General features: G+C 42.9%; 3 protein-coding genes across 5 annotated transcripts in view; 1 reads left to right on the forward strand and 2 right to left on the reverse strand.

The window, feature by feature from the left end:
- Positions 1–17,644, reverse strand: part of slc1a2b (solute carrier family 1 member 2b) — a 26,931-nt gene extending 9,287 nt beyond the window's left edge. Inside the window, exons 1-2 of one of the 3 annotated variants that reach the window (XM_027029097.3) lie at positions 17,396–17,644; positions 1,016–1,155 (exon numbers count right to left, since the gene is read on the reverse strand). In XM_027029097.3, coding sequence (XP_026884898.2) covers positions 1,016–1,145 — 130 coding nt within the window. In that variant the 5' untranslated portion in view covers positions 1,146–1,155; positions 17,396–17,644. Of the gene's footprint in view, positions 1–1,015; positions 1,156–4,494; positions 4,642–17,395 lie in introns of those variants that run through there. The other 2 variants (XM_081711894.1, XM_081711895.1) reach the window with 2 other exon arrangements.
- Positions 17,645–22,806: 5,162 nt separating this feature from the next.
- On the reverse strand, positions 22,807–49,919 carry pamr1b (peptidase domain containing associated with muscle regeneration 1b). The gene is made up of 14 exons (XM_027029099.3): positions 49,752–49,919; positions 42,103–42,279; positions 40,807–40,932; positions 40,195–40,309; positions 33,224–33,441; positions 32,572–32,679; positions 28,678–28,848; positions 28,188–28,376; positions 26,068–27,576; positions 25,739–25,924; positions 25,480–25,546; positions 24,969–25,201; positions 24,113–24,474; positions 22,807–23,914 (listed from the first exon to the last, which is right to left on the reverse strand). Exons 1-14 carry the CDS (start codon positions 49,879–49,881, stop codon positions 23,357–23,359), a joined length of 4,149 nt encoding a protein of 1,382 aa, XP_026884900.3. The 5' UTR covers positions 49,882–49,919; the 3' UTR covers positions 22,807–23,356.
- A 19,567-nt stretch (positions 49,920–69,486) lies between these two features.
- Positions 69,487–72,010, forward strand: fjx1 (four-jointed box kinase 1). Its single transcript, XM_027029095.3, has one exon. The coding sequence runs from the start codon at positions 70,158–70,160 to the stop codon at positions 71,439–71,441; it is 1,284 nt and encodes a 427-aa protein (XP_026884896.2). The 5' UTR covers positions 69,487–70,157; the 3' UTR covers positions 71,442–72,010.
- Positions 72,011–72,089: the final 79 nt, after the last annotated feature.

Here is a 72,089-nt window from a genome sequence, read left to right on the forward strand (position 1 = left end):
CTCTTTGATAGTGGGCAGGAGTGACACCATGAGCCCTGGGCCAAAGTCAGCAGCCATGCTATTAATAATTTCCCCTGAGGCTGCTGATAGCCCCTGTGTTGTCCAGTGACCAGGCAGTCTGGAGCCCCCCGCAGCCAGACAATGCAGGGTCCTAGAACTACAGTACGCATTCCTTGGAACACACACGTCCTTTGTGCTCATACCAAAGCGTATAACCCAGAGGAACTGCGACTGTTTAGTGATGCGTGCTGTTATTCAGCTACTCCTGGTGACCCCGTAAGAGCTTTGCCACCTTTTACCAGCAAAGGCCTCAAACAGTGAAGACCACTGGCTTCTGAAGTCCCAGGAGTAGCATGTAAGGACTTTGCTGTCATGTGCGGTTCACAAAACTGTAGGGACTTCAATCTCACAGCAGTGTGAGCGGCCAGTTGAGTGCTATATGTCTTTTTATTATGCTCTAAAACACAGGTGCACACACACACACAGCTGTGTGTACTTATGTTTGCATGACCCATGTGACAGGCACACAGAGACCTGTGTGTAGTTATATATTATAAATACAATTGCCTGCTCACCATGAATAATCTTAAAGATGAAAGTTACTTAGGACGGAAGTTAATTTCTCTCTCTGCTTTTTAGATCCTCTTAAAAATGAACCAATCAACTCACAACTGTAACACAAGAAGCATAGTTACAGACTTCTGTAGTAATGCTAAATCAAACCTTACATCTCATATATTTGCCACCAGTCAAAACTTGCAGCTTTGTAGGTGACGGTGCTGCTTTCTACAGGATGACCTCCGCTGTGGGGGTGTAGCCCTGGCTGTACAACAGCCTGCATGCTATGCATGCTTTTCAGTTTCTCTCTACTGCGCATTTGTGCTTCTTGTTTTCTAAAAGGACCTGGAGCTTGTCCTTGGAGAGATGGGTCCACCACGAGCTGGAATTGCTAGGAGTGTGGTGACGGAGAAGATAACAGACGGTTAGAGGGAGAGGCAGGAGGGCCGAAACTCACCCATAACGGTGAGTGTGAGGAGCAGGTTCTTGCGCATCTTCTGGCAGATGAGGGCACATTTGGAGCGGGGGGCCGCCTCGATGGGCTCCAGGTGGCTCTCGTGCATTCGCACCTCCACTTGCTTAGGCATGCTGTTGGCACTAGAGGAGCAGACAGACCGAGAGAGACAGAAGCAGGTGAAGCCCACACGTCTATATAGAGTTAGGTGTACAATGATATAAATGCCAATAAAGCTAAAGACCACAAAGACCCAACAATGCAATGGTCCCACCTATATTGACTTTTCATGTAACCAAGAATGTCCTGTTCTTAGTGCCATCTATGGTTACGTAGGTAACAGTCTAATAGCGATTAAAAGCTTAAAAGCAGATTTCATCAGTCTTCATACACACAGGCTGTTATGGAGATACATATGTTGTATTTTACTTTTACTGTTGTTGATGAGCTCCTGTATTAGTACTTCAAAAGAACAATTATCCCACATCTGCAAAACTTACAGAAAAATGTCTATCCGCAAGAGTGTTTTTTGCTTGTTTGTTTTCAGTGGGCGTGCAGTGGGTGCGACCACATCAGTGCATGTCCCGGACATGCACAAGACATTCAGGCAAGAAAACAAATCTCGGCATGCAACCATTATATGGAAAAGGTTAACATACAGGTGTCTATGGGAGCCACTGTAAGGCTACGTTTTGCTCATCCTGCGGAGTGAGTTTGTGGGAGCTTCCACTGGGGTTAGACAGCTCTCACACACAGGGAGGGTGAGATGGCACTACCTTGGCTGAATGACTCTGACCTGATTTTAGCCGGAAAAAGCACAAGAGAAAAGCAGGGAAAGCGTTCACTCTATCGCTGAGAGTTCGCTCGTCCCAGCCAAAGTGGTGCCACAGCCGGCTGTAGGAAGGACGGCGTTACTCTTGTTCCGGTTTTCTGTAACGCTAGCCAGTCATGGATATCTTGGCTTGTCGTGTTTCGGAGGAAGCACATGCTTGCCTGAACCTTCCATGGTAGCTGTCGTATGACAGGGAAATCTAGCTGTCTGGTTGGAATTGGCATAATGACAAGAGGTGGGGGCCACTGGGGTCACTGGGGGCCACTGGGGGATTTAGAAACAAAGTACTTTGCGTTTTCCCCTTATAACGCATATGGTTATTATGATTGTCACAAAAGGAACAGTTATCCTGCACTTATGTTGCTGATAAATATTGTTCCTGTACAAATCTACACTTCCTGCTTCCTTCCTGCCTTATAGCCTGTAAAAACTAATAAGTGGCTCTATTCCAGGTGAGCTGTTACATTTATCAATTAGTAAGGAGGAGCAACTACACTTTTGTGGGAGCGCCGGAAAGATGTGATAGCAGACCAAGATGACAAACTGGCTTTGTCTAACACACGGATAACAGTGAGTGCTATGACAAAGCGCATATAGGATTCGAGAAACTTCCTGTCAGATGTCAGTTTAGAAGATGTCCCTTCCGGACATATTCTGAGTGAACACATGAAGAACAAATGAAAATGAGTGCTGTTCCCCTGGACCTTCCGCCATGTTCATGGAACCCTGATGTCAAACTAATCCCGAACTGTGTCTTACATTTACCGGTATGACTGTGCTTACCAATACATAAGGCATGTTTCTCAGGTAAAAAGCTTAAACAATGGCATGCTTCAAATAAAGGCACCGAAGCTTACTGGATGTGTAAGCTCTGTTAACACAGCCATGAAGAATGGCGGAATGCTTCTGTTCTACTGAGGTACATGTGTGTTCCCTACAGGTGAAGCTGGAGTGTTGTCACAGTCCAGTTGTGAATGTAAAATGCTCATTTTATGAGTAAAATTCACAATTATTTCTGATGCTGATACATTTCACACAATCCAGACGAAGGATATTCATAGCAGAAAAAAGAAAGCTGTTAGCTCTCGCTATCTAAATGTTGTTAGGTTACTGTGATTTACAATACTAATACTGCTTGCTGTTAATTACTAGTCAGTTGTGTTGTGTAAATGCCCCGGAAACTAGAGGCCACAGCCTGGTACCTCAGACTTGCTTGGTAATAAACTTCAGAATAAAATAAAATGAAATGTACTTAAGATACAATAATAACCAGCTATTAAGATAATACTAATTATTTTGTCAGCTCTTAGATATTTAGCATGTACACCCAAGTAATAATGTACACAGCAAAGCTGTGTTATATAACAACTGTAATGGCAGCTTTATGAAAGCATTAACGTTACTGTACCTGTAAGAAGTTGGAATGTGGCTGTAATGGCTGCTTTCACTGCACATGAGGTGGCATGTGGTGCAGAAATGAAAGAGGCTTTATAGTGACCATGATCATGTCTTTATCAGACCAGCTAAGGTGCACTGATGGAGTCTATGACTGAAACACATCTCTCCTGCTTTAATGCCATCTCATCTGGGCTTGCAGAGATTAGCCCCTGCCACAAAAGTAATTGAATTATTCAACCATAAGGGTTGTCATAAAGTGTGTGTGTGTGTGTGTGTGTGTGTGTGTGTGTGTGTGTGTGTGTGTGTGTGTGTGTGTGTGTGTGTCTTCAGAAGAGGGGTACAGCTGTGGCACAGAAGGGTCAGGGATGGCCCTGTGAAAAGGTTAATGAGGCTTCACTCAAGGTGCCAGGCATGATGGTGTTTCTGTACCGTGTGCTTTCGTCAGGGCTCTGAATGTCAGACATCAAGGCCTACGTTCTTTTCTCTTCTTCGTCTCTCAGTCCTTCCTTCACCTCTGTCAGCTTTATATCAATCATTGATAATACGGGTTTTCCATTTTTGATAGATACAAGTGCTGTGAAGGGTCACCTGGCCAAAATAAGTTGAATGGACACTATGCCTCTTTGAGTGTTTGTGTGTGCGTGTGTGTGTGTGCGTGTGTGTGTGTGTGTGTGTGCGCGTGTGTGCGCGTGTGTGTGCGCGTGCGCGCGTGCGTGCGTGCGTGTTAAGGAGCAAGACCCATTTTCTATTGCAACCTCATAACTTTCAACATAACTTTCCACCTGATGAAGAAAACAAGGTCAGACAAACAACTAAGTACCGAGGCACATGTGTCACCTGCAATCTCAGTGCAATTAAACTAACATGCAGTAGTGAGGACACCTTCAGGACCCGTCTCACCCAGCCCAGAGACAGCCCAGAGGACATTCTGATTCAGGAGAATAAATATTCCAATGCTGCATCCCTCTCTCTCATTATATTCCACACAGCACCTGGACCCACCATAACAGGTCATGATCGCCAGACAACAAATACCTCAAGCAGTGAACCTCTGAGGTCATGGTTAAAAACTACAGAGAGCATAAACATGTGACACATTGTTTAAGGAAATGGGGAATACTTAATTGAAATCATACAAATAAAGGAAAATGATACACATTATAAAACAATAAAACACAGAGTAATGACTTGAAGACTATATGCAGAGGTTTGCCCTTAGAAAACATGTAGTCATAAAAGGAAATGAACTCACATCATCTCTGGTTTGCTGATCGACTGATATATAGACTGATTCAGTCATCGGCCATGAGCTCCTGAGCAATCCACCCAACTTTGTGCCTCTCGGTCTCCTGCAACCAGGAGTGTCCAGCCACTTCAAAGCCGGCCCACCAGACACCAGAGTTCAACTCGCTTTCAGACCCACAGTGAAACTGACCCCCCCAAGACCCCTCTCTCACTGGAGGGCCAGCAGTGAAGCCCTTAGCCACTGAAACCGGGGCCAATGGCTCCCAACAACACCGAGGGTGACGTTCCCAGAGGCTGATGTTCCCAGAGGCTGACGTTCCCAGAGGCTGATGTTCCCAGAGACTGACATTCTCAGAAGGCAGCAGCTCCAGCCAGGATAGCAGAGGGAGGAGTCATCAGCCCAGATTAGATGTAATGCAGAAAATCCCTTTGGGAACCCTTTGCTCTCTCTTTCTCTTTTCCTTAATCCCACCAAAGGCATGCTCAATCACTCTCACAAGGCAGAGCTGCCGTTTCATCTATCAAATGCCCTGACAATTCTCATTTCAGCTATCAAAGCCTTTCCAAATGTCAAATGTTTAAGGTATCTTGATTAATGATTATTAGTGATTCCAAGAAAGCAAGTTTGCTGACAGGGTTTCTGTGTTTCAGTTTCTGTTTCCCCCCATGGTCTCAGTTCAGAGCCCCAGTATCCGGTCTGGCATTCCAACTCCACTGTTTAACAGTACATAACAATGAGAAAAATGTGCATTGTGTACTATTAACACTAATTACACTAATCGTGTGTTACCCTTTTATCTCACAACAATAGCGTTTAGCAATGGGCTTGTTAGGATACAGTGTATAACAATGGTAAGGGTGTCAACACTGAGAAAGGATTTATCTTGAAAGGTTTGAAGTTTATCTTGAAGCACCCATGTTTTCTCTGGAGCTCTCTTTTGCTTTTGTTAAAACTATCGCCTACAAGTTTTAAAAAACAAAAATAAAAAACAGATCTATTAAGAGTCTGGATGAAGAATGACAACTGAAAGCTGTAGTCACATTAAGGCAAAGTGAAAAACTACTCCAAGGAAACAGCCATGGGAATCCCTCTCTTCAGAGCTCTCTGATCCTCTCTCCTGCTGAAGTCTGCCTAAAACACTCTGCGCTTTCAGCGTTTGAACAGAAACTGGATGTATGGGCAACGTATAGGGGGATGTGGAGACTTGTGTGTGTTAGTGTGTACCTCGCACCACCCAGGCAAAAGGAAGCAGTCAGTGAGAGGCATATTAAATCTCCCTCCCTCTCTCCCTCCATCTCTTTTTCTTGGCTAGGACCATGTGAAGTTTCCCCCACGCCTCATCTGTGGGCTCTTTGTCCTACAAGCAAACAGCGGTAGTGGCCCCTGCTAGCTCAAACCCCTCACACCACCACTGCACCCCAGCCAAGCTTGGGCTCCGGGGCCACGAGGGTAGAGGGAGGGTAGAGGGAGGGGAGAGGGAGGGCAAGCAATATGCAGCATGCCAGCTCCATTCAGGCAGCTGATGTCATGCCCATGCCCAGCGTGGGAGAGCTGCAGATGGGCTTCGGAGGCCAACGCAAGGGCCTTTCTCCTCTCCCCAGCCTCTTTCTGGGATGAATGAATCTTTCAGAAACGGCAGCCCTTTGTGTACCGTAATCGACGGCGATTATGCTGATTTTATGCTCTCTCTCTCTCTCTCTCTCTCTCTCTCGTCACTCTCTCACTCACTCTAACTTTCCCCAGTGCTTTCAAAGAGGAGGCAAGTCAGTGACAGCCCTCACAAGTTGTCTTAGCAACCTCGGCACAGCTTGAAGACAAGAAAAGGGAAGGACAGACAGAGAAAGGGAGAAAGGAAGGAGACGCAGAGAGAGACCTCCTTCCACCCAAGCAATACAAATGACTATTAAAGTAAATGACACAAGATAAACAGAATCCACGTTAAGACACGGAACGTAGTACAGCTACACCAATGCCAAATTCCATACGCCTCTCCTGTGAGTACCTGTGAACCCCAACGCTGTCTGTCATTCCCCTTACACGAGGAAGCTTTCCGCTGGCCGGAGCTTTTCTCCCTGTTCGCTGTCAGGGTTCCGATAGAGGCAGCAGGCTTGTAGTTCCCCATCCCACTGGATTCATGCTCTTTTAAGGCCTCACATATTTTCATATTTCCATGGTGGTGACCACTGGCAAGCAAATGGTGTAAAGTAATAATTCATCCACAGTAACTATTGCACAATCCACCAGTCCTGGAAACCGAGAATCAGTTCATTTACTTTGACCTACTGACAAGACAACATTGTTGTCGATACTTAAAATACAAATTCATTAAATCATTTAAGTAATAATCATTAAAACTATTTAAATAATTTAGGCATTCTGTGTTAAATAGAAGTCATTTTGACAGAAGAAGACACACTGGAAATTACTAAATATATAAGAAATTATTAGATAAAAAAATACATTTTCCTGACGAAGATAAACTGGCTACAACCAGGAACATTTATGTGTTGTTCTTTTGGGTTTAGTGACTGAAATTATTAGTGCAATTCCACATTGGGGCTGTTTAAGGAGTAAAAAGGTCTCTGTGAAGTTTCAGAGAACGGGGTGTCTGAGAATAGGGGCTCTGTGAAACTTGTCTTCATCTGGAACACAGTATGTTTTTTAAGGAGCCATCATTAGCATATGTATAAGCCTAATGTCTGAAATCTAAAATCACATGTAATGTTTTAGACTACAAAAATTAGGATTTGTACTCAACACTATGGAAATCGACTTGAAAAGAGGGCATAGTGAAATATCTAAAGTGGGTAGTGAAACTGGTCCTGAGTCAGGACAAAATCACAAACTGTTTTGGTTATATCAGCCAACATAGCTCAACATATAACAGCAACCCAAAAACAAAAAGGTTTTAACTCTCTCTCCTACAAACACATTTTTAAAAATTATTTTCCAAGACTTTGGGTCATACATATGTCATATTATATTTAATTAACTACATATATGTAACAGGAATGATCTAAAACCTGGTTGAACCTGACCTTTACAACAGTAATTACAAACTACCCCTGTTTTTTCTGTTTTTCCTAGATCGTACTAAGAATGTTCAAAAACAAGAATACACATGTACACACAAGCACAGACACCAACAGCGCCGTTCAAAAAAATCCGCATCTCTATATAAAGGTCAAAGTACTGCCGCAGGGTACACACATTCTTGGCTAAACATTTTGAGAGGGCTTCTCTTTTGAAAGAGAGAGAGTATGTGAAAGATAGATACAGAAAGAGAGCGAGAGAGAGAGCGTAGCGGAGCTAATGATTCACTGTACGCATGTGATGATGCTGCATCAAGCAAGACCTTTTATAACTTTTTCTACTCCACACTCACCTAATGGCCAACTAGAGGTGCAGAGATACAGACACAGAGTCTGGGCAATAAATGTTAGGAAAATCCTGACGGTCTCTAACTCACTGCTAACACACACACACACGCACATATACACTGAGCTGGCAGGTTAGATACACCTAACTTGTAGGATGTTGGGTGTCCTTTGACCTTCAAAGCAGCATGAATTTGCCTGAGCATGGATTCCAGAAGGTGATGGGTGCATTGTGCCTGAACGTTGTACCATTCAGAAGTGGATGGCTGTACGGTCTTGCAGTGAACAGCCCTTTGCACCTCATCCCAAAGATGCTCCAGAGGATGGAGATGAACCTCGTTAGCAATAATGTAGTTAGAATTACAGCACTTGACAGAGACTCTTACCCAGAGTCATTTACACATTCATCAGTATGTATGATTCCTGGGAATCAAATGCATGACCTTGGTAAAGCTCTACCAGGTAAGCTGCAGGAGCAACTTTCAGACATACTGTGCCACTTACACTTTCATCTGTGGGTATTAGGCTCTTTAATGTGCACCAGAAACCCATCCCCAACACCATCACCCTGTTAGCACAGTCCCAGCCTGTAAAGTGGAGGATCCCTGGGCCGAGTCAGCGTGTTACAAAAGAAGCGTGTACATATCAGTACAGTGTGTAAATGAGAAGGGTGTAGAATAATATGACAATAGTGAAGAGAAACCACACACACACATATATATTTATGAATTATACCATATAGGTATTAGCCATAATCACTATTCCACTCACCCCTTCTCCTTCATTCACTTTGTTTCTAGTGACCTCACTGTATCATAGCGTCAGCGTTGATTATGAAATTACGGGAAATTTTGATGTCACAGTGCATAAGACTTTCATGTGTGACCACAGTTGTGGGCTGTCAGAGACCAAATTTGTCACCCTCATCCTTTCCACTCTTCCTCTTCTCACTTTCGAGTCTCGCTCTGCTTCTCTGTCTGTCCTTCCTACTCTCATATACACACAGATCATTTACAGTCCTGCACTGCCCGGTCAGAGTTCATATTATCCAGGCTTTGCCCAGGCCCACAAGCCTGTTGGGGATCTGTCCTCCACCCTTCTGTTGCTTATCACACAACAAATGGGAATCCAGATCTCCACCTGCGTCTATTCCTCCAGAGCAGTGCTGCATCTGTTAGGGGACTCGGGCTTCACTAGCTGCAGTGCGTCGGAAGGACAGGCTATGTGTGATCGCCTCAGCTCAGTTCCCCTTAAGGAATTCATCAAATCAGCCTGGACCAGCCACCTGACAGCAATCGCTACCTACAAACTCCACTACTCATACAGAGGTTGACACAGACATGTAGAAAGAGAGCTGTTAGAGTCAAGATGGGGACTGTCAATATTTTTATGGAGGATATTTTATTCATACATGCAGTCGTTCACCTCCAGACCGCTACACACGCAGGCGCGCACACACGCACACACGGCGTGGAATATCCTAAAAGATATATGGGGGATGCATGGTGAAAACACGTAGATATAAAAATACTCTCCTCACTACTCACATACCTCAGCCTGGACCAGAGAGGTAACAGGTAGCGTCACGTTCTTATCCTCACCGTGTTCTAAACTAAAGATACAGGATTTCACAGAACAAGCTTCCGCTGCCACATCTGTTGGATAAAACTAATCTGTAATCTGAAAAATAAATAATATGCAGATGAGCACTAGTGCCCTTCGAAAATGAAATCAGGCACTAATTGCTAATTTCTTGACTAATGTTATAAATAATAATGTAATCTGGATTTTGGATTTTGTTTGGATTAGTTTTAGTTTCATAGCCATATTTATTTCTATTGTTTGTGTAGTTGCATGTATGAGTGCCTTAATTCATTAAATTATGTGATTAATTTAATTTACAATTTCTGTAGAGACTTGTCCAAGAAAATGCAGTCTGCCTAGGCACACCTGAGCGCTGAGTGTCAGGGCGGAAGTCCAGCTATGTAAACTGCTGCCCATGCCAGAGGATTGCCAGGAGGAAAGCGTGGACGGTCCGTCACCCTGCCTGTGATTGTTTAATAGAGCCGGATCCCTGCATGGTCACCAAGTAGTGCATGGACCGCCTTTCAGATCTTCCCATCTCAATGGGAGTCTATGGGATTTAGAGCAAATACCGTTTTATACACTCGGCAAGGGAGGGTAGTTTGTATAATTTAGCTCCATCTGAAAAATGTAAACATAATGTTGTGGTCCACAGCTCTCCTGTATAAAGAATGACAAGCTCTGGTCTTTACTTACTGGTATGGATTCTGTAATATGTAATGCAGTAAAGACTACTTTACTGCACTTTGATTTAGCAATCTGATGAATAACCCAAATTGCATCTAATAAATATTTACCTACCACAAGACAAAACTGTCAGAATAAAATACTGAACACTCATTTCCATAGACTTATAGAGCACAGTATTTTGTGCTATATATTTCATTTAAATTTCTATATTTATTAATACATTAATTAAATTTTCAAATTGAATAAATAAGTAAACCATGAAAATGACTGAATCAATTATAAGGAGTTGTTCTGAGCTATGAATTGTTAAGGGTAAAATTCTGAATATCTGCACTTTAATCTACAATGTGTATGTTTGCATGCGTGTTAAATGTGGGTCTGTGGAGTGCAGTTACACGTGGGTTCATATGTTTCTAAGTAAAAACCCTCATGTGGGGAAAAAAATAGTTAAAGGCATAATCAACTAAAACCTAAACCCATGATTTACTTCCCCAAGGCTTAGCGAAGTAACCTCCCAGTAGGCTAAACACTTTTCAATTAAAGAAAAAGGCACACGGCAGTTCGTGCATGCGGTACATGCAGACGCGCGCGGTTGCTGTCTCTTCAGGACCACGCAGCGCGCTCCGTAGCGCGTGATCCCGCCGTTAAACGTAACCAACGCAAACAGCCTGGCGCGTGCGCGCAACGTAACCTCGCTGTTCCTCGTGGATGCGTGTGAAAGGGAAGATTTTGGATACAATGACATGATACACCGCATATGTGCTGCTTGTGGCGTGTGAAATCTCTTGGCCCGGAATCACTAAAAGTCATGCATTTGTTTCCGCCATGCGCATTTCAAACTAGGCAAATATTTATTCATCTACCAGAATGCCACGAGGCTAGACAGCGCGTGGGCACACTTTTATCTGTTTAATTATGCAGTCCCGAAAGTCTTCCTATTTAGTTATGACATTTGCTTCTGGCAGAGTAGGTCAGATTTGTTTTATTTCACATTAACAGACACAGACTGCTTAGACTCTTAACCTACTAACCCTCAGCTCTATGAGTTCCCCTATGGTTTGTGTGCAAAAAGGCCCAAATCTTAAGCAACTCTGAATACCAAGAGTCTGTAAAATGTTGAAACTAGAAGCACTCTACAACAGCAGAGTTGGGGCTGCATCTGCCTTTTGTGAAGAAGATCCTTATAGAAGCATACACTCTTTATAGACAGCCTTGCATAAACTTGTGAAATCTAAAATAAAACTGAAATCTAAAAGAGTAACACTGTTAGGTCATTTAGGTTTGTTACCGAGTCTCTAACTTCTGTGGATTACGAAGCTTTAGGTTGCTAATAAAATAACAGCCATAGTCCAGGAAACATTAAAATGCAAACACCACTGCCTCTTGTGACACTATATAGTGTGTCGAGAATCCCATGCTGAAACAGATAATGTGGCGTAGCTATGGAGCTCACAAGACAGGCCATAGGTAGGTGGACAGACAGATAGATGGATAGATAGATAAATGAAAGCAATTCCTCATTAACCAGTGCATAGTGCGGCGAGCCAAGTTCCCCACAAAAAGTCCACTGTGTAGGGCCGACCATTGAGGCGAGCCGCTCTCAGAACACGCCAAGCACGGTTAGAATAATAGGGCCGTTTCGAGGGCTCCTCGCCCGTTCACAGGCTCCCTGTGCTGGGAAACTGTTCGCACAGAGGTTCAGGAGGGGTTTTTAATTGTTTCCTCGTCTCTCTCTCCCCCCTGGGCTGAAAAGCGGGACTGACAAACAGGCGGTGAAGGGGATTGTTTAGTGTTCCGCTGGCCGCGGCCGGAGGCAAACAGAGGCGGCCCTGTGTGCCCGCGCACCTCAGGCAGGCCTCGTTGGGAAGGGATGGGGAGAGGCGCAGCACGGGAGGAGCAGCAGGGGCCCTCCGGAAGGAGAAAGTTGCGGGCGCAGGGCGCCTGCTGTAGCCCCTCGGGGAGCTGGCATTGTGCGTGGCACTGGGGTTCTCATGTGTGCTCGTGAAGAGCACGTAAAAGTGATGAAGCTCTCTGAGATTAAGTGAGTAAGTGGCAGCTCGGCGCTCCGCTCCCACAGCTCCGGCCATTTACATCCTCAAGAGAGGAATTAATGTCCCACAATCCCCGGCCCGGGCACAAAGGCACGCACAAAGCTTCCTCAAAAGCCCATTAGAGCTGAAAATGAGAGGAAGAGAGAGAGGAAAGAAGAAGAGAGGTGCTGAGGTTCGTTCAGAGGCCATAATGGGGCTGAGACTGCTCCTCAAACTACCGAGCCTCAAACTGCTGCTCCTCAAACTACCGAGCCTCAAACTGCTGAGCCTCCACTCTTAGTGTAACACTATAAATGCAAGTCTATGACAGTGTGGTGGTTTTGTGCCCTTTATGTGATGTAGTGAATTCACAAATACTCTGATAGAGGAGTTAAATATATGATAAATAAATGAGAGACACTAAATGCCACTATTAACACCACTAATAGATGGAGTTGGTCAGAATCTTATTTCTAGCATGCAAGTGTGTCCATGTGCTTGTGAGGAACATAGATATTTGGTTTGGATGGGTGTGAGCACAATGTTCTGGTCATATGACATACGCGTTTCCGAAGTGTGACATATGGAGTGTGACTGTTGATATTTCCATTTTATTTGTTGACTTCTTAATTCATTTGTTTCTCTTAGACAGTGAGGAATTTTCAGCAGACTGCATTATTTCTAACAAGGAAAAGCACACACGCACACACACAAACCTCCCCCAGGATCTGATGTCTCTTTGGAGAGCCTGTTCGTGACTCTCCTCTACCGACCTGAATTTGGGAGCGGCTGGCACCAAAGGAACTGGAGGGGGTCCAGGCAGTCAAGCCTGAACCATGCACACTCACAGCAATTATAACCATCTAGAACTACAACTGCACTAATTAGAAGGCAAAGCAATGAGTAAAGCAGTGTGTGTCTCTCACAGACAACTATCTAGCTGTTATGAACAGGAAGGTGTATCTCCTATTGTGATAAAGTCTTCAATGACCACAGTAAAGCACAATACAAGCAAAACCTCTAATTCACACTTACTAAACGCTACCCGATGAGAAGGGGTAGTATGTTTTTCAATCAATCCATCCTTTTCTCAGGCTGTTGAGGTGTTCAAAAAGTTTTATTTGCTTGATTTTGAATCTGTATTTTTTATTCCCATGTGCAAAGCTAAATTACTCAAGCAATATCATCTACTAGTTACAGTTAGTATAACAGGGGAACAGAGACATTTCTAAGTCAAATAACAGAGGACACTTAACATAATCAGTGATCATGTAAATATGCCCACAAATGGAGTTTGTTCCTAAAATAATTTAATCCTCTCCCTCTGTGTCTCCCTGTCTGCTCCATGGGGATGAATCATTTCCAGAACATCTTTAAACAATGCTGTCACACTGGGAAGTGTGAGGTTGTCTAGAAGTATCAAATACACTAAACAGGTGTGATGGACATGTCACTGGGTAGGAGATTTATTCAGGAGCTTCTCCTCCTCTGAGCGTATCCGTGCCATGGCACACTAACTCTAAGTGGAGCCACTCCTTCTACTGGTGTGGCTCATGGGACTAAGCCGGCTCTCGGCTCACTGAAGGTTTTAGTGAATCAGATGGTGGGGGGCATGACCAGAGGAAGGCTAGCTGCTCTGTGCTTCACGCCCATCACCAGTCTACCTAGGCCATGCAGACGCACGAACGAGGGAGGAGAGGAGGATAAATATGAAGCAAAACAGATGGATAGACACAGGAAGGAGTGATGAGGAGAGAGACAGAGAGAAAAGGAGCTGGATGGCACTTTGGCAATGCCCGCATGTTCCCAGGGGGATTACTCAAGCACTACAGTAGGTGCCGCCCAATGCCAGCCTGTCCATTGCTCTGAATAGGCTGAATGGACGTGAAAAAACAGGCATACACACCTACCCACACACACACACAAACACAAATATCCTGTTTTTTTCTACTTGAAGGCTCTCTCCGTACTCCATTTCTATTTATTCAGTCCTATTTAATTTCGCATTTCATACTTCCTCAAAGGACACATAACCAAGCCACTAAAATGTACATTATAATGTCCCAACTTTCCAGTCTTCCCAGTGTCCTGTGTGACTGTTAGTCATAACGTTCTCTGTATTGATTATATTATAGTCATTGTTTCCTGCTTCGTTTGCTCTTATATCATACTGTTGTACAGTCCAACATATTGTACCAAAACTGTGCTGTTGTACCATTCTTCACCATGGACCAGAAGAAATGCCATCTCATCCCAGTGTAAGAAATATACGGAGTAACAACGATAAAACCTGACTTTATATGAGTGCGGTGCTCCTTTTCCACACTTTTCCACTATCTTTTTCCCCAGCTCTGGGTCTACCCTCTCCAGGAACAAATCCCTATCTCTTGCGCATTAAGAAGTGGTGTGCACATTTGCACAGAGCCTCATAAGAATGGGCTCACCAGGTTCAAACGCCCCAAGCACTGGGCACTGACACGATCCATCAACTCCTCCTCTGTCCTTTCATCATCCTATCCCAGAACCCCCCACAGCTCACCACATGAACACAGCCTGACTGTCTGTCATCTGTTCTCCCTCTCTTTCTCTCTTTTCTGCCCCCTTGCTCCTGTAAAGACAGGGCTAATGGATAGACCACTGTTCCCTTCATCTCAGACGCACTCCCTCTAGACTTTGTCCAGGCAACCGGCAGAGTGTTTTGCCCCTTCTCCATGCTGCTTTGTTGCTCAGTGAAAAGATTGCACACAATGATATCGGATCTCATACAGTGATAATAAGGCCTACAGAAAACGCTTATTTGAAGGTCTCATTTCATGATATCACATGAAATCTGTTACCATAAAAATGCAGTACCAAACAGAATGGTATTACTGTGGGGGTTTTTTTTTATTTAAGTAAAATCCTATTAACTATGTGAGAATTCACTGTCAAGTTAATTCTGTAGGCATTATAAACATGTAAATACAAAGTGACCAAAGATCTATTTCTTAAAACACACTTCAACCTATCAGAAATGTGCTAGCATCATCACAGGAACAAGACTCATCTTGTCTTAAAAGCTGTTTTTTCTTTCTGACCCCCCCCCCAAGAGTGGCCAAAGTGGCCAATCCACTCAAATGCCCCCTAACCCCACTAAGGCCCCTAACTCAAGTCCCCTAACTCAAGGCCCCTAACTCAAGTCCCCTAACTCAAGGCCCCTAACTCAAGTCCCCTAACTCAAGGCCCCTAACTCAAGTCCCCTAACTCCAGTCCCCTAACCCCAGTCCCCTAACCCCACTAAGGCCCCTAACTCCAGTCCCCTAACTCCAGTCCCCTAACTCAAGTCCCCTAAGTCCACCCGAGATCACCCCGACTGACATATAGTCTAATTAAACCAACAGACCTTCACAAAAGCTATTTTCACTTCATTAAGAAGAATGTCACTTCTCCTGCTCTCTGTGTACACATGCAAAACAATAAATAGAAGTATTTTGCTTGCACTATTTCTTTGCCAACATTGTGAAACACTTTCAGGAAAAAATTATATATATATATACATATCAGAGATGTGCTTTGCTTTTTATTCAAACACCATTGTTAAATGATTCTACACCCTTCTCATCTAAACACTGTACTGTATATACAGTATGTGAAAAACACACATATGTATTAGGAAATGCCAGTTTATTAGTTATTATGGGCATTGATTGACATTACTGTGGGAAAGCATGTCCACAATAATGAAAAAAATTGCAAACACCAGTTCCTTCAACAAACCCAAACCATTAAATCACTTCTGCATATTCTATTGTGAAAGGAATGTAATGCATGTGTATGACTGGGACCTCAAGGACCAGATCAAAATTGATTATATTCATGGATATTCTTTCTTTCAGACTTCCGCCACAATCACATATAGCCAGCATTCTATCAGATATCAGCCAGAGGGCAGATTGGGCCCAGTGTTCAGCCCTCCCACTGGAGTTACTAATAACATTTATTTTCCACACCACACGGTAACTGCCAAATATGATTAATTTCGAAGTTATTTTATTTTTATTAGTATAGTTGTTTTATTTTATTTTTGCAATTAGGAGTTCAGGAAGGCAGCTATAATTACTTTTATGCTGTATGTGTAATTGCTATCTAAACAATTATGTCTGTCTGTCTGTCATTATTACGAAGAGTCCGTTCAGTGGGTTTTGCAGTACTTCCTGAGGACTACGAGTCCACCACGACCCACGTCCCACTCAGAAGTGTCACCCAAACGCCCACCAATGCAAACTGCAGTTATCATTGCACTTGTGTGGGAGACTCGTTATAACACGCGTGCACAATGTGTCAGGCGGCACACTTTCCACCTTCACGTTCCACTAGTTCATAAGTGAGCTTTTCTAAGAGCTGTGATATTAGGTAAGGACAGCCCCTCTTTCACCAGGATTACACGCGTGTCCTCATCAAACACACTCCCACAGTGCACGACCAGAGCTGGGAACTGTGGCAGAAATCGCCCGGTAATCAGCGAATATACGATCAAACCAATCAAAGGCTGTCAGCGGATAACCGAGACGTGACCTGAGCGTGCCCCTTTACCGGGGCGCTTGCGCTGCAGATATAGGCGAGTTTTAAAGACAAATACACTAGACTACTAATGCTCACGCCAAACGACAGGCAAGGGTTTGTAGCCTTCGGTGCGAGCTCCAGTGTCCATGGACGGTGGGCTCAGTGATTGGATTTTGGACTGTCAGCCGGAAGCCTTTCAGTGCATTGCTCCAAAGCGTCCTCACGCGCCGCGCTTTTAATCCCGTACTTTAGTTAACGAACGTCGCGTTTAGCGCACAGTGAAGAGAAGCGACCGGCTTTCGACATTCTCATGTTTCATAGTCGTGAACATTAGTGCAGCAACTTGCAAAACAGACATAATACAATATCAAGATGTGCGGTGAAATCATGTAATCAGCTACCCCATGGCACGCATTGTATAAACCGTGTACTGAAAGTGTTATGTACTACTACTGCTACTACTACTATTACTAATAATAATAATAATAATAATAATAATAGTAGTAGTAGTAGTAGTAGTAGTAGTAGTAGTATTCAGAAATGTATATTTTGCGTAACGCAATAGCCTTATAACGAATGTTTTAAGTAATCTTCTCGTGAGGAAGCTCTTTGTTCAGTAGTGATGTGGTTGAATTTATGATGTCCGGTGCAGTTCCATGTCCATACCTAAAATGACACACTCACCTTCGGAAATCGGAAGAAGCAAGTTTCGTGTTGTTTGGTGCTCGTTTGCGCCTCGCATCCACTTCTTATGTGAGACGGGCAGAAATTGTGAGAAGTGGAGAAAGCGGACACTTCGCAATGCGTGTAATCCGTGGAGTTCCGCGCTCAGCAGTCCCTCTGAATGAGAGCGAGCTCACGGAGGATCTGCTGCCTTCCTTTACTCCTTCCTATTTGCTGCGCTGGAATGCTGTCCCTCCTTGGTCGCATTCAAAGAGTACGAGCCGGTCTTTCTCAATCAATGTTTCAAATCTCTCTCTCTCTCTCTCTCTCTCTCTCTCTCTCTCTCGCTCGCTCTCTCAGGGGTAAATTGTCATGGTGGGTCAAGTGGGGTAGCTATCTCACCATAAATCGATCTCCATTCCAGGGTCATCACAATGTGAAGAACACTACAGTGTTTTTTTTTTTTAATCTGTTTTCGGAAGGTGTGCAAAGTATTTATTTCTCCATGACAGAGAATGTGAGCACGATGGAATGCATCTTCACGGTCGTTCTTCTTAGTGTACCATGTTACACACTAATAGGGGCCTGTTAGAGTTGCAAAAGACACCTTTAAATCAATAGACACAATGGCCTACTTTCATATCCGAAGAAAATGTAATAAGATTTGAGGGTGGGAAAATTAGTCAAACATGCAGTTTCGTTTTTAATCCGATGTCATGGCAACCCATTATAGTCTGTCGTATAAGGAGCAATTGCTCATGAACAAAATTCTTTCAAAACGTACAATTGCTATTTAGAGTATGAAGTGATAAAGCGTGTTTGCAGTATGGAGTCATGCAATCTCTTTACAGCTAGTCTCATTTCTGTGAGTTTTCTTCTCTCTTTTTTTGGAACAAATGTAGTAGGAAACCCAGTGACTTTTTTTTTCCATAGACACAAATGACAAAGAAATGAAGCAAAAGCTGAGATTGGCCCTCCGCCATTAATGGCAGAAGCAGTGAGCCTCCATGACGGTTTTCACACCAACATCACAAGGCTAGATTCAATTAGAATCTTTCACCAAAAGCAGTTCCGTTCGCCTCGCTGGCAGACAGCGGCAGTCGTGACAGAGAGCGTGGGATGATTGCGCATACAGAATACTCCATTTAAATCAGTCAGATATCTGTCTTTTGTTAAATATCGGACAGTATCTGAAGCCATGGAAACAGATTTTTGATTCTGATGTACTCTACATTTTAAACATTTGAGACAATAATGTCTGGTATCTTGTATAAGCTTTTAAATAATTACAGCTTCTTAAGATTAATTATGTTAGTGGAAGACTCCGAATCTTCGGGCAATGCCAGACTCAGTAACTTGAATAATCTCTACATTCATTTGTTATTTTCCCACTCATTACATCTAGGATAAAGGCACAGGAGACCACATATTATATGGCAGGTTTCATTAAACTGAGGCTCATCTTTTCTGAAAATGTCTTTTGATTAAACCTCATTTCACCATCACATATGTGGAGTTCTGATTGCTCCATTGGTCCATCGCTCCATCAAAGCATTATTCATCTTACATCATTAGTGATCCATTTTGCTTTTAATCTGAGAACAGAAGAATATATTTCACCCTCAGATCTGCACCCTGTCAAGGGTTACAGATTCACTGTGGTAACAGTGAAGATTTCTACTTGCCACGTCATAAATTTGACAAAGCGGAGAAACAATGTAAAAAAAAAAAGCCAACTTGCAAAGGCAAGCCATGTGATAACTGCTTTTGCAAGGATGTCACAAATTCAGAGACTTCAGATCATGTTTTTGCAGGGATGTCACAAATTCAGAGACTTCAGGTCGTGACCTCGCTGGAACAGACCGGTCCTACAGTGAGCGCGCTCTCTTAGATCCTCGAGGCTTGGCAGCGGTGGCGGTTAGCTGTCATACCTCCCTGTCATTTATAATTCAATTTCCAACCTGAAATCCAAGTTTGAAGCAGAGATCTGCTTAATGGAATGGTTGCTTTGAAATACTGATGCCTCCAGTTGAAATCTGAATATATTGTATTATTAATGTTTAAGGTAAATGCTGAATGCTTACAACTCACAACTACAATGTGAACTGAGTATTGCAGTTAAGAGGCAGGTGAGGCACTGATGTCCTCACCTGAGAGACTGAACTCCAAACCTGGACGTGATGATGCATCTTGCTGCATTCAAATCTTTTTATCCAAGTCAAGTCTAATAGATCCATCACCAACATAGAGCATAAAGACAGCAAGAAGTCAAGATTTGGTTCATAGGTTTGGCTCATAGATTTGGTTCATAGATTTGGTTCATAGATTTTGTTTAGAGATTTAGTTCATAGATTTGGTTTAGAGATTTGGTTCATAGATTTGGTTTAGAGATTGCTTTGAACAATCACTCCTTCACATGGAGCACAGGTCAGTCCCACCTGAGTCTCCCTGTGACATACTGAGCAATATTTCCCTTTCTAATCCCCATACCGCACATTTCCCCAGTGTGTGTGTGTGTGTGTGTGTGTGTGTGTGTGTGTGTGTGTGTGTGTGTGTGTGTGTGTGTCGGGGGGGGTATGTACTTGTATGTGTGTATATTAGCATGAGAGTGAAAAGCTCATTCTCCTCTTACAATATAGCTTATTGGCTGTGGCTTAATAAGGCGTGCTCATCGCTCTGCTCTTGCCCTTTGGGGGCTAACCTGGAAGGCAGAGGCTTCCCTCCAGCACGTTAAAGCCTAATAAAGTCATAGCATGCCAGATCTCTCCTGGGAGCCAGCCCACAGCTGGTGGGAAGGGCTGCAAGCAGGCAGAGGGAGCCATCACCTCAGGCTTCGCATTATAGGTGAGGAAAAAGAGATGCTGGCCCCATTACGCCACTGGTCCCTCATTACCGTCTGGCAGGCATACTGGTAATGGGTGTTGGGTTGGGGTCTTTGTGATTATCTTGCAATGCATTTACTCGAACACTAGCATTTATTCACCTCAGCAAGAAATTACCAGTTGTGATTGTGAGGTAATGCGTCGGGTAAACACTCAGAAACGTGAGTTGCACTTGACAACTGATTTTCTGGCGTAACCCCCTGAGATTAAGGATATTAATTATGGTTTGCGAAAACCTGACTCAGCTGCAGTCACTAACCTCACAATCCATAACATGGTGTCCTGGACTGCAGCTCTATAAATCAGGCTGTCATTCCGCACACCCATTAAGCCCCCACCAGCAAGCAATGCAAGCAATGACCAAATACATTCATGGTGCACATATACATGTGCATGGGACACACAGGCCACTGGACATGGAAGCACTGAGATTTCAGTTCTAATGAACGTTAGCTCTGTTTACCACAGTGGCCCTAAGCCATCCACCACCGTGTGATTGCATAAGGATAGGAAGTGGGCTCAAGACAGGCTGGATGGTAAAAATGCTAATGAGGTTTCCCTGGAAACTGACTCGTAAGTATAGACCCTCCCCCCAGTCACAGTGATATCTGCCTGATTTGTTTGGATTGTCCCTTACTGCTTCTACTGTGAATGGGTGTGTATATATAGATATAAACCCTAGACCTCTGGATCTACGATATCTGACTGTTAACATATGCATAGCAGCCATCTGTATACACACATGCATGCAGGAGCAGCCTTCAGTCTTTTTGGGCTGCATGGAGGTGATGAGATGAATAAAATGTCTCTTGTTTCTCTTGAGAGAATCCCATAGTCCCCCTTTTCCCAGCATACTTGCTCTCAGCAGTCACGAGGTCAGCCACTAGCTTGCAACCAATCAGGGTTTTGGGAAGTTTGTTTCTCCTGAATCGCTGATGATGCCCTGTGAGCTAAAGGAGCATGAGAAGAGGTGTAGCAGCAGCACTGGAAGAGCTCGTCCCCACTTCTTCCAGGACGTTTAAAGATTCGGTACCATTTCTGGTAAAACAAAGGCATACACAACAAGAGCCCTTTTATAAAGGGTGGTTCTTGCTGGGGATGAGGGCCCCCAAGCGAAATGACCTCCCACAGCACATCTTATACACAAGTTGAAAGCTTTAGTGCAGACGGATGGGAAAATCTCTCAATCCAAACGCCCATGAGGACTTTGTTTGTGTATTGAATAGTGCAAGGACATGCTCAGGCAAACACTAGATGCTAAGAATCGTATGTCACTGTGCGTGCATGCGTGTGTGAGAATACATTTCTGTGTGGGGGAAGGGTGTGTACCCCAGAGAAGTAAAGTGACAAAAGGCCCCGATCAGAGAACGTGCACACACACACACACACACACACACACACACACACACACACACACATTATCATTTCAGGATGGGAACCTTCATCTCTGTGTGCATCTTTCCGGAGAGGTGTCATTGCAGGTGAAGCTAATCCTACGCCATCTGAGACTGTGGTGTGTTTGCTTTTGGTTGTGTGTGTGAGCAAAGCTACACTGTGTGTTGGTGAGAGTCATTCTGGGGGTCCTCATTTATTAATGCATTCATGGATCAGTAGCTCTAAATTGGCAAGCTTTTCTCTGGCACATCATGTGTGTATGTGTGTAGAGAAGTACTACCAAACGTAGTAATCTGGAGCGATATGTTAGCTTGTATTAGAGACACAGTTGTGGAGACAGCCGAAATGCGCAGAAGAACATCGATCGGTATTTCATATGCGCGGCACCATATTTAGTATACAAGACTCTGTGGTTTCCCTACAAGTTCCTGATTTTTCTTGCGCATATGTAGTATACAAGACTGTGGTTTCCCTACAAGTTCCTGATTTTTCTTGCGCATAAGACAAATCGTAAGCACTTCACAAAATGTTCAGAGGGAGGCCTGTACCCGGTTCCTGTAATTAAAGACTGATCCAGAGAAAGTAACTCATACAGCAAAAATAATTTACAAAATTGGACTGACACTCATATCCAGAGTGGATTACATATTTTCCTGCATGGCAGTATGTGTGCTCCCCAGGAAACAAACCCAAACTTAGGTGTTGGGAGCACCTTGCGCTACCTGCCGCCTCTACTGGATGAGTTACAGGAGCAGCAACTCCGGCAAAGTCTACCGGCATATGACTATACCACGGATAATGAGACCAGCTGCCTTTTCTCCAGTGACATCTGCCTTCACTTTAGCTGTTTGTGGAGTCATTTCATGTTAGTGATGTGTGGGTAGACAGTGTAAAGTTGGAGGTTCCAGTCCAACTAACCCTAACTCTAAGTCCAACCCAGCGAAACAAGTGCAGCAGATTTGTCTAATACATACGTGATTCATTACTCCCATCTAGTGGCAATGTTTCAGAATCACAGCTCCCAAAATACCAAGACTTTACCAAGAGTTTCCCTTGTTAAATAATGTGTAGATCAGCTTGATTTTCTCTCTGTCTATGTTCTCATAAATGTTTAGAGTAGTTGAAAGCCTCCAACATATAACAAACAGCTTCCTGTAGAACACAACCATCTAATTATTTTTATTTAAAAGCTCATAAGCTATACAATATATACATCCTTTCAGTCATGTTTACAATTGCAGAATAATACATTACAATATATGTACATAAAAACATTCAGAAGACCAAACACCAATGATATCAAATATTGCATTAGGTTTGGTTTTCTGGTCAATTCCACAGCACCCGATTACCTGAGGACCCAGACATTTTAAAGGGGCAGGGGGATCAGTGTTGGTAGAAGTTTCTCTTTGATTCTATTCTAGGATCAATTGGTGTTCCCTTTATTACATGTTATAGTCAAAGATATAGCTGGTAGAAGCTAGTCTTAGCTCAGTACAGAGTTATTTCTACATAAACAAGAGTCCATACCCTTCTTATCTATTGCTGTCTGCTCACAGCAGCACACTGCATAGTCCAGTGTTAGCTCAGCCTTTACATAAGGTACAAGGATAATGCAAGGATTATGAAGGTGAAAACCAAAGAGGAGGAGAGTGAAACAGGCAGGGCCTGGGGGAAAGAGGAACAAAATTGCACAAACTTCTTACTATTTCATGTTCCCGTCTAAAAAGTCAAGGAAGTTACCAATCTGAGTGTAGACAGTATAAAGTTCTGGGTTGCAGTCCAGCGAGTCATACCCGAAGCTGACCAAACCCAGGAGCTTCCACTCCTGCACAGGGTTTGGGAAGAGCAGGGAGGCGGGGTTGGGAGAGGTAGTGGGCGGGAGGACTAGGACCCCCCCTGTCTCGGCCGGGCAGATGTTGGAGGGGCTGGCGCCAGGGCCCTGGCGCCCACAGAGCATGTTCTCCGACACGCTGATTGGGACGCCATGCTGGGCGTACTGCTGCTCACAATGCACCACATCGCCCAGCATCACCGAGCCCACGTGGGCTCGCTCGCTCTCCCCAGCTCCGGCGTCCGGGATCAGGGACCAGCCTGTCACCATCGCCCGCCTGGGGGGGGTGGTCTCGTAGTCCTGAGCGCCCGGCAGGCAGATGGGGAGCACGTGCTCCCCGATGCGAGCCTTGTCCAGGAGCTTCAGTAAGGCCAGGTCAGAGTCCAGCACCAGAGGGTCATAGTTGGGGTGCACGGTGATGGAGGAGACCTTCTCAGTCAGAGACGAGATACAGATTTAGAAAAGAATAGGTTAGGGCAGAGAAGTGGTGAAATGCAACAGGCATTCCTTTAAAAGCAACATATAGACCAATATTTCTGGACCAGCTATTTCGAAGTGTCTGATCCTCAGTGACTCTTGAACATTATTCTCCTCGACCAATCCCACGTTCCCCATTGTGCCGCTCACCCGCAGATGCTGCAGGCCTTTGCGCTCTTGCTGGTCACTGCGGTAATGTTTTCCCAGCACCACGCGCAGCTTGGCCACATCCAGCGGATGGAGCTTCCCCAGCTCAGTGACGCAGTGGGCAGCCACCACCACACTGCGCTGGTTGAGCAGCGCTCCGCTGCACACCAGCTGCCAGCTGCCTGCCTCCATGTCTCCTTTACTGTCTGCCAAACCCAGACCCTTCCCCACCCCCCCGACCAGGGCGGCCTCCTTCTGTGGCTGGGCTTCTTCGTACTTGCCAGAGAAGCGGTAGATGGCAGCCAGCCAGGGCCAATGAGAGTCCACCGGGCGTTGTGGGTCAAAGTTTGGCAGTTTGCCACACACTGATATACAGACAGAAAGAGAGAGGGAGAGAGAGAGAGTGAGACAGAGAGGGCGAGGGAGAGAGGGAGAGAAAGAGAGAGAGACATTGAGAGGGAGAGTAAAGAGATACCCTTCGACAACCTGGTACAAGGTGACAATATAAAACACTTCAGCAGATGAGACACACTAAGTGGAGGAGCCATGAATGTTTGTGTCTTTAGGTCTAGGCTGCATAGTGGAATCTGAAAAATATATAACATACTTTTATCCACCATTCTCACAAGGCTACAACATCCCACCCATTTTCCAAACCAAACTTGTATATTTTTTTTTTTCAGCAAGAAAACATTTGCCATTGGTAGGTACATATTGCACTGCTCCTGATAAGATACATGAATGTGTTCACTTTAAGAATTTGCTCAACCATACACATATAAACATCCATTACCAGCTGACGTTGGGGTTCCTGTTCATGTCAAGGATTCGTGTCTGCACTGTCTCTGGCGTCCCTCACCTGGTGTGCAGGAGACATGGCGCCCGCTCCACTTGCCAGTCTTGAGGCAGGTTCTGCGCGTGCTCCCAGTGTGGTGGAAATAGGGAGAGGTGCACTCATACTGTATGTGTGAGTAGAGGTGGTGGAAACCCTGGGGGAGTCGGGGCAGAACCGGCGGCCCTTTCGTGGGACCCACCGGCCCGAAGAACTTCGCCAAGCCGGTGGACGAGTAGAACTTGTGCACGGGGGTTTTCCTGGTTAGAAAGACAGAAAAGGAATAAAGGTGAGGTACCGTGCAGTCCTGGAGAGGAGTTTTTCCTGCTAATTACAAACTTCTTCGGAAATATAGTCTAAAAAGTCCAAAGCGGTAGAGTCTAGTGGTCATACTGTAATGTTTCATATAGCCTCTATGGGGCAGTAATGTTATAGTATACAGAAAATGGGTTTGTTGTTCAGAAAAAGGAGTTTGGTGTTTCGCTGAGTCCCAACTTCAGCATACTGCTTCAACTATGTGGTGAATACGTGCATATACCTGAATGGGACTTGTGGGGGCAGAACCTTCTGTCTCACCAGTACTGACACCTTTGGCTCCCGGCAGGCTGTGCACACAAACCCAAGAGCACCGTGTCATGCAATCTTACCGGACTCATCTCCAATGACATACACGCACAAAAAATTCTCAGAATTGGCAGAGGCGACAGGCAGAGCGAGAAAATGTTCGACTCTGTTTCCTCCTCTAAATCTGAGTGGGCTAGGCTTCTCCCTCATCGGAGTGCTGGGACGGCTCGTACCCCTTACACAGATGGGCTGCGCGGCATCCCAGGTGCCATTAGCCAGGCACGTCCTCCGAGCATCACCACTCAGAGCGTATGAGTGGTTGCAGGAGAACTCCACCGTCTCAGGATCCAGACCAGGTACCCACTTATAGAACCCGTGGTACAACCAGGGGGGTGGTGGGCACTTCCTGCCCTCTGCCTCTGAAAGAAAGAAAGAAAGAAAGAAAGAAAGAAAGAAAGAAAGAAAGAAAGAAAGACAAAAAAGAGTGTGATATAGTGTGATCAATGGAATTTGCTGTGATGTTTGGACAGTTCTGTAGTTCATCTCCAACACGGTGGATTACCGATAATGCTGAGGTTTTCTGCTCCTGTCTCCTGCTCACGCTGTCGGCCTCCTGCTTCAGCGCCGCTCTCCTCCTGGGCCTGCTCTCTAGGTTGAGCGTTGGAAGCTGGGCTCGGAGGCTTCTCCTGCTCGTGTTCGACACCATGCTGTGTCTCCTGAGGCTTCACTGTGACCGTCAGTCCCTCGGTCTGAGGTTTCGGAGTTGACGCAGTGGCTTTCTCTGTGTTGTTGTCATCAGTGGCCTCCAGTGGGATCTTTTGAGTCTCTTTTGGCAGCAGTGTCCCCAGACCACCGTCTATGTCATTGCTGTCTACAGACCCAGTGTCATTGCTCTGGCCTGAAGTGTGTACTTTATAAAAGACATTGTCCTTCTCGTCTTTCCTCAAGCTGACTATTGTGTACTGTGGTAAGTCAGTGGTCATTTCTTCTTTGTCCTTTTCAGTAGCATTGTCTGCATCTGGCATAGTCCCTTCATCCACCCCTTGGTCATCAGTTAACACAAAGTCCACACTGTTCACGTCCAGACCTTTAGTCTGGCCTTTGTCTCCACTGTCTAGGTCTCCGTCTTTGTCTGAGGGTTTCTGCGCTGGTTTCCCATTGTCTGAGTCTTTCTTTCTGACCGTGTTCATGCTGTCATCAGGAGCTTTGCTGAGAATTTTATCCTTGCTCCCACCTGTAGGTTTCTCCTTTCCACTGTCTTTCCCTGCATCTTTCCCTACGTCTTTTCCTGCATCTTTCCCTACGTCTTTCCCTGCGTCTTTCCCTGCGTCTTTCCCTGCGTCTTTCCCTGCGTCTTTTCCTGCGTCTTTACCTACGTCTTTCCCTACGTCTTTCCCTGCGTCTTTTCCTGGGTCTTTCCCTGGGTCTTTCCCTACGTCTTTCCCTGCGTCTTTTCCTGCATCTTTCCCTGGGTCTTTCCCTACGTCTTTCTCTGGGTCTTTCCCTGCGTCTTTTCCTGCATCTTTCTCTGCGTCTTTACCTACGTCTTTCCCTACGTCTTTCCCTGCGTCTTTTCCTGGGTCTTTCCCTGGGTCTTTCCCTACGTCTTTCCCTGCGTCTTTCCCTACGTCTTTCCCTGCGTCTTTTCCTGCATCTTTCCCTGGGTCTTTCCCTACGTCTTTCTCTGGGTCTTTCCCTGCGTCTTTTCCTGCATCTTTCTCTGCGTCTTTTCCTGCGTCTTTCCCTGCGTCTTTTCCTGCGTCTTTCCCTGCGTCTTTTCCTGCATCTTTCCCTGGGTCTTTCCCTGGGTCTTTCACTGTGTCTTGCCCTGAATCTTTCTCTACGTCTTTCCCCACATCTTTCCCTGCATCTTTCCCCACCTCTTGTTCTATGTCTTTCCCAATCTCTGAGTCAGTCCTTTCCTTCCCTCTTTTTGGTATCTCTAGACTTACTGTTTTGTTGGGAGTTGTCTCTTTCTCTTGTGTTGTCTTGTCTAAGAACTCTGTTTGTTTGCATTTTCCACCATCTTCACATTTCTTCATGTCTTTGTCTGGTACAGAAACATCCTTGTCTGTAAAGAGATGCTAGTTTAGTTTTTTTAGTTTTAGTTTTGCTAGTTTAATTGTTCATTAAATACGAACTGTGCACCAGTTGAAGTCATACTTTACTAAGACATAAATCAAATGTCGAACAGTGTCTTATGACCAGTTGCAATAGTTCAAATAGGTCAGTTAAAATCTTTAAGATCATGAATTTGTAAAGTGTTTTCTGTACTTGAATTTGAAAAGCACATAGCATTTCCTGTAATGCAGAGCTGTCATTTAAGCAAGTTATGAAGACAGATAAGCACTCATCAGCAAGTCTTTCGAGTTGCAGATGCTCATTATCTAAAAACCCAAAGCATTCCATTTTTAATGGGACTAGTGTGAGTCCATCATAATACCATGATGCAGGTGTACCTGACGGTGGTTTGTACAGTGTAGGGGGTAACAGCGCGGCCTCCCTGTGGGGGACTGGGGTTCACTCCCTCTCTGGGCAAGTGCTCTATGCTATTCCAGTAGGAGTCCCTGGGCAAGATTCCTAACACTACACTCACCTACCTCTGTAAAAGGGTTGAAAATGTGTAAGTCACTCTGGATAAGAGTGCCTACCAAATTCGTAGAATGTAAATGTAAAATGCACCTGTCACACAGGTGGGTGCAGTTCCACTCCACGTGTTGTTGTCCAGACACATCCTCTGAGGAGTTCCAGACAGTGTGTATGGCCTATAGCACAGGTACTGCAGAGCTAGAAGCACATCGTTGGGCCCGTACACCAGGAAATGGTCTCCGTGTGATGGCTTTGGTGGAATAGCGCAGTTTTTTTCTGGCACTGGGGAGACAAGAAGATGTAACATAATAGTGTGCACGTGTGATTTCCTGAGAATTTTTAGCCTATATTTATGCCATCCCAAGGACAATTCACTGTTGGAAAGTTTTCAACAGACAATTCCAGGGCGTTTCGGATACCAAATGCACAGCCAAATCGCTGCTCCTGTTCAAGTCTATTATTTATTTGTGCTCATACATTACATTGCAGACCTTGGCAGTAAAGAAAAACTCTGATTTGTTTTCCATAGCCCCCATTCCACATCCACGAGGCCTCCGGGTCTGGTCCTCCACGGCTGGCTTACCGCACAGGGGGGTGGGGGTACTCCATGAGCCATCCATCATGCAGGTGGACATGCGGAAGCCCTTCAGGGTGAAGCCCGGATGGCAGGCATACAATGCCTGGCCACCCACCCTCACGTCCACACTCTCCACGGACCCGTGCTCAGGATGGGCTGGTCTCTTACACGCCAACACTGGTGAAGGGCACAGACAGTTCAGCACACAGCCACACTGGGCCATTACCTCTGGCTCTGCAGTTCTGGGCCTCTTTACAAAACTAAAAGTTGGCATATGGCTGAGTGGGTTCAGAGCAATTCACCATCTCACTGTGGGACCTAAAGGAATAAGACCTTAAGGGTACTGTGATTGGTTTTAAATCGTTTATCTTTAGTTGTATGAATGAAATGGCCAAATCTAACCATTCATATAGGCATTTTTAAATAAACATTAATGTATCTCAATGTACATAAACAATAAACAAATGTATTGATTTACTTAGCTTTTTTAAAATCTATTTAGGTGTACATTTTTACATTTATGTTTCCGCATTTGTATATTTAAAAATGTATTAGTAAGCAGTTTGATTTGACACTCAAGTGCTTCCACACAGTTCATCAAAAGTACTGGATGTGAACGTGTTTTTTGTTGTTGTCTTCCAGGCATATCGAATGTGATTTGTGTGCAACAATGCAAAGCTGAAGAATACCATCTGCCTTCCCTGACACATCTTGCATAACCATTTCCGGTGATCACAGGACTGGAAGCGTAAGCAATGTAATAGAGCAGCTCGGTGTCTGCTCCATCTCCGACAGCCTGGATCGCGTGTGCTAGGAGCACATCACACACTGGGTTTCCAGTCATCAGCTCAGGCCACTCAGAACACTATCTGCTGCAGTTCCCCAGTCCAGACATCATTTATTACACTGTCACTCTCCTATCAGAAAAGGCCCCAGCTCTGCTCAGCCTGCATAACTATGTACATACATGTGTGTGTGTGTGAGACAGAGAGAGAGACAGAGAGAGAGAGAGAGAGAGAGAGAGAACGAGAAAGCGAGAGAGACAGACAAAAAAGAAAGAATGAAACAAGGAAGCAAGAAAAAGAGAGATATTTGTATGAGTGTGTGCAAATAAATCAAACCTTCCAATCTTTAAAACCCCAAAGCTCCAGGCTCATATAATTCCTTTTACACCTCACAAAATCACACAACCACAGTTATGTTACTGCCACATTCAATTATAACATCCAATTTAAGGGAGTCATTAGCTAGCGATCATACGATGGCTTGGCCTACATTGGAGAGATCTTTTAGTCGGAAAGCACTGAGGAGTCACGGTGGATGAAGCGGCTTTATTCCGCGGGGATAAGGCGGTCTTTATTGTCTGGTTATCATGTAGTTGTAATGGGGATTAGATATGCAGAACGGAATGATGCTGAGTCATTCCTACAGCAATGCCCAGCATGCACATACTCAGGGACAAAGTGAAATGGTGTTGTACCATCTGTGCTCACTATCTAGCTAATTATTCTCCAAGCACAAAAAGAATCATCATTCATGTTGCTTTGTTTCTTTGTCACTTTCAACCTGCAAACTTGGGAGAATTCGGATATCCTGGCTTGGAAAACCTCAGCGAGCCACTCAGTGCACGACCCGTCCCATTCACTGGCCTCATGGTGGATCGCTGCACTGAAAGCTCTCCTGACCACAAGCCCACACCCCATTCCTCCAAAGCCAAACCCAGCATCGAGCATAGCCCTGCTTCCAGCAAGAATGCCTGCAAAGGATGCCGCGACTAATACAAGCCCTCAAATATTCTCAGTTTGATGCAAATAAAGCTTAACTGCATCCATCAAATCTAGTGGTGGAATAGATATGCGGAGAAAACAAAGGCTGTGCGGGAGAGGCAGCTGGACACAGCCTGGCAGTCTGCACCACTGCCCAAGGGACGCAGGGATATGTATCTGCTGGTAATACAGGATGCAGTTGCTCCTGCAGACTTTATGGGGCATGGAAAAAGTAGGCTCATATTAAACGCAGGACTTGTTTCACTATTAGTTTTATAGAGCCATGAAAATGAGACCACCAGTCACAAAAAAATAAGAAAGAGGGAGAAACTTTTTTCATTGGCCAGGCCGGGTTCACTGGAGTCATGGGTATAGTAACAAACCTGGAAACCAGTGACAGCATCCAAATCCAAACAAACACAAAAGACATAGAGAGAGAGAGAGAGAGAGAGAGAGAGAGAGAGAGAGAGAGAGAGAGAGAGAGAGAGACTTAAAGAGAGGGAGAGAAGAGGAGGTGGTAGTGAGGAGTGTGATGGATATTATGGCAGGTGGTTCAGAAGGGTACCTGTGTATTTTCTGCTGGCATCATACACACGCACTCACTCTTGATACATTTAAACCCTCAAAGAGAAATATTACAGTTGTACTACTGACACAACAGCCTTAGATTGTACACTGTACCTGTGTACAGTAACCTAAAACCCTTCATAAAAGAACTGCATAATACACTGCCTGGCCAAAAAAAAGGTCACCAACTGGATTTAACTAGGCAAATAGGTAAGAGCCTCCCATTGGATAATTACTGCATGGGTGATTATGTTTCAGCTGGCAACAAGTTATTTAACCCTAACTGAGGCAGTGAGTAGCTTGTCATTTGTTAAACGACCATGTTGAAAGACACATCCTGTGGTCGTGGAAAAGATGTTAATCTGTTTCAGAGGGGACAAATTATTGGCATGCATCAAGCAGAGAAAGCATCTAAAGAGATTGCTGAAACTACTAAAATCGGGTTGAGAGCTGTCCAATGCATTATTAAAAAGTGGAAGGACAGTGAGGAAACATCATCTTTGAGGAAGGAATGTGGTTGGAAAAAAATCTTGAATGATCGTGAACAGTGATCACTTAAACGTGTGGTGAAATCAAATCATAGAAAAACAACAGTAGAACTCAGGGATATGTTTCATAGTGACCATAAGAGCATTTCCACACGCACAATGCGAAGGGAACTCAAGGGATTGGGACTAAACAGCAGTATAGCCTTAAGAAAACCATTTGTCAACCATTTGGCTAACCGGCAAAACGGCTTCAATTTGCTAAGGAGCATAAAGATTGGACTCTGGAGCAATGTGGTCTGATTCCAGATTTACCCTGTTCCAGAGCGATGGGCACATCAGGGTAAGAAGAGAGGCGACTGAAGTGATGCACCCATCCTGCCTAGTGCCTACCGTACAAGCCGGTGGGGGCAGTGCTATGATCTGGGGTTGCTGCAGTTGGTCAGGTCTAGGTTCAACATTATGTGCACAAAGAATGAGGTCAGCTGACTACCTGAATATACTGAATGACCAGGTTATTCCATCAATGGATTTTTTCTTCCCTGATGGCACGGGCATATTCCAAGATGACAATGCCAGGATTCATCGGGCTCAAATTGTGAAAGAGTGGTTCAGGGAACATGAGACATCATTTTCACACATGGATTGGCCACCACTGAGAATCTTTGGGATGTGCTGGAGAAGACTTTGTGCAGTGGTCCAAATATCCCATCATCAATACAAGATCTTGGGGAAAAATCAATGCAACTCTGGACAGAAATAAATGTGACATTGCAGAAGCTTGTGGAAACGATGCCACAGCGAATGCATGCTGTAATCAAAGCTAAAGGCGATCCAACCAAATTTTAGAGTGTGTGACCTTTTTTTTTGGCCAGGCAGTGTATTTCCCAGTGCAAACCTAAATGAGCTTAAACTGTAAATAAAAATGTCACACTTGATTTGGTACTGTAATACAGGGCTAAGTGGTTTCATGTTTTTTTTTTCATTTTCCTCTCTAATGTTTGGCTGATGTACAATATGCTAAAGTTAAATACTAAAGTTAAGTGGTCATCCTGATTCCACAGTGCTAATGGATCACTCACCGTGTTCACATCTCATGCCTGTGTACCCAGCCAGGCATGCACAGTGATAGGAGTGAGAAGAGTCCAATATACATGTGCCATCATGCAGGCATGGTGAGGAGGTACACGCTATACACACACACACACACACACACACACACACACACACACACACACACACACACACACACACACACACACACACACACACACACACACACACGCATTTTTCATATTAACACAGCACTAACTTGGATCAAACCTATTGTCTGATTTGTTATGATATGGTAAAGATTGTTTTCTTTTACCAATTTCTAAAATATGTGCAAACTTTAATGAAAAACATTAGTGAAGTGAGAGTCATAACTATCTCTGTAATTCAATGACCTGTAATTTCCTGATCTGAAATTCATAAGCCATAATAAATAATGAAAGTCATAATAAATTCAGTCTGCACATTTGTTCGTAGTGGTGTGATTTATCTGTGGCTTAAGAGCAGTTTGCCTTTTGGATAAGCAGCTATGGACACAGCAGTTGTTTACATTAATATGACATGACTAGGTGTCAGAGAAAGTGTAAAATGAATTAATTTGTATAAAGTTGAAAATAAGATTAATTTTCAGAATCAGTTATTTTAAAATGTGAACTACTGTTATGCTCTGTGCTTTCTTACCTGAGTTTTCCTGAAAGATGGCAAACAATCCATCAAAGTTCTTGTAGCCATCAGAGACAAACAGTATATGTAAGGAGTTGCCAGTGCTTTGTATTGGAGGTGGGCGTTCATTTCCACAGAATCGACCAATCACCCGAGAATTTATGCTGTCACCATCTCTAACCTCCACATAGTCATAGCGACAGCTATGGTCAAATTCCAGACTTAGCATCATGAACCTGTCTCAAGGAGAAAGCAGAGAGAGACAGAGAAAAAGTTGTTTTTGGCAAGATAGCCTTTCTTTAGTAGCCCTTAAATTGAATGACAAATGGGTGCTTAATTCCATCATTAAACTTGAGTCACAGAGTGTAAAACCAAGGTCCATGTATCATTACCCCAAATTAGCTCATTATAGGTATAGTGACTTGTTTTCCTGGAAAGAAAAAGAAAAAGAGTGTGATGTTTTCCTGGCGCTGCGGTCCTGGCACATTCACTCTCTCACTATTTTTGTCTTTTTGTTTAAATTTATGCAAACTATTCATCCCCATTCCATAAATTACATATTTTAATGTAGGGGAGAATTTTGCATTTGGTTTCCTGTGATTCAGGAAATGAAGTCATTGTTTTCTAATTATCATTATTTTCTAAAATCAATCCACATCCTGGAGAATATGTGCCTTTATGTGTTATTTCAGGGAACAAGGCTGCAGTCGTTTCTATTTGGTGCTCGGGGTAAATTTGCTCATGGTCCAAGAAAGGGAAAAACAAAAAACAAAACCAGGGCAGTTGGAAGCATTAACCATCTCATTGGCAACTACTAATATGAATTTCAAATTTTTAAAAAGGTTCTTTTGGCCTGTTTCTGTTTCTAATGATAAGAAGAGTGTTGTTTATGACATATTTGCACACTATATTCATGTGTAAAAAAAACCCATTTCTTCTTAGGACGTTTCCAGGTTGAAGTGTGGTGTTATGTGGAAATGCACACATATGCATGCACACATATCCTCTGGGAATTAGAAGAACCAGCTGCCTATATAACTGTGATTTTGCATTCGATGAACATAGGACAGGTGCAGAAGGAGGTGCAGTCCATTGTTAATGGCGCCTGCTCTTTTGACCTCTAATACTTTAATAATTACCTTCTGCTTTAGATGCTGCTTTCTTCCAATTAGTCTTTTCAACAAGAACTTTACACTTTCGCTCAAGTGCATGCGTCTAGTGGACAGTACAGTTACGAAAGAAGATAAGAGCAATTGGAGCTTTGTTTGTTTATGTTTTTCGACTTGCCGAGGCTTTTTCACATTAGCTGCTTTCTTGGTCCCTCTGACAGATGACTGTCAAAATGACCACCACTGATTCGGCAAAGAAAGCCCTGTCTACGTCTAACCTCTAGTGGATTTCTTTATTGTTTCTTTAACTGAAAAAAAAAAGCGAGACTGAGATAAAATTACGTGGTTCTTAAATGTTCTTTATATTATTTTGCATATCTAAAAACTCCTGTCTCACCTTTCCATTGGGTACCTTTTTGTCCTCACCTCCTACCAGACACTTGGGAACTGGAGTATTTATATTGTACTTATGATTACACTCTGCTGAAATGATGTTATTCCTGAGGTCTGTTGGGGCCGCCCGCCCTGCTTAGAGAAGGCCTCAGTGATCCTGTCAGCACTGGAACAACCTTGGTTTTAACATTTGATGTTCTCAGTAGTTGCTCTGTCAGTTCCCTGTATTTATCCAGTTTCTCATATTCCATTCTTTATATGTTACTATCACTTGACATCTATTACCTCTGCTGTTCCCTTCTCCCTCTCTATTATCATTATATCAGCTTGGCTTGCTATCATTTGTTTATCTCTTTGCCTCTGGAGGGCCCATGGGATCTTAGTGTTCTTGTTTTTCACCACTTCCTGTGGTTTCATCCTTTGGGACACGGGGGTAGTCCATCCCTTATTACTTGTATGCAATCCCTGCCATTTAATTTCTCTTCTCAGTGTATCATATTCCTGTCTGCATTTTGTAGCCCACTTTTTGTAGCTATTTCTTCTTCTGCCATGATTAGTGCCTCCGTCTTATTAGTGTGCTTCATTTCTCCCACAGCCAGGATTTCCCCTGCCAGCCATCTCCGCTGTCTGTGGCTAGTACATTCCATCAAGGCAGGATACGCATCTCCTTTGCTTCCAAGTATCCACATTTCTGTCTGTTGGAGGCTTTTTTTTAACCATCTCATCCTTGGTGGACATCGCACAGTAGATGGTGCCTCATCCAGAACAGTGAACGTGACACTTTTTGTGCCTCCTCTCCCTGTCTTCTGGATGATCTACAGTGTCTGGAGGTTAGATTTGGGGATGACGCGTTCCAGTTCCAGGCGTTCACATGTATCACTACTCTTGACCATCTTACTTTGCCGGTTGGATATCCGATTAATGGCGGAATGTACACGCGATGGCTTTGGTTTAATTCTTCCCATTCAATTGCTTTTTTTAGGACCTGCCATTCTCTGTGGAGTTACATGGATGTTGCTGTCTTACTGGTCTCGGCCTTGTGACTGGTTCTCGTGTAACTGGAAGTTCCCCAGGTATTTTTAACTGGCCTGCATGCAACTGCATTGTGACTCATGTCTTGTAGATGATGTCCAGGCAATGGTGTTGTTCCCAAACACCTACTGGGCAGTGCTCAAGAATCAAATCAGCATCCTCTGGGTAAGGTGTAGATTATTCAGTGCCAGTCATTCATTAACAGTCCTTACTCATTTATCACTGCCTGATGCTCATGAGGAAAGGGATGGGCACAACTGTGTGGAGTTATTTACACAACTTCACATGGCTGTTTTACAGGACGCTCCACTGAACAAATCTTTTTATTGTGGGGTGCACAACTCAAACATATGGGCAACAGCAGTCTGGCTGTTCTGGTCAGTAACACACAGCAATCGAACTCTAGCCTGTGATGCCCACCACTCCATGATCCTCAACCCAACATGCTGAACCAACAATTACTAAGACACGTAAACTAAGAGACCCAGAGAGCCATATGTTGATATATGTTTGGGTAACTCATGATTTTGGACATCTGAGTTGCCCCAGAGGCATCTTAACAGCAGCAGTCACCCGAATTTAATTTAAAACAGCTGTCGCATGTCAAAGCACACATTAATAACAATTTGAGTGATAAATAAACTACAAGTTCCCTAATGAAGCAGGTACAAAAGAAGGTTTTCTATTGGCTCTTCACTTTCCTAAAATTACAGCCTGCAAAAAAACCTCACATTTTGTCCTTTCTTTTTCCATCCATTTTGGGATGCAGTTCAGTTACTTGACCTAGGAAACTTGGACATTACTAGGCTCAGGTGCCAATGTTGGCCCGTGTGGTGTCTGGGCCGAAGGGAGAAAGGTAGTTGCTAATAAATTATTTCCTTTCCGACCAATTCAAATTAAATGTCCAGCCCTTATAGTTGGCTCAGATAAAGGCACACATTGTTCGGAACTGCTACTTATTGTAATAACATTTCAAATGTCCTACTGCATTACATTACATTACACCATGATATATATATATATATATGGTGGCAGGGGGGTGTTCTTATATCTGATTTTTTTGTTGCCTCTTTGCCTGGCTGTAGTTTGCCTTCTGGGTTCCATTGCCTTTTTGTCCCTGGTTCTTCGCTATGACTGTCACTCTGGTATTGTTTCCATCTGGTGCCGATTTTGACCTTTGCTTGTTTTCTTGAACAGGTTGTGCACAAGGGTTGGTGACTTTTGTAAGTCAACTGAAAATGACATTAACCTTACAGTCCGTAACCTTTGTGAACCATTTGGTGAACCAAGGTGTGGTTGACCAAACTCTACAGTTATGATGTCAAATGGTCCCAGGCCCTGCCTGGAGTATTGTGTAGTGCAAAGAAAACCAGCAAAAAATCTGTAGGCTTGAGTCCATGTGTATTTACTCCGTTATCATTGGGAAAGCCAAGGCTCCCAGGGGTGGACAGAACACAGGTTCAAAGAAGAATTATAGCTTGTAGGCTGTGGAGTAATCCCTGTAGGCAGTGAGCATTATACTTTGTGTAGTGAGGCCAGTTTCCTAAAGACAGGTAGTGGCTAAGAAGAAAAACCCACAATGAGTGGATAAAAGAATCTATGGAATCAACAGTGATGAATAGTTCACTGTGCTTCTGTGTGTGTGTGTGTGTGTGTGTGTGTGTGTTTAGCTATCCCTTTCTATTCTCCTGTTACAGGCAACCAGGAGTTCAAGAAACTATATAATCCAATATAGCCTACAAAAAACAACAGTCTAAGGCAAATTACTATCCAGCAGTCTGAACTGAATGCAAAGGATGAATATATATATATATATATATATATATATATATATATATATAGATAGATAGATAGATAGATAGATAGATAGATAGATAGATAGATAGATAGATAGATAGATAGATAGATATTGGGCCTACGTTATGTGTGCATTTGCTGGTCCTATGCCATACGTGCTGTACTGAATTATGTTAACTCATGGGACCTGCAACTGCAGATAACTATCATGCCCCCTTGGACTGCATGATCAACAACCAACCCCTGCAATGTACATGGTACATTCAGAATACTTCTGCACTGATTCACACACCACAATAGTGCTACATTTCTGTATGCTACTAGTCTTTACTTAATGGAATAGACCTTCTTTGGGTGGAAATCTATGCCACTCAAGACCAGAAGGAGCATTCAGATTTTGCCAAATAGAAGTATGAAAGATGGCCTCAGAAGCAAATGACATTTTATATTGGATGTTAGAAGTAGATAAGATGGTGAGAATTTGCACAGGTAGAAATCATATCCTAGTGACTTCATTTGAGTCAGCAGGGTGTATGTTAACTCTCACTTTTCGTTCTCAAAAAATGTTTTTTCTGTGCTCTTCAGCTTGGGAGTGTACATAAGGGAGCTTTCTGCTCTGCCTATCCAATTTCTAAGTGACACAGTCATTTTTTCTAGCCTACATAATTCAAGTTATATTCCTATAGTTGTCATAACAATGCCCACAATATGTACATATGCTATCTAACAATAAAGAATATGAGATGCTAATTTACTGTCAAGGGCTAATATTACTGGTCTCATCACTTTAAACAGATTTCCATATTGTGTACAAAGTTCCAAAACATTTGCATTTTAGGCGGAAATTCTAAAATATCATGTCAGCTGGAATATGTCATAGGTGAGAAGAGAATAAAGCTGCATTTTGCACCTCCCCTAAAAAATTATATAACAAACTGATAGTGAATGGCATGTTAGAGAAGGAGAACACTAGTTCAAGCTATTTTCCCTGACCTAGTGTGGCTGCATTCACTAACTGTGTGTATGTTATACCATTTTCCTTCATTGAGAAATAAGGGTACAACGTCACACTATCCTGTCATTACATAAGACAGTGATTATGCAGAGTCTTTAGACTATAGATTAACCAGCAGATCTGGCCCATGGTCAGTGTGCAGTAGAAAATCTGGAGTGCTGTACTGATGTAGTTGCATATACTGTGCCCTAAACCATACTGGCAAGGCTTTGTGACTTTACATGAGAACTAAGAGACTTCCCTGTCTTCTCTCTCTCTCTCTCTCTCTCTCTCTCTCTCTCTCTCTCTCTCTCTCTCTCTCTCTCTCTCTAGCCCCTCCCTTCCTCCCTACAGTTAAACTCCACTTCTAGGCCACTTCAGTGTTTTTTACACTGATGACTGTTCCTGTAAAAATGCTTATCTGAACAAGCATATAAATAAAAATTGCAAAATCAGATTGGTTTTCTGACTTATTTTTCCAAAGTGGCAAGACAGTAGGTCTAGTGCAAATGAAGGATGGAACTGTAATCCATATCTCAGGGTGCTTTTGAAGCGTGATCACAAAGAATGTGACTGATAAGGTGCTCTACTGTGCCTTTGGCTGCCCGGCCTGAGACAGCCCACAGCAACACAGAGACCAGGGAGTCATGCTGCTCCTCTGGTACAGCACATCATGACCCTCTGCCAAGCTCTTCGTCTGCGTTACATGGTGAACTGTTTGGTTCGGGAGGTACATCTGGGAAAACTGCCCGAGCAGGTCAGAAAGTGTGGTTCTCTACAGACGCATCTGCAGAGGGGGAAGCGCCCAGACCATCTGCTTTACGTACGAATCATTACAGCGTTAGGGACCCTGCCAGCAATAATAAATGCATCATGTTCCCTGCCAGCAAGACTCTGTCGGAACACGCCAGGAATCGCAACTTTCCGTTAATCCATCGTCATTAGTCTGAATGAAGTAACATGGATAAAAAGAAAGAACCTTTGTGGTATTGGCAATGTAGGTGAAGAATACAGTTAATTGTTATCAGATAGTTTGAGAGTTTGAGGTTCTTTGTTAAGCAGAGGAGTGTTTTTGTCCACACACCATAATCATCTTTTCAAAGGACTTCTTTTCCAGAAGGTTCTTCTGGCTGATGGGAGATTACCTTCATCCTCTAATACTTTCAAACAGGTGCTATCACATTTCACTTCCAGCTGTGAAACCCATGATGAAAAAACATATTTAAATTCTAGAGCTGTTGATATGTATTGCACCCACACTGCACAGAACTCAGGTCATTTCAATTGTACCATTAGATTAACAGCATCAACTTGAAAATCAATAACCATTTTTTCTCCACAGCCTCAACAATAAATTGTGAAATGTAAAAGTACTTGTTGTGCAAGCACCACAGAAGTGCTTTATGCCAACATTAATCCAAAATGACATTATGTCCAAGTAAAGTCATGTTTGTAATCAGAATAACCATCTGTTAAGTGAATTTTGTACATGTGTGCAAAGATCTTCCATTGTATATGGTACTTCCAGATTCATTGTGACACATTTTTATTGCATATCCAGAGTGATTTAGTGGTAGAGAGGTTCCACAGAGGCTGACGAAGGAGACTAATTTGAGAGGCTGTGGGAGGGAACCCACAGCTATGGTGTATGGGTCAGTGCCCACCTGAGTTCTACGGTGAACGGCTCATTCACCTGCAGGGTCCACTCACAGCGGGCATTAGTGGGGTAACTCTCCAACACGAGATGTCCCTGCCGCTTCCTCATCACACCACCACATGCTGAAAGGATCAGGTTTAAGATGTAAGTATTAATTCAACCATCCACTTATCCATTTATATCACTACTGACCCCATCTATCCATACATCTATGCAACCATCCATCCACCAATCATCAGTTACCCTGTGATTTAATATGTTACGTTATAGGCCATTTGTATTGCAAATCATAAATCATGTCAAATCATAATTCAGGTCTAAAAATTCCAGTGTGTTAATCCATTACAGTTGCTGGAATTATGTTTTATGTATAACTTTTTTGTGTTTTTTTTAATTCCTTCTGTATTTTCATACTGCAGCAATCTTAACAAAATCTTGTGACCAGTGTCACCGTTTAATATCAGTACGTGGTCTTTAAGCATGTGTTTCCTTGACTCAGTGCAGTTGACATAGATCCCACAAACACATACTGGAACGCATCAGAGTGTGTGCAGCTTTTATCACTCTACAGAGTGTACATGAGAAGAATGAGAGGGTGCGCGTGCAGGTGAGGACTTACTCATACAGTTGCCCCCAGACCAGCCCGGGCGACACTCTGCGCAGTACTGACCCTTCACAAAGAAGTCGTCTCTTGGACCCCACGTTCCATTGTTACAGCGCTTGCAGTTTTCAAATATGCTGCACCCTTTGGTGAGAGAGGAAAACAAAATCCCGGGAGAAAGAGAGAGAGAGAGAAAGAGAGAGAAAGAGAGAGAAAGAGAGCGAGAAAAAGAGAGAGAGAGAGAGAGAGAGAGAGAGAGAGGTTGATGTGCCTCAAAACTGCTAACTTAAGGCTAATGGAGGTGACATATCGACTATGTTTTTGAATTCTAAAAACTGCTTTCTTCTCTGCACCACAGGCTTCTCCACTTGTGCCTGTTATGGTATGAATACTAAAGCCATCGGGCCCTGAGCAGAGAACATAAGCCCTCACTGACTTCCTGAAGCAGACTGGGTCACAGAGCCCGGGAGGAACTCTGCTTAGTGAGGATGGCTTTTGCACATGGGCCGAGGACCCTGAATCTTGGAAACATAGAACCACAAGCTGGAGCCGAACATGTAAAAGGCTGCGCACACAAATCAGATGTTCCATGCTTACATCACTGTGCGTGGCGTGAAATGCGCTGTGCACTTTTGACTATGTGAGGGTGCATTTTAAAAGAACTTTGGCAGTAAAACAGTTGCCCAGGTATGAATCTGACTGTGAACATCTGGTATTTGTGCAAGCACTCACACACTAAACCTAGGAGATGTTATTTTTTCTGTTCATCACTGGGCTAAAGAGCAAAAACAAGCCAAAATGCCATAAGATAGTGATAAAGAGTCCCACATAGGCTGTGTCATATAGGCTTTCAAAGTGAGCCATTACAATCAATTTTCCGGCCCCTAATGACCTAAATGTTTTCCTGCCCTCCAGTTCCTGGGGCCCGTGACAGTTAAAAGTTAGAGTAAACAGCCAAATCAAATACGTGGGGAAACAGTGAAGACATTGTCAGGGGCGGGAAAATGAAATCCTGGGTCCACAGAGGAGCACGGTTTATTGAACTTTAGAGATAAAAGACAGAAGAAGGGGTGGATCAAGAGGCCATTTGGAACAGGGCCATATGGGTTTAGGAGATAACTCGATCTCACAGACTGATGGTGAGAGAGACTTATGAGATGAAGATGAAAGTGTGCGCGTATAAGCGCAAGATATCTTGCTTCAGCTTTAATTATTTCTTTAATGCCTGCCTATCAGTGCATCTATGTGTGTTGCAAGTGGAAAATGTGGGATGAAGGCAGAATGTGCGTGTGTGAGGTCGGGAGGTGGGCTCACCTGGATGGATGATGCAGGGGTCACACTCGTGACGGGCATTCCTGCAGCAGGGAACAGAGTAGCCCACTGGTGCACCCTGGAGAGGGCACTTACAGCGTATCACCTCGTACTCACAGCACCCTCTGCACATCACACTCCACTCTGGCCCCGGGCAGTAGTTATACAGGAATCTGTAGTCTGACGGAGGAAAGGCAGTGTTACATTCAAAACTGAACTCAGCAACGTTTGGTAACGCATGAGATGGCGAAAAGGTTTAAGTCACCAAGGGCTACTTTTCCACACACAGACTGCGCTGTGGATTAAGTTACACTGTCAGTTTCATGCTAGACTTTTACAACTGGCCATAACCTGTGTCTAGATTATGTTCATACTTTCAAGGTTTTCAGTTTGTCATGATCTACATTTGACCACTTTGTGTGCTTTGAGTCACGCACGTAGAGTAGTCAAACAATAAAGCCTATTGATGAACCTGTATCTTGTGATGTGGAGTGTCAACCTTGGACAACCTTGTGTGTGTGTGTGTGTGTGTGTGTGTGTGTGTGTGTGTGTGTGTGTGTGTGTGTGACTGTTGTGCATGATGTTTTTATCTTTCTCTATTCGTCTTTCCAAAATAGGATGAGATGTTGAAATCCCATAAATCCTTCAAACAGGTTTTGTGCCAGGACGTATTCCACTACATCTGCAGCTCGAGCACGTCTTTAAATGGTGCACCCCACGTTATGTAACCCGGAGTTTATTGTCGCTAGCAGAGTTGGAAGCTCAGCTGAACATATGTGGGTTGGGTAAACACAGAGCAATGTCAGCGTCTGTCCCCACGAGCTCCCAGAGCTTCCGTGTGCCGTTATGTCATCGCCTCATCGTGTGTCGATGTGGTATGAAATGTAAATTCCTTTTTTGGTAAATCAATTCATTGGATGACATTTATCACCTTCCATGTTGTAAAACAGATAATGCAGTTAAGATATTTTGTGTGAATGAGAAAAGACTTAACAAAATGTAGACTACAATAAATGAGCCCTACTAAAATGATTAATTGTTAAAGGCAAACCATAGGCAGTATGTGTAAGTTCATGTAGGCTGCCATATTTAGATACTATTTCTCAAGCTTTTGTGGAGTTGAATAATTAGAATCTAGACTAATACATTTCTCAATACAGTTCCTTCAGACATAATCAAACCTTGCTGAACATGTTTCATATCCTATCTTACCAACTAGTGACATAATTTCTGTGTACTCTTCAGTGTGTTGACTGCTCTTTAAGAAACAACTGTAAAAAACAAAAAATAACAACAACCTTTTTTGTGGGTTTCTCTAACAAAGTGAAAACCCGCATGTATTCTTGGACTGGCTATGAAAGAAGAAAAGGAGTTGGCTAATGATTTGTTTATGGGCCAATGACATTAACAGGTATGACATTTACTGACTGAACATAAAATTCAAGCAGTTCCACCAGAATCAGTTCCACACGTGACTAGCAGCAACATTTCAAAACATCATAGCGTGGAAAAACTGACCACAGGTCAGTGAAGACAGGCTGTGTATCCCTTTGATATCTGTGTGTGTCTGAGTGCGTGTACTGAAAGCATTGGAGATTCGACAGGGCTCATAATAAATGCTACAGTCACATGAAGAATGTGCCCAGTTCGAGCTGTTTTGCATCTGTGCTGATTTGCTCTGGCTGTGCTCTCCCGTGTCCTGGGCTCTTCTCCCAATGTGCAAGGTGCTGAACGCTCCACACTGAAAAAAGTATGTGGCGAATATTTTTACCCACAAAAACATTTAGATAGTTATAAAAGTTTGAAATTTGCGGTTCACCGGTGAGATTGTAAACAGTCAAGGCATATTGACAGTGTATGATCCATATGCATCATTTAAAAAATCTGCATGTGCTAATTAAAGTAAACAGCTCACAAATCCCTGCATGTGACTTTGATAGAAGACAAAAACAAACATGTTTACATTTGTTTGTGGGAAACAAAAGCAATGGGCAGAGTACATCCTCTGAGTCCTGACATCACCATCTTATAAAGGGACTGTGAAGATGATAAACTGTTTTGCATTTACTGTATATTACTCTATTGTGCTTATTTCTCCTACTCATCAATACACTGTAACCACAATGAATCCCATCTGGAATGGTAAGGTCTGAGGTCCTCCAGAACACAGCAGACCACTTTCTGTTTCGAAGGAAAGAGTGATACAGTCCTCCCCAGGACTTAGCCAATAAGCTGTGGTTATAAGGACAGTCATGTGCTGGCTTTTCCCATCTGAGCGCATGGATGTAATTCACTGGACATTGAATCATTTAATACTTAATGTCTATTTGCTCTGTATCAAAACCATAGCTGTTGATTGTAGGTTTACAGCAGTTGTTGCCCAGACATTAATGCTATAATTTTACAATTATTGTTAGGCCTATTACTATACAAGCTGTGATCAGTATTTTACTGGCAAATTAAGATGAAAAACAACATAATTTATAGGATTATAAAAAAATATTATAGGAATGGATGTCATAGATGTTGTAAACCATTTGTAAGTAATGATGAGCCTTTATTCGTCAGATTAAGTATGACTGATTGACCGTTGTTCATATATCAGATCAAGTTTGTGTGTTAAGACATTTGAGCATATACCAATCTCTGAACCAGTCTTAAGACCCTTGGAAAAGAGCTGCACACCCTGTATATTTATGAGCACTTTATAGGCCATTATGTTAATGTTACCAAGTTTTACAAGAAAACTGATACAGTGGTAAAAATGCAAACTGCCTGTAAGGCATAGGCCAGTCATAAAATCTGTGAGGTGATGGTCATCCTACTGAAATACTATGGCATTCATCAAAGTGCGACTTATGGAATCGACTCGTTGTGTGTTGAAGTGGTATTCATTTTTTGGTAAATCGATTAATTGCATGACATTCATCACCTTGCGTGTTCTGAAACAGATAATGCGGTTAAGGTGATCATGGATAACCTGCTTTAACCAATAAGACCCGTGGATATAGCATGGTCTTGGACCAGCATCCATTCAAACTAGTGTTCACCACTTCTTCACCACTAAAATAATTTTTGGCTGTTATTTATGCCACGGTAAAGGTTAAGATCGTCTTAAGAGTAGGTGATCCCAGATGAAAAACAACTTCTACCCAGAAATCTTAAACACAAGCTTATCTCCTAACCATGGCCAGGCTTGTGGTTCTTGCAGTAATGGTTAAGTTTCAGGTCTGGGAGGAGACAAACATCTCCAGTGGCCTCTTCACGAGCACCACACTGCCCCTCACCCAGACATTCATACAACACCTGCAAAACACATACAGATTCTGGGGCTCAAATTTGCTGCTTTTACAAGCAGAGAGGAGTTCCTGAATGTCAGCATCAGGAGCATGTATGTGTTTGTGTGCTTGCATTTTTGTCTGCACACACGTGTGTGTGCTTGCATTTTTGTGTGCACATGCGTGTGCATGCGTGCTTGCATATTTGTGTGCACATGTGTTTTGCTCCTAATGAGTTTTGTGCGGACACTTTACTTGACAGCCTAATTGGAAAAGTGTTGAGGGGAAAATAATTCAGAAAACGCTTTGGACTTGACTTTGTTAAAACATACCACATGATCATTCGCTGTACATGGAAACGAAAAACAGCTTTCACCACATCCACGGTTAAGTGTGTGACAAAAAAAGTTATAAATGAAATGAATCAGCTTTAATTGGCTTTGCCTTCAACATGATCTGATTTTTTTAGGCTTTGTTTAATGTATCACGTTATTCATACATTTAATTCTTTTCTTATTCATATTAATCTAGTTTCCACTAACAGCTGAGAGCCTACACTCTTAATGCTAATTTTCTTTCTATGTATTTTTTGTAGCCAAAAACATAGTATTGTTTATGGTGGATGTAGTGCATTGTCATACATGCTGTTTATGATTATGGCCAAGTACAGTTTTTCTGCCCACCCCCCTAAAAAAAAAAAAAGAAAAGAAGAAGACTCTCCAAGGTTATCGGAGCGCAGCAATGCAGGCCTCTCTCTGGTCCTATCTTTGTGTTACGGGGATTAACTTTTTCCATCCCAGATGTGTACTGTGCTTTCCAGTGACACTACCATGCAGAAGCAGGAGGAATAATAACAGGAGCTGCTGCCGTGGTCCCCAAACTCTCCACAGGCTCCAGGTGTTCGAGCAGAAGCACCTTTCCTGCCCTGTTCACTAACCGGAACAGTGAGACAGCCAAAGTGAGGGGAGATCCAGGATATGAGAGACAGCCAAAGTGAGGGGAGATCCAGGATATGAGAGACAGCCAAAGTGAGGGGAGATCCAGGATATGAGACAAAGACAAAGTGAGGGGAGATCCAGAACAATGGGCATGTGCTCACAGGACTTCTGTGTTGTACATATGCCAAGATTGCTACCGCCACCATTACACAAGGACACGCTACAGCAGTTGGAACCCGTGAGTTTGGGGTACTGACTCAGCTCTGAAATGTATCAAGACTCTGACATCATGCCTGGGAACAAGGCCCAGGAAATGCTCCTCCAGATGAGGAACGTTGAAATCATCACTGATCCTCGCAAACCACATGACCTTTAACACCACCACAGGCATTAAACTTTGATATATATGTGCTGACTACAGACAATACTGCATTTGTTCAAATTTGCTTACTTATCATCAATCTAACAAAAACATGCACCATACTAAAGCAAAGAGAAAAAATGATCATTTTCACTTCACAAGAGAGCCATAACTTCACACAAAATGTTGTTTTATTGGATGCACTTCAACCAGCATTAACATCTGGACTGGTAGAATCAATATATTTTATATGTTTGCTTGAGCACCAGTCAAAAGACAACACAATAGTCATAAGTGTAACATCTGGAAATCCATATGTAATTCTGTACTTGACCATGTGAACAAATGGCTTTGTTTACTAGACCTCTGATTTAAGACTGAAATCATCTAACCAGTGCAGCTGTCCATTCCATGTCTCGTCTCATCTTTGGTCATGCTCCTTAGTCTCATCCATTGCTTTTCTCTCAAGCTGTCCCAGGCTGACCACGAAGCCCAGTAAGCTGCCAAGTCATGCTGCAGAAATGCTGTTCTGAGGTTCAGAGGTCTATGGGGCATGCTGTGCTGGTGTTTATATCATGGATGGTGAGCTCCCTGCCACACTGATGCATCATGGATGCTGCCTGAAGCTTGCAGCTGCTCTTTCGCTGCGTCAGCAGCAGATGTATTTCAGGAAACCCGCTCATGTGACACAAAGCATCTGCTCTACTATCCTCTGCCGTACCATTCCCTCAGTCCCCCGAAAACTGGGCTTTGTGCAGGTTCTGGCGTGGTAGGATGGGCCTGGATGCTTTGCAGCGGGCCAGGCCTGGGGCGTCTGGAGCAGGGCCCCGCAACACAGGCGGAGCACGGGGACGGTTAGAGGAAGGGGCATTGGGAGGAAGAAGACTAGATGGAGGCAGACACAGTGGGCACTTCCTTGACCAACCAGGTGGGCTTGCTGGGACCCTTGGTGTGATGAACAGAGCTGCTCCAGGAACACTGCTCCTTTCCTTCTGCTGCAGGCCATTGCCCTCTTTAGAGGCCTGAGTGATTTAGCAGTCACAGAACAGGAAACTGCTCTGGGCATTGCCATGGCCACAGCATGCACATGTACACACACGCGCGCACACACAGTGTATCGCTGTGTATCCCCATGTCTTGACAACCCGCACAATGCTCTAAATATACTTCCTGCATTCCAAAAGGAAACCACAGACCAATTTAGACATCTTTGACACTGTGACACCAACATATGTTCAGTCTGCTTTGCTGAGGGGCACATTTAATGTAGGTCATATGGCAGCCTGAAATGTGTCCATGCTGTGTCCCTTGCCTGTCTTATACACATAAGCACATTAGCCAAGGCATAACTTTCAGATGAACATGACTTTCCTAAATGTGTTTTTCACTCTCTCCTTGCTTGACCCTGGCCTGTGCGTTCCACTCTTCACCACCCGTTGGCAAAGATCGCGTGAGGATCCAGTCCAAATAAATCGAATAAATAGTGGCGCCCAGAAAGTTAGTAGAATCTCAGAAATAAGAAAGATGTCCAAAAGGACTGTGGAGAGATCCTGAAAACATCAGGAAAAATGTTTGGACAGCTTGCCGGACTCATGTTTGAAGTTCCCTTTTAAGTCTGATCTAGGACCGGTGGCTCTTCACAAAGTCCTGATCTCCACCGTTATAAGAAAAACCACAAAGCCGCCCTCAAATCAGTAAACAAGTCACTCTGAATAGGAGCGTCTGCCAAATACAGTAAATGTAAATGTAATGTAAATGTAAATATGGCAGAGTTCATTTTAACTTCATTATTCTCTTCATATGAGAGAAGTGGATCAGGTGACTATTCGTTTCAGTTTTGTGTTTATATGCAGAAGACCTCTCCACGCCCACGGCCCCAGCCATGCTTAACCTCGACCACATCACTGCACAAGCTTTATCAGCCATGAGAATGACTACACTGCGCAGTGAGACATTAATTGCTTCTCTTTCACCCATGTAATTACATATAGAGTTTCAATGAATCTAATGCACACAGTGATTTTAAACCAGCCCCAAGGGAAAGTGTCTGTAACAGATATACCCTAATCAACATGCAGGTTCGACATGCTTTTTATGACATGACGTATATACCTGAAGGAGAAAACGTCTGTTTTTGCAGAGGTACAAATAAATACAAATAAAAAATTTGTTCATGAAGGGAGAATGGAAAAGGTTTTTTACTGAATTAACTGCAGAGGCACCCAGCACTGTAAAATCACCCGAGTGCCCCGACTGTCTGTGTGTGAGTCCGGCATTTCTGGTGTAGTGGTGCAACAACACTTTGCAACACGAGTATTTAATAACAGCTACAAGAAGGCACGGAAAGGTGGTTTCCTCGAAAACATTACAACAGAGGGAATTGTCAGGGATTACTGCAGGGCAATTCATCACCTCTTAATCGCTCTGGTTCGTCAGGAATGTCCTCAGACAGACTTGCGTAAATATTTTCCACTTGTTGTCTAATGTGCCCCAACTGTTCTAGTGTGACTAAGGGAAAGAAAGCAGGCACAACGAGCCCCTCCTGAGCACGGCCAGAGAGGCGCGTGCTCCGGCTCCACACCAGGAGCCAAGCCAGCAACATGGCCCATACGGCACATTCTCCACTTTATGTTCCTGAGTCACCCAAAGCAACAACATCAACAACAAATCCAAAACAGATGCAGCTCTCACGGGAACCCATATCCGTGTACAAGCACAGTGGAATCTGAGATCATCGTAGGAGGATATCACTCTTTTTCAAGTTACTTCTTGTCCAGAGACAATCTTTCATTTTCATATTTCTCAACAATGGTTATCAATACAAGTAAGAAAAACGAAAAATGACAGTCAGAGGGCTAAATATACAGAGTGACAGAAAGAAAGAAAGTGAAAGAAAGAAAAAAAGAAAGAAAGAAAGAATATTAAGGTGTGAAAAGGTCTTCTGTAATCCACTCAGACTATGAATTATAAAATTAAGTCCAAAAAAATTTGCAGTTGTTGCCGTTCAGAGAACAAAAGGTCGGGACGGTCTGTAAAAGAGATAACCCCGGATGACCGACATGAGGCAGACCTTACCGTATGGCCAAGCCTGCCCTTGGGAGACCAGGATGAAGATGATGAGGGAAGGGATGAAGAGCAGGCAGCAGTGAGGGAGTGTGCGGCATGGCCGCTGAGGCAGCCTCTGCAGTGGTGCGGCTAAAGGCATGCTGCTCTCTGGATCGCTGTTTACTTTCTGAGCTCAGCTGGTTTGACATCACCCCTTTCTTTCCCTCCCTCTTCCACCCTCTCCCTCTCTTTACATCCCCCCCCCCCAAAAGAAAACACAGAGGCGCTCCGCTTTCTTCCCTTTAACTCAGCACCTTCATGCTCCCGTCTTGTTTTTCTTTTTTTTATACTTTCTTTCTTTTGTTCTCTCTCTCTCTCTCTCTCTCTCTCTCGCTTGGCTTCATGTTACAGTCAAGCCCCATAAGACTTTCCACTCTGCTCATATGCACCTTTAAAAAGCCTCACAGTGCCTCTTCTCCCCGGGACCAGGGTCACTGCTGCTGGATGAACGCAGGCACCCTGCGTGCAGACCCCAGCTTACTTCACCAGCCTCGCAGATGCCCTATCCCTCAGCCCGCAAACACCAGCTTCTCCTCGCCCCCTTCCTCCGCCTTACACACAATAAAAACCAACACAGTGAAAAGCACATGTTAACAAGGATCTGTTTAATGATTTTTACTCCAAAGAACATGCCCCTCCCCCTTTCTGAGAACTCATGATATGTTTCAAGAAGCAGAATTCACACTATTGAATCATGATGCCAATGAAGCAAAGCAGAAGAAACTAGTGAATATGGTCATTTAAAAACTGACCTAAGTATGAGCTTCGCTCCAGCTCCTGGTTACTTGCTTGTGTGACGGTGCCCCCCCCAGCAGTCTTCGTCAGGCCACGCCGGCGTCCACGTGGCCTTTTATTTATGTTTCGTTTTCTGTTGCACATGTTCTGTGTTTAGGTTTTATGCCATGCCCCACTCAGGTAGTGTTCTGCCACATCACCTGTGATTTTACTATGTTTATGTTAAAATTGCATTCTTTAGTTACTTTTGTGCGCGCTTAGGTTTTGTTTGACTCTTTTTGTTAAACTTTTCAGCTGGAGACTTCCTTCTTTTCCTGCATGTTCTGCCTCCCATGCCATTGGCATTGTATAGCATCTGAATAGTGAATATGTAGCATCATTTATATGCAGTGCGGGGTATACAGATACTGTATAAGCAGCTTAAAATGAAAGGATTCCAAAAAGTGTAGAGCTCATATATCAATGAGCTTCCCCAAAAAACACAAGATTTTATGCTGATTCCTCCGTTCTTTCATCCCCTCACCTTGCAACAGCTTCACACTGTTTGCTCAGTTGCCCAAGTGTTTATTATGAATGACTGGGTTGGTGGAGAAATGACTCTGGCCTTCCTGATAGACTCACAGAACACAGCTGGGTCTATTTGATGTTCCATGGGTGTATGTTTGCCTGCATAGCTATGCTCTATGATGCTTGCTGTTTTAAGAAGACAGTAAGACCGAGAAGGCTTGTCCCTTTTCCAGCACACAGCGATTATATAGACAAACACTCATACAATGATGTTTCATATTCAGAGCAGATCAACGTTATGTTCCTGCTAAAGAGTGAAAACCCTAGAATGACTCCTCAGGTGGCCGGCTTTCCATAAAAGCAAGGCGTACGGAAATGTAAATATTGATCCTGGATTGCTGAGAGTTGTTTATAGCACCATGCGTCATCCACCATCCTCTAAGTCTGAATCATTATTATTAATAATACACCACTTCATAAGACAGTGTCCCTGATTTGCATACAGTGTCTCAGTATATCTGCACACACTACAGGTGTGGGAAGTTCCTAGTTGAAGTAAGACACTGGAAACTGCGTTTGGACTGGAAGTATCCAAGTACTAAGAATGGCTGGATCCAAATGTTTCATCATAACAAAAGTACTATGCATTGTCAATAGCACTTTTGTTCAAATTAGTTCATCATGCCTCTTTTTCATAGGGCAGAATTAATGTGGTGTAGGATTGTGATATACATTCATCATGTCTTGTGTAAAATCTGTGTGACAATTCTCTCTCGCCCTCACTGCCAGTAGCCTCCGTTAGATGGTGGTGGCATTCTTTACTTGGCTTTCTTTAGTTCGGGTTAGTGCACTTCTATGTTTTGTTTCACTTTCATTCGTTTCATTAAACTCTTCAGTTGGAGACTTGAATTTGGTGTTGTTTTTGTGTGTCTGCATGTTGTTTTGGCTTTTCAGCAGACTTGGCAGCCTGCCATGCTAGCGCCATGTTCCCCAGAGCTCTCCCAGGAAGTAAGGATGGTTCACCGAAGGTCACTGGGGATGTCAGCCCATGTTAAATAAAAGTATATTTAAGTGTATTTTTTTAAAGTATACTTAGTATAAAAAGTACATACTTTAATACAAACTTAATGTATTATTTTGAAACACAGTACGACAACTTCAGTATATTTAAATTGTAATTATGTTATGGTTAAATATATATCAAATGCATTAAGCTGTGCTTTTGAGTGCTTTTCCATACCACTTAATTTTAATTAAATATGTCACTTTTAGACATAATTGTTATTACACATAAAGTACATTATAAATGTACTACTAACTGTACTGATACACATATTGTATATACTGCAGTTCTACTTTATTTGTTATACTTCAATTAAAACACTTAAGTACGTATGCACATTCTATACTGGAATGGCATATTGCAGTTACGTACAGTAATCCATGCATTGATAATAATGCACTGATAAATCCTACTACACTATTTTTTTTATTCTACTCTTGGCTGTACTGATACATATATTCAACAAACTTAGTTTGAGTTGCAGTTAAATTGCACTGAAATACAGTGATAGTTATATTTGATAGAATGTATATTGCGGAAACACCACCTAAACATATTTAGGCTATAGTTTCTATAGAAATAAGATGAAAACATAAAATGTCCACAAAACAATTCTATTTAAGCAAAGGCCTCATTGTTAAAGATCAGTTGTTAAATTTTCACTATTATCTGTCAGGTTGCACATCTGTCTGTTACCCTCTCTGTGTCTGTCAGGTTGCACATCTGTCTGCTACCCCCTCTGTGTCTGTCAGGTTGCACATCTGTCTGCTACCCCCTCTGTGTCTGTCAGGTTGCACATCTGTCTCTTACCCCCTCTGTGTCTGTCAGGTTGCACATCTGTCTGTTACCCCCTCTGTTTGCCTGTCATGCCTGTTTGTTAACCCCCTTGTCTGTCTGTCTGCCTGCTATCGCCCCCATCTGTCGGTTAAGATCTCTATCTGTCAGTCACCCCGTTCTGCCTATTAGTTCAGGTTTACAGTTACCAAGTAGGTCCTTTTCTGTCTGCCAGTTGGTCTTTATCGTTTGGTAAGCTTTATCACTTTCATGAACTCTCTTTGAATAGCTTTCATTGTGGCGCCTTCCTCTGAGAACAGTCCTGATATCTGATGGAGATGTCCCAGGAAACTTTGCTACAACAGAATCTGCAATTATAAAAAAATACAGATGAAATGATAAGTTAACCCAAGTCTATTCCTATTGATAACTAATTTTGAATTAATAATGTCTGACGAAGTCATTGGTGTATGAATATCAAATCAGATCATTTTCAGTTTCAGTATCATTTATTATTAGTTTTCCATTTCCATTTTTTTTTCCCCTCTGAGGCTTGATGTGTCCAGAGCCTCGTGTCCAAAAAGCACAACTGCCAACTCAAAAACTGACATTTTTGTTTTGGAAAGGGCAATCAAGTGATCACTGGGAATCTTTTGGGAACCAGTCTTCCAGCAAGGGTGACCTATTCACAGAATAACAACAGATTGTAGGTCAAAACAAGGGTCGGATGCATGTGTCCATCCATATAAAAACACGCCATTGCTTATTGACCTGTCCTGTACGCTCAATTAGTTTTATCAGACCTTGTAATTGTATTCCACGCCCATAGGATAACTAACATTTCTAGCTGCAAATTGCCAATTAACTTTGAACCCAGGGCTGGGTATCAAAATTAAATATCGACCTGTACAGAGCTGTGAAAAAATTAGGCACAGGGAATCACTGTGAGTTAAGAAGGGTTCAGTTATGCTATTCACCCCCATAACATGAAAACAACAATAATAATTTTAAATAAATGAGTATGTAAATTCCTTAAACACAGAACACTTTGTTGTAAAGCTTATTTTAATTCAACACTAAATACTGTTATAAGGAATATAAGGAAGCCCAAATAGAGCTGCAGGTGAGTATTATGACTTAGGCAATTGCTTCAGAACATTGCCCATGTCTGCAAACAGCCAGAACAGGGACCTTCGTCATTGATACAACGGCAAAGTGGAAACATCACATTTGAATTTCATCTCTGTTGTCACATAATCAGGTGTATCACACAATATTTTAATAAAACCAGCCCAAACTAAGATCTCAGGCTAAGAGATACACTTTCCTTTATCCACACTGCCACACCAAACCTGCAGGCTAGGGTTAGTTAGCTAGTTAGTCACTTTGGAGCAGTTTGAAAAGATGTGACATTTTCTGATGAAAAGTATTAAAACTAAGTATCAAAAATTTCCAATGTATCTGTCTTAATGTGGACTAGGACTCGGAGAAACTGTTAAAATGAAATTCTGTGATTAAAAACTGACTAATGCTAGAAGACTAGGTAGCTAGTCTTTCCTTTCCTTTTAATGGGAGCTATCTTCTTCGTTATCTTTTTACGCTCAAATTTTCTGTAATTTTCTGCTAATTTAACTTTTCGTCAGTCTATAATAAGTGCAAAAAATGTAGCTAGCTAGCTAGTTTATCTAGCAAGCTATGGATTCCATCGAAACATCACTAGACAGCAGCCCAAACAAATCTTACTAGCAGTTTTCATAACATTTTTTTCCCTGAAAATATGTTATATTAATTATGTAGCTAGCTAGCTATCGAGCTACAAAGTGAACCCTACAGGAACATTACATTCACGGTCATATTTTGTTTTGCCCAACTAATTAAGGAACTGGTTTTCTCTTCTTCAGCTTAGATGGCTCTGCTACCAGTAGAAGAAGCTAAGCGTTAACAACACTAGCCATTAAACAAAACCGTGGTCTGCTGAACTAGCTTAATAACTAGCTCATATTAGTTATTGTACCAACAAAACAAAGATATCAACTCATATGATTATGAAAATTATATGATACATTTCTTTAGAATAACATGCTTAAAATGACATGAAAAATGTAATATATTTTCATACATGTATGATTTATTATGTAAAGAAATATATTTAGCCGTATTTCTTTATAGCTTACTAAAATATAATTTTAAAGGTATTATTTCGAAATATACTTTCGAAATAATGCTTTATAAGAAATGCCAATAAAGTATACTTTTGCAAAAGCATGTTTTAGTATGTTTAGAAATATATTTATTAAAAATGTATTCCCTTATAGCATAATAAAATACAACTTATAATTTATTGCTGCAAAGTATATATAATGAAACTTTTACTTTTAGCATACTTTGAACATTTCAAATGCACTATTAATGCACTTAAGTATGCTTCCTTTTCTTGAAGGAGATGCCACCACTTCACGCCAGGACCCAGGCGATGAAAGTAGGTGACATGTCCATGATCTAATGGGAAGTCAACCTCAAGGTCCCCATTGAGGAAACAGCTCCTCCTTACTTATTCAGCAAGAGAGGGACACATGGAGGAAGAAGATAGCCACCAAGCTCTGGGGATGCCAGGGCTCTGGGTCAGCCTTCCTCGCTTTGCTCTGCCACCACTGTGGTGTTTGCTGAGGGGAACTGTGATGGTGCACGTCTGCCAGTAGCCTCCATTAGATGGCAGTGGAATTACACACGGCTTTTTGTTAATGTTTTTGTGTTCTGTTTCACGTGTTCTCTCTGTTTTGGTTTCTTTACGCACTCCTATCAGGTGGTGTGTGCTCACATTTGCCACACCACCTGGGGTTGGTGCATTATTAAGTTCTTCCCCTTATAAATCTTTTATGTTTCTTTGACAGATTGTCGGTCATTAATAATACTGTTACAGTGGCTTTCTTTAGTTCTGTTAGTGTACTTTGATGTTCATTTTTTTACCCGTGACAATATGCAGTTACATGCTATTTTGTTCATATGCTCCCTATTCATATTCATAAGTTTTGAACACATCACAGAGTGAAGTAATATTGCTAGGCTCAAAGAGGTGCTTGACATAAATCCTCGGTACTGTTGGGACACAAGAGTTGTCGTCTGCGTGAAAGGAATGTATGGAATAAGACTGACGTGAGTAGTGCTTTTGAGAACTAGGCCATCGAAGAGTCTGCAGAGATCCAGTGATAAAAAGAGGCATTTGATCATCATCTGTCATCCAATCAGGCTGAAGATTTCAAGCGTTATCAGTTCTGATTTTTGTTTTATTTTGTTTTATGTGGCGGTGGCTTTGGCTGCAATGTGTCATAATGTTACATGATGTCCATTACATGCAAACCATCAACCACAGCAATTCTGTGATGGGTAGAGGAGACGCATGACTAAAAGCACTGTAACCCCATATGTGAGGTCATCGGGCTCTGTCTCGTGAACCCGGACCATTTCACCTGCATTAGGTGTCCTTTGTTTATGTCCCCATTTAAATGCCCCTGCTGGATGTGGTATGGAATCCTAAGCGCTGGAGCCTAACATCTTGCCTCCTCACTCAGGCCTGTCCTGCTGTGAAGTCTCTGCAATGCTAAGACTTGTAACTAATGTTACAAAGATGGCAATCTGACTAGCATAGCCAGAGGAAAAAGGATCCATATGAAGGAGAATGAAGTAGCGTATGACTACGTTATGGCGCAAAAAAAAAAATTTTAAAAATGTCAAAATGTACAAGGTGATGAAAGACAAAAGCAGACAGGCATAGAAGCATCTACAGGGCTGGTTATATCATCTTTGCCTCATGCAACCACACACATGCTGTTGGTTTTATCCAAGTGTGATTGGTGTAGCATGCCTTGGATGAAGTCATGTTCCATTAGTTTAACAGTGTGGGTCCCTGGAATTCATAGTTTAGTTTAGGCCTGATGATGTAGACATACTGGCAAATGGCTGCATTTTTTTTTAATGTCTTAAGTCTTAAGTAGAACTATGTCTAGGATAAGTGTTCAGTACAGTTCTTGTGGATATATAAGGCATTTGCACCCAAAAGACAGCAAGCTATTGGCTACTTTAAGTTGTCTATCTGCTGTCTAACTGTCTGTGCTATTTCAGCTAACCGGCTGCAGCTGTAGGTTATTTACCAAGCTAACTGAAGGTGGCCTTCTTACCCAGCCTAAAGGACACAGGTAATACAGATATTTATAGTGATTAGAGTGATACTGAGTGGTGGGAGAAATAAACAGACTCAACTCAACTCACTGTTTTTCATTGTGTGAAAGAATTTAAAAGTGAGACAATCCTGGATTACTACAAAGACTGAGAGATGGAGCGTACTGGAAATGAAGATTGACAGTTAGTCATTATAAGTAATTTATGTAACTTTCTAACATCTTGAAAGGGTTTTTTCTAGTGCTGGTTAAAGCATAGAGATAAAACCAGCAGAAATGTGTCTGGTGCCTTTAAAACCAATCATTGTTGGATCAGGCATTGTGTGAAGGGCAGCTGCCCGTGCAGGAGGCTGAGGCCCCTGGGAGTCCATGGGAGCCCCTGAGAGCCCCTGGGGTCTGCTCCAGCTCGCGTCGTGGCTCTGCAGCAGGGGAGCACAGGCGGAAAATAGCCGTCAGATAATGGAAAGCACAGAGGCAGAACCAGACAGGGAGGAAAAGCCCAGAGAGCAGGCGGCTGCTCTGAGATTTTCCATCCACTGCACACATCACACGCCCAACACACACACGAGAACTCAGGCCATGCACGCATTCCACTCACACATCCACACAGTGCAGAATAAATTACACGGTGGAACCAAACCATTCTCACAGCAGAGCCTCTAAGTCCCTTAACCCTTCTGCTGAGAGACTAAACCCTGCTTGAACTTAACCAGCTGATATTTTGAAGGTTTTAGCCTTTACTCATCACTGTGTGTGGGGGTGGGTTTGTTTTTGTGTGTGTGTCTGTGTGTTTCACTGTTTGACGGTAAAATCCAGTGTGTATTTTTGTAAGAACGCACGGCAGACTGGCCAGAGGCAAATTAAACAACACATCAGACTCAGTTTGTTTTGGTTCTCCATGGCAACAAAGTTTCCATGTTAAATGCATTTTTCAGGCATTTTTCTTTCAAAGCAAAAGAACATGGTGAATATATATATACATTTGCCATTATGGCGTGCTTTAGTGTAATTATGTGGCTATGTTAAATCATTGTTTTATTTAATGTACATGTGTGTCGGCAGGGGCTGTGGGTGTAGGTGTGGATGGGTGGGTGGTTGAATAGGGTTGTAAGCATGAGACAGAGAGGGAGACTGTATGTACAACCAGGTTCATGGGTGCTTGCCTGACTGTCTGTTTTTGCATTTACATGAGCATTGCTTAGAAAAAGACAAAACTTCAAAGAGAGTCCCCTAGCTACAGCCATATAACAGTATGAGTAATACACAGACAATAGCAGCCCTGCACCACAGTTCTTTAGTCTAAAGTGGCCTCATTAGATCAGTCCACTTCTCAGAGGTAATGTTTTGCTGGTGGTGTCCATTGAAAATATTTGCCTTGAGAAGTTTTCATTGATTATGTTAGCAGAGGTAATCCTAAACACTGATTGAACGGATTGAAGTGAGATTTAGTGAGAACAGCACTCCACAGACACTGGTGACCCACAACCAAATAAATACACACCAATCAGGCTTATTGTCCAGCTCCAGTGTGTGTGTGTGTGTGTGTGTGTGTGTGTGTGTGTGTGTGTGTGTGTGTGTGTGTGCGCGGGGGCGTGTGTGTGTCTGTGTGTGTCTGTGTGTGTCTGTGTGTGTGTACACGCACAGCCCTATAGCTGATATGTTTACCTACACTTGAGTTTGTCTAAGCTCATCTGCAGGCACTATAAATGTTCCCAGTGTCACAGAAAACAAAAGATGGCACAATGAAGCCATTATGACATGACCACAGCTAAAACCTTTTTTAACACATATATTTTTAAAAAATAGATAATTAAACAAGCTCATATTCTTCCTGTGCTTCCTAGATTACTGACCAGTCCAAAGCTCCCTCCAGTGGCAGAAAACCATATTATGCCTGCCACATTATTCTATACCATAGTATTACTGCGTGGATGTACTGACCTAACCACATACCGTAATCATACGCAGCTTCATGTATAAGTATCTTAACACAAGTTTAGAGAAACTACAAGCACTCGGCAATCAGGCGAGTTAAGTAATAAGTAAACCTGGCTCATGGGTCCAACTTTCCAGACAAGGCAGAAACACTATTGCTGGTCTTTGATGTCTATAGACGGCCAGTGGAAAGTCCCTCTGACAGCAGTGTCTGCAGTCTGTCACACATGCTTAGAGCAGCTCAGAGCTGAACTGCTTTGTGGTGGATTTTCATTAAAAACACAGAATGCTCATTGGGCCACCAGATTTATGGACTTTTTTCAGCTCAGATGGAAGACCAAGTATGAGAACAAAGCCATTTTTCTCTCTCTCTCTCTCTCTCTCTCTCTCTCTCTCTCCCTCCCTCCCTCTCTCTCTCTCTCTCTCGCTCGCTCCCTCCCTCCCTCCCTCCCCCCCCGTCTCTCTCTCTCTTTCTCTCTCTCTCTCTCTCTCTCTCAAGGTCTCTTTCTCTTAAAAATTTCAATTTTCCCTGCAGCTTTCTTTTATCACACTTTCTACTGTCACATTTGCATTGGATATTCCAGCAAGTTTTTGTTGGGAATCTTCTGTTCTGAATCTTCCATATACCTGTTAAATGGAATTTCTGTCAAATAATTCTGCAAGATAGATATCTGCACCTAGGGACAAGAGGAAATATGTCTAACCTGCGACTCACTTGTCCACGAAGTATAAAATTATTTCCCAGAGGAACACAAAATACCACATAAACTGTCCCCTATATAATGTCCTCTATATAATGTTTATCTTATAATTGCTTAGCTCACACACGTTCAGGTATCTCACTTACATCTCACTTAATATTAAGGTTAACTCACAACTTTCAGGTCATCTATGAAATGGGTCTTTTTTCACATTTAATCTGCACTGAAGTCATTTTCCAAGATCCAAGCATAAAACAGCAGCAGCAGGAGGCTGTATTACAGGGGCAGCTTTGAAGGTGGCATCCCTGCATCCCTTATCTGGGCTTTTCTCTGCTCTGGTTCACATTGAGGCTTTCTGTATAGCTTCCTGCTGTTGTGTTACTATTAGTCTCGGGGCCTAGGCGTATGCATCCAACTCTCTTCTGGTGAGTTTAATTCCACCACAGTCATGACCCAAACTGACAATTAGGGTATAGTCCAAGCACTCCATTTGAATAGCCCATTGCAACTTAAGTACATTTGATACTGAAGTCAGCCTGATACTCTCTGCACTGTAGTCTTATAAAATATCTGGCTTACAGTGTTTATCTCACTACTAAAATATGATACTTTACTGGGTAATTTACCATGTCACAAATGCATTTTAACAGACCAAAGTTCATTTTCCCACTCTGGAATTCGTTGACTTAAACAGTTTTTTAAAAGTCACTTAAATATTTAATTCATATTTCAACACACCCAAAATCACATAACACATCAATGTAATAGAAGTAGGGTATGCAAATGAGAGACACAAATCCTGTTGTGAAAGGGCCCAAGGGCATATCTAAGCTCTACAAGCATAATTAGTCCCCCTGCTTCCAGGGCTAGGACTAAAGAATAGTGCTGAGATGCTGCATTCAGCCCCAGTGCAGGCTTATTTAAATAGATGTTTGTGTTATCAGCTCTGCCATTCATTAGTATTCATTAAATGCAGCTTATCACTCTTCAGGATTAATGTACTATTTAGACAAAGGCTTAAGGGCAGTTTAGTATGTTATTGCCTAACAGCCTGTAGAGGGCGCTGGAACCTAACTCCAGATAAGTTCTATGGCGGCCCTTTAGGAAAGCAGACCTGCCGTTTCTTAAATAGAGTTTAGTAACAGGATTTGTAGCCTTGAATTAGCATAAAATAATCATCTTCTACCCAGAGTGTGAAATGTGAGACAGAAAGAATGAACAGGGTTATGATGATGGATCCTGAGCTCTATTGAAATTGTTACAACAGCAAAGGTACAACAGTGAGTGTGTGAGATTTGTGAGTTGATTGAGGCTGAGGAAGCTGAACCATGAACGAATTCATTGTTGATGAAGCAGACTCCTTCTGACCGATTATGTGAACTTTAAAAGGAGAGCTAGCATAGCATGTGTGTGTGTGTGTGTGTGTGTGTGTGTGTGTGTGTGTGTGTGTGTGTGTGTGTGTGTGTGTGTGAGTGTGTGTGTGTGTGTGTGTGAATGTGCGTGTCTTAACTACCTTCTATAACTCATCAGCTGGCTTGTGTGTCCCTCCATTTTCCCCTGGCTTTCTAAATAATTCAGTTGTGGTGCCTTTGTTCCTAATGGTGGCAATCACTCTTGCTTAAAGAGTGTAATGTGAATGCTCACAGTTCGCTGTGATGCATCTTTGGCCAGGGTATATCAGAACAGATAGGCTCTGAAACATTTATTAACAGCGTAGGGGGTACTTAGTAAAGCAGGATGTTAGAATGTAGCAGATATCCTTCAGAAAAAAGGGTGAACATATTATATGGGCCTGATATTCGCTCATATAAGTTTAAAATTTTCAAAATACTGAAAGCATATTGAGTACATTTTACTTACATAAAAAAGTAAAATGAGGTTCCTGGTTATTTTCCATGAAATCCCTACTTGGTAGGAGATTTGCACGCCCTGTGTTGTGTGTCCTAATGATTCCCCAGGCCGTGGTCCTGGAGCACACGTTGAACATGAGAGAGCTGTCATGATGGTCTGACGCCATGCTGTTTAATGCTGACCTTTTTCTCAGACCCACTGACATGGAACACTGGATCAAACTATGCATGATCTGACCTGCTCTTTATTGGTGGGAATACATCAGCTGCAATTACTATTAGAAGACATGCCACACTTATCTTCCCTGGGGAAAATGTTAGGTATTCATTCTTAAATCAAAACAGTCATAGATTGCATTTTTTCCCTTTTAAAAACATGCTTCACAGGTGAGGTTTGGAAGGACTGGTAAAGTGACTACGGAGGATCTAAAGAGTTTTCTTCTGTCCTGGGCATCAGAGACTGATATACATGGGGATTTTAGCTTTTTGTACAGTATCTCGGAGCATGGCATCTCCTGACCCGAAGTTTCGTGGTAAATGAATCCCATTACCCAGGCAGGAGATGAATGCTGACAGAAACTTCATTTTTACTCCTTCTTAACCTCCATGTTTTACATGCAAGATCTTGGAGGCGAGGAGCCATTTGTCAGTTTCCTACAGCTGGGCTTGGCTGTAATGGAACTGTTAATCACTGTTCAGATAATTGGCTTTGAAGGGTCCGGTGTAAGCCGGTCAGGCCCGTCTCACATGACGCAACCGAGCCCGTGCAGAGCTGCTCTTTCATCTTTTCCGTCTGTGAAGAGCACGCGGGAGACGCTGGGGCACAACCGCTAATCCTAATGGCCGTGTGACCCAAATACTGCCTCGCATGGGTCAGCTGCGATGGCATTTCATCAGAGAGAAAATCATTTTAAATGAGCTGGCTTTTGTGCAGAACTAGCCAGTCTCTTGTTAGATGCTGCTCCATCATAAAACACTTAATCTCGCAGAAGTCAGTAAGCCAGTTAGTGAAGGATTGGACTCCTTAATTGTCTAATTGGAGGATTTAAGGGCCATTGGTCTATGGCCAGTAATCTGGAGGATTGGAAGGCTCTTAAAGTAATGAGGGTATGCAGGAGTGCATCAACCAACCTGTCTTGCTCTCAGATATGACCAGCAGGTGCATTCGCGGCTGTGTATTCAGCAGTACCTGAAGTCACTTAGGAGTATATGGGAAAATACTCCCAGGTGCTGCAGATAAAGACAATTGCGTCAAACTTTCAAGTATTCCATCATTTCCCTTTAACCTTTCCATCCATGTGGCTAAAGAACAATTACCCAAGGGCAGCCTCTGGGCTAAACTGGAGTGGTATTACAGTAGTAATTTCTGGAAACCACAGGTCTTATCGTGGAAGACCAAAGACCTCTGAGAGTCTGGTAAAGGCAGGCTAATAAAACAGTATTAAATATGGAAGGCGGTTAGATCTGGATGAACTATTGTGCTAAGCATCCCCCCAGAATACAGCATTGACGTGTTGGGTTTTATTGGGCTCTTGCCAGCTGGCTGGATTTGGCAGGCAGTGTAAAAAATGGCACTGATCTCCTTGCACCAAATGCAGCTTCACAGCAGCTCGAATTGAGCTGCATGTTTAAAGAGTAAACTTTGACTCCTGACATGCAGTGTGTATTACAGTAAATGCAGCTTCAGGACAGCTGAAATTGAGCTGCACATTTCCACATAGCAACTTTGACTCCTGACATGCAGTGTATATTGCAGTAAAATCAGAAATGTTATCAAAATGAGCGCATACCTCTCTCTACATCTTTTCCTTATGTCTTTGTTTACAATTTTGTACATAGTAAAATGCTCCTGTTTTATATTCTGTTCTGTTCACCACACTGAAGGATTTTGAAAGTGATACTGGGAGCCAGTGCGCCACGGATGAGAGCCAGGCCAAAGGCGGATAGGGAACTCTAAATCGGAATTCTCCTGTGGTGTAAAGGATGAGCACTGGATCGTTCTGACAGTGCCCACATCAATACTCCTGCTCTCACCCTCCTATTCACTCACACGCAGTTGAAAATCCATATTGCTCAACATTTCTTCCAATGTTCTATGGTAGTAACTTTTTTTTGTTGTTTGCAATCTATGTGGCGGTACACAATATCTAGCGCATTCTCAAACACCAGCGCATTCTCAAACACAATCACACACAAGCACAACTTCTATCCAGAATTTGTTGTGTGCACTGCAACTGGACATAGTGGGGAAAGAATGTCTCAACTGGCCCCTGTTTTTGTCAGCTGAAGTGAAATGATTGTAGCTTTCAACACTAATGGTAGGCCAGAACATCCATCTATGCCTGAGCAAGGGATCGAAGGCAAGCGTTAATAACAGTTTTCTGTCTGTACGTGTGTGTATGTGTGTGTTTGCACGTGCCTGGAAGTCTGTGCGTATGTGTGCATGTCTGCATTTCCATGGGCATATGTGGGTGTGAGTTCACATGTGCGTGCATGTATAGGTTTATGTGTGTGTGTTTACAACATGAGCCAGGTGTTTGGAATCCTGTTGGTTTTCTGATCTGCCCCAGGCACCAGTTAGAATGTGAGCTGGCCAGCTGTGGCTTTGAGTGTCACCGGCCCACAGTGAAAGACAGGTCAGAATTCTAGATCTATCTCTGTAAGTGGAGAATTTACAGCATAGGGATAAACAAAACTATACAGTGTTTTTGTTATGGTTGGATTGGTTAAAAAGAACTCCAGAGATGGGATAAGAATTGTGCTTCCTAAAAAACTGGACTCAGCATGGAGAGGCGGGCAGAGAGAACAGCCGCTCTTACGAGTCTCTAAGGGGCAATGATGGGACATTTTTATAGCAAAAATAAGTGAGGAATGTGTCTGGGACTCCTGTCCATGCCAGACCTCCAGATGACACATGGCAAGAAATGGATATGCTTGATATGTGAGGAAGCCGGCATTTGAGCATTCTGTGCACTCAGCTCTGTGCTGCCCCCTGTTTGACTCACTGAATTTTCACTGATTTGTGAAATGACCTTGTAAAAGCCTTGAACTGTGTAACATCAGACAATAAAGAAACTACTGTTACCAATGAGTGTGTGTGTGTGTGTGTGTGTGTGTGTGTGTGTGTGTGTGTGTGTATGTGTGAGTGTGTGTGAGTGTGTGTGTGTGTGTGTGTGTGTGTGTGAGTGTGTGTGTGTGTGTGTGTGTGTGTGAGTGTGTGTGTGTGTGTGTGTGTGTGTGTGTGTATGTGTGTGTGAGTGTGTGTGTGTGTGTGTGTATGTGTGAGTGTGTGTGAGTGTGTGTGTGTGTGTGTGTGTGAGTGTGTGTGTGTGTGTGTGTGTGTGTGTGTATGTGTGAGTGTGTGTGTGTGTGTGTGTGTGTGTGTGTGTGTGTGTGTGTGTGTGTGAGTGTGTGTGTGTGTGTGTGTGTGTGTGTGTGTGTGTGTGTGTCTAACCCAGGTTAAAATATTTCTGCTTGCACATTGCATAAATCTTCAGAGATGTAGGACAATTAAACTAACAGACATGGAAATTGGTTATTATTGCAGCTTTAAAACTATTCAATTAATCAGACTGTATGCAATGTAAAATAAAGGTATAATCTCCTTTTAATAAGCTCAATGAGCTAAAAAAAAAATGAAAATAAAAATGATGGGAACGAAGAAAAATGTAGCTAGTTCAGTGGAGTCAGACAAAAGAGAGAAGTAGTGAGGGTAAAAAGTACAAAAGAACATAGTTTTCAAAAGAAAACCAACATAAGTGCTTGTAAAATTAAATTGCAAGTAACTAAGACTGAAGACAAACTGTTTCCATTGTTCATCAAATGATTTGTTGAGTTTTAACTATTAGACTAAAAAGTACAATTCACTAGGTTAACTTAACCGTAAAACTGCATTTAGCTTGGGCAGAAAATTATTATAAAAGTATGTTGTATTAAATTGAGTACACAATGTATAGAGACTTAACCATGAAGAGTTTTGTGAGTAAACATTGTTTAGGTGAGAACTAGCATGTAGTAATTACTTGCTTCCTAACGCGCCGTCAGTATTACAGAGCATGCAGCCTGACAGTAGCTTTCAGTTATTTGTATAATGTGATTTGTAATTACCGCTTGCATGACAATGATTGCTGTATGATGCGAAGGGATGTTTTGTGCCTTCGTGGCCTGTAATACAGGTCAGGTTTTACCTTCTCTTTTCCTTGATCTATCATGTGAGTTGCACACAGGAGTTGAGTGACACATTTCAGATACAAGATGACGAGCCAAGCCTAACTACTGCCTAACTACTGCCTAACTACTGCCTAACTACTGCCTAACTACTGCCTAACTACTGCCTAACTACTGCCTAACTACTGAATGGCCCTTTTCCTACAAAGGAATATTCCTGGGCAGGACCGCTCAGACAGCTGAGTTACTCAGTAGGAGATAAACCCCACCAAGGACAACAAGGAAGGACAGACAACTCTTTCCTTTTCTTTTTTACTTTTATTGTAACGGTACATATTGTTGTGTTCATAGAAGCTGAGTTAATTGAGTTAAGGTGACTTCTCACCTTAACTCTCTCTATTGTGTATTAATAGCCTGATAAAACAAAGTGAAAAGAGGTTAGTATTCACCATACTAGTTTACATTTCCATTTACGTTTACATTTACGGCAGTTAGCAGACGCTCTATCCAGAGCAACTTACAAAAATGCTTTGTCACTTACTCACAGAATATCCTAGCCAGTACAGTAGGTTAGAGTCCAAGATACCAATGAACTAGAATACTGTAGAAATACAGGAATCACTGCTGATACCTAGAAGTGCAAAATACATAAGCTCTATCTTAGACAAAGATAAGTGCAATAAACTAATTATTAGGTTTTTAGTCAACATTGGTGTAACAAAGAATACCCTGCAATAAGTACTAATTTAGTTAGTCAATATAGAAGCAGGGTCAGTGGTCATTTCAATATTCCACGAATAGAACAGAAGCTCGGTTTTACTGGGGTTGAGCTTCAAGTGGTGGGCTGTCATCCACTGACGCAATGTCAGTCAAGCATGCCGAGCTACGTCTGGTTATCTGCGTGTCAGAGGGTGGAAAAGAAAGAAATAATTGAATATCATCAGCATAGCAGTGGTAGGAGAAACCATGAGAAGATATTACATCACCAAGAGAATGAGTATACAAAGAGAAGAGAAGATAGCCCAATACTGAGCCCTGTGGAACGCCGGTGGAGAGTCTACACGGTTTGGATGTGGACCCTCTCCATGCCACCTGATAGTTTTACTGAAGGGAGCAGTTATTGGAATTATTATAATAAACTGTAACACTCATATGAGTAATATACTTACCTTGACCGTGACCAAAAACAGACCTGGAAACTTGATTACACTAAAAAGGTGGAAATCATAAATTTGAATAATGATATTAAATAGCCTTAAAACTAAAAAGACAAAAAACTCATTTCAATTCATAATCGCACAGCCCTAAAATCAGGAACCTAATTTCAACTAATAACCCAAAATGACTAATAACCCAACATTAAACTGAGACTTGAATAAGCTATAATCTTTAACTAAAGTAAACCCTGGAAAGATCACAGCAGGTATGAGTACTGGATGTCATATATTTCTATCTTGGGTACTGCCTGTAAAACCACTGTCCACCAGTGTCTGAGATTTGTAAACAGAACATTGTGCACTAAACTCCCGAATAACCCTTTACGTTTGTGTCTCTGGTTACTTTACTTACTGACACCAGTCCTTACAGACCTGGGACAGGCCCAGTACACACTCTGGTGAGGGATTCCTGGCACGCAGGTTGTACCCATTACGTGTGTGTGTGTGTTCGTGTGTGTGTGTTCGTGTGTGTGTGTTCGTGTTTGTGTGTTTGTGTGTTTGCATCCACACTTCGTTTATAAGATTTATATTTCAGTAGGAGGGTCAGGTGAATGAGACTCTGGGTAAATGAATGTCATCTGCCTTCAGACACTTCTGGCTGTGTATATGTTTGATGTTCTTCCAGTTTATTTCTGGTAACTGACCTGCAGTCAACAAGCAGCTGAAAAAACATCTTAATTATTCTGATTAGAAACTCAAATTCATAGTTGACTTATTATGAGAATAAAGCTTTTATGTGAGGGCTGTGTGTGTGTGTGTGTGTGTGTGTGTGTGTGTGTGTGTGTGTGTGTGTGTGTGTGTGTGTGTGTGTGTGTGTTTCATAAATGGCCAATTACGAAACTAATTAATTCCAACTCTCTGGCAGAGGAATTTTAAAATGGAACTGTGGGACTGCCTAAGATAAAACACTCCTTATATGTTCCAGCAAATTTCAATTAAGTTGAACTAGGTTGAGCTATTCTTGTATATATGTCCCCATTTAGTACTGCTAAGGGAGAACCGATAAAAGCTCAAATCTGACTCAGAATTTGTAGTCTAAACCAAAAGTGAAGGTCTGTGTAGCTTTTATTTCCTGTTATTACTTTCACTGGACCTTTATAGAATTTTAATTTTAGTACTTTAATGCTGTTTCAAAAATAGATGCAAATGTTAAGCCTTCTACTTTCATATCAATATAAAGAAAATATTTTTCTGTAGCCAAATTGTTTGCCTTGAATTCCACTTATTTGAATGCATTATAATTTATTTAACTGCATACCATAATGCACTTTTATGCACATTTTATGGGAAACTTTTAGTTTACTCTGAGGTCTGGAAATAGAATCTGGAATCCTACAATCTGATTCTCCTCTTCAAGTACGAGGATGTTAGGATCCTGTTTATCCAGCATATTTCCTGCTGGATACATAAGTTCCCTTGCCTTTCTAAAAAAAATCAAAAAAAGTTAAAATCCTTTTAATATGTCGCATTTTATATGTGGTAAATATTTCTTGATTTTCATTCTTTTGCTATATGTAGAGATATCTTTATGGGATTGTGCATTCTATTATGTGAGCTTCCTTTCTATTATTTAAGCTTGGGCTTTTTATTCAAGAGCAGGAATTGATTTGTTCCACAAAGTCCCCTTCGTGCGTTGGATTAATCTGATTTACATTAATCTCATAGATTGCGTCGATGACCCCTGATCACCTCTGCACATGCCACTTCTTCCACTGTGCAAACACCATGGTCAGGATTTTCAAGCAGACTGCCCGAGCATTACTAGCGACTGAGGACATATGCATTATTGAACTTTGGGCCATAAGTTTGAAACATTACATAGCATTACATCCTTAAGGACAGTATGGGTAAAAACAAAACATATGCCATTACACCAGCACATGATGCTGCTCCAAAATTTATCTAAATGGGATTCTACTTCAATGCACATTGGAATGAGTTTCAGAAAATTGGACAAATTGCACATTTCATCTCATTAAATCAGTTCAGAGCTTTATTGCATGAACATCTCTCATGGGAGCACACTTGCATTATGAATATGGTGAATATGGTTTTGTCCTCCATTAGCATGTTGCATGTATTTTTAGTTTTTGCACTGGTTGGTTTCTAATTCAGTCAGAACAAGGCTCCTCCGGCTCTAAGACTCAGTTCTCTCTTGGCTTTCACTGTACTCTCCAAACAAGCACACACTCACACACACATATAATATAGCCTATATAAAAAGGTAGCATAGTTATGGCTTTTGGCATCCATAGGATGTTTCATATTTCAAGGCAGGAACTCACACCAGAGAAGGTCTTGCTGTAACATGTCTCCATGTCTTGGAGACTTTCATAGACTATGCGAGGTGAGGTTTTCTACTGTGCAATCAACATGAATGCAATTAAACCATTTGTTGTGGTGTAAGCTTCTTATATTTGCAGATTTTGACAAAAATAAAGAGTCTATAAATCAAATATCAATTCAATAATTGAATTTTCTAAGTATGATTTTCAAGTATTTTTTAAATTTGTGTTTTAAATTTAGTTTAGTAGTCAGATTAGACCTTGATGTGGATACTTTGTTTATTTGCAAGATAATCACCGGGCGTTATTCGTGATCGTTTTCCGAGACTCGTGTCCGAATAGGCCCGGAACAGACCGTCGCACCCTTCTGGCGAAGCAGTTCCAGCAGACCTGCCGGTACATCAGTAGACCTGCCGGTACATCAGCAGACCTGCCGGTGGGATCTTCCGCTTCCCATCAGCAGAGCTGCCGTTAGTCGTTAGGACCCTCCGCTACCCATGATACGCCCACCAGCGGGGCCCCTCGGTCACGTGTCCAGTCGCCCCGCGTCTCCCACTGACGGAGCAGCTCGGATCAAACTCACTAACGGGCAGAGGGACGAAGACACAAATCGCTCACCGTTCGCTTGCGGCCAGTATCTAAAGAATCGAATCGATGTCTACGTAACATGAAGAAAGAAAACTGATCAGTTTATTTATTTGTTTTATTTGCGCGGAATAAGATTATGTTGGATCCTGGGCAAAGGTAAGAATCTGAACCGAGCGGAGATGAGAGTACATTTGCCCCTAGAGCCATGTGGCAATAGCGCGGACTGCGCTTAGGGGCGCGCTGGGGATGGCACCAGACCGTGCTGTGGTGCCGCACACTCGTCCGCTAAAGCTTCGTGGGTGAACATCGCACGGATAAATAAGCGAGTGAAGTTTCACGGCAGTTTTCTGAGAGGCGGATGGACCGGTAGCTGTCAGAAATGAGAGCTATTTGGGCAAACTTACTGGCGCTGCTTTTCCTGTGCACTTGTGCTTGCGTGCTGTACTTTTGGAGCAGGTTGGAAAAACGTTTGGAGAGACACAAACGAGACTTTCAAGAGCAGGGGCCCTATCTTGGACCATCTTCGGACCTTTCAGCTAAAACTTTTCGAGCCTTACTTGCCGTTCCAGCTGCAGAAAAATTATACTTCGCTAGCAGAATACACATTCACAACGTTACCGGAGCTGAAACAGTCTCTACTGGTAACGGAAATAACGTTCTTGTGAAGGTGAACCATCTTAAATCGATCGATCCGGAGGTTCGGAGAGGACCCGACATCACCGAGGCAGTCGAGGACGGTATCTTCTGGAGCCAAAACCTAGAGGATCGTCTTTCTGTCGGCTTCAGCGAGAAGCATGCCCGATCATGGAGGCGCCGAGCCAGGGGCAGCCGTGTTGTTTCCTTGGAGGCGGGTTGCGGCAGGACTTCGAATCAGTTGGCCACTTTCTCCGACGGTACCAAAGCCTGCGTGCGTTACGGAATTAACGCGGACCAGGTGCAGGGCGAAACTTTGTCGTATTATTTGGGCTGTTTGCTCGGCATAACTAACATCCCGCCGCTGGTCCTCGCCCAGTTAAATGTTGATGGCGAACGATGGGCGTCTGTGAGGAGCAGGATTGCCAGCCTGCAGTGGTCTCGGGGAGAGGTGGTGTCTCTGACGGAGTGGATAGCAAACCTGACCGGGGTCGTTACGCCCGCGCCTCTCCGCCAAGATAGCGAGCGGCTGCACCCGCTCCTGGAGGACCTGCGGCGCAAAACAAAGGCGGAGTTGCTTGCGCTGATGCAGTGGAGCGACCTGCTTATATTCGACTACCTGACGGCCAACTTCGACAGGCTGGCCAGTAACCTGTTCAGCCTGCAGTGGGACCCGCGCGTCATGGAGAGGGACACGAGCAACCTGCTCCAAACGCCTCGCGGTGCGCTTGTTTTCATAGACAACGAGGCGGGCTTGGTGCACGGCTACCGCGTGTTGGACATGTGGGAGAGACACCACAGCGCCATTCTGAGGTCCGTGTGTCTTTTTCGGAGGAGGACTGCGCAACGGGTCATAGACCTGCATCTGGACCGGGACGCGCGGACACGCCTGTTGGAGCTCTACCGGGACAATGAACCCTTGGCTGCGCATCTGGGCTTTTTATCCGACGAGCACGCAAGGATATTACAGGACAGAATAGAAAGAGTGTACAAGCACATATTGCACTGTAAAGGAAAATACAGCCAGTAGCGTCTCCACATATAGACCTTTACACAAAATTACACTAAAAAAAAAAGGACAGTTGGTTACTAAGGTGACTATGATAATGTGTGCGTCATTAATTATGTTCACGGTAACTTTTGAACATCTAGACGGACTACCTCCTGTGGGGATGAACCTTTAATGTGTCAAAGTAATATTTGTTTTGTATATGAGTTTCCATGACAAGAAAACATTGCTTTTGGTTTTCAAATGTCAGAATCTGGAGTTCTAGAAAGACAAAGCATATTGCTTGTGAAAGAATTAACCTGGCAATGCAATAACTGCCTAACTATAATCAATCCTTAAACACAGATGTAAGATATGATGTTTGCTGCTTTAGCCTTTTTTTGGGGGGGTATTTATGAGAACATTGTTGTACTTGGTAGATGCAAAACTACAACTGAATGAACAGTAGTGTGAGCTAAGTGCTCTGTTTTCTTGGCAAATGCTTTGTTCTTAAAAATATGTCAGAAATGCATTACTGTAATGTAGAGTTTGGTCAGTGGCAATATTCATACTCAAAGAAGTCAGCAATTAAAATCCCTTTTTTTCATTCCTTCACAGCCTTACAGTTTTTATTGAAATTATACAGTTCTTATTAAAATGATACAGTTCTCACTGAAATGATACAGTTCT

This window comes from Electrophorus electricus, chromosome 4 (assembly GCF_041902795.1).
Source record: "Electrophorus electricus isolate QZ-2024a chromosome 4, ASM4190279v1, whole genome shotgun sequence".
NCBI lineage: Eukaryota > Metazoa > Chordata > Actinopteri > Gymnotiformes > Gymnotidae > Electrophorus > Electrophorus electricus.

Coding starts and splice junctions, on each gene's coding strand:
- fjx1 (XM_027029095.3), top strand. CDS start 70,158: ATGAGAGCTATTTGGGCAAACTTACTGGCGCTGCTTTTCCTGTGCACT.
- pamr1b (XM_027029099.3), bottom strand. CDS start 49,881: ATGCCTTTAGCCGCACCACTGCAGAGGCTGCCTCAGCGGCCATGCCGC. Junction 40,310..40,806: donor GTCTGGGGGCAACTGTATGA/GTAAGTCCTCAC, acceptor TGATCCTTTCAG/CATGTGGTGGTGTGATGAGG. Junction 27,577..28,187: donor TGCACCCACCTGTGTGACAG/GTGCATTTTACA, acceptor ATCTCTTTACAG/ACAAGGATGTTTCTGTACCA.